General features: G+C 32.7%; 8 protein-coding genes across 24 annotated transcripts in view; 5 read left to right on the top strand and 3 right to left on the bottom strand.

The window, feature by feature from the left end:
* Positions 1-9489: 9489 nt before the first annotated feature.
* Positions 9490-12507, top strand: LOC112709948 (F-box/FBD/LRR-repeat protein At4g26340-like). Its single transcript, XM_025761956.3, has 4 exons — positions 9490-10683; positions 10809-10958; positions 11045-11346; positions 12266-12507. The coding sequence occupies exons 1-3, from the start codon at positions 9625-9627 to the stop codon at positions 11324-11326; spliced, it is 1491 nt and encodes a 496-aa protein (XP_025617741.1). The 5' UTR covers positions 9490-9624; the 3' UTR covers positions 11327-11346; positions 12266-12507.
* A 1778-nt stretch (positions 12508-14285) lies between these two features.
* Positions 14286-17382, top strand: LOC112709949 (F-box/FBD/LRR-repeat protein At4g26340). Of its 2 annotated transcripts, none has more exons than XM_025761957.3 (5): positions 14286-14440; positions 14627-15606; positions 15733-15882; positions 15971-16271; positions 17122-17382. In XM_025761957.3, the coding sequence occupies exons 2-4, from the start codon at positions 14647-14649 to the stop codon at positions 16250-16252; spliced, it is 1392 nt and encodes a 463-aa protein (XP_025617742.1). In that variant the 5' UTR covers positions 14286-14440; positions 14627-14646; the 3' UTR covers positions 16253-16271; positions 17122-17382. The 2 variants fall into 2 exon arrangements, with proteins under 2 accessions (XP_025617742.1, XP_025617743.1); XM_025761958.3 differs by having other exon boundaries at positions 14295-14440; positions 15971-16266.
* A 1212-nt stretch (positions 17383-18594) lies between these two features.
* LOC112709950 (peroxisomal membrane protein PEX14) lies at positions 18595-23992 on the top strand. 4 transcript variants are annotated; one of them, XM_025761960.3, is made up of 12 exons: positions 18603-18939; positions 19397-19641; positions 19776-19815; positions 20020-20189; positions 20336-20525; positions 20636-20725; positions 21162-21223; positions 21357-21399; positions 21481-21548; positions 22581-22625; positions 22848-22916; positions 23378-23992. In XM_025761960.3, the coding sequence occupies exons 1-12, from the start codon at positions 18921-18923 to the stop codon at positions 23819-23821; spliced, it is 1485 nt and encodes a 494-aa protein (XP_025617745.1). In that variant the 5' UTR covers positions 18603-18920; the 3' UTR covers positions 23822-23992. The 4 variants fall into 4 exon arrangements, with proteins under 4 accessions (XP_072058390.1, XP_025617745.1, XP_025617744.1 ...); XM_025761959.3 differs by having other exon boundaries at positions 18604-18939; positions 20008-20189; XM_072202289.1 differs by lacking the exon at positions 22848-22916 and having other exon boundaries at positions 18595-18939.
* Positions 23993-25228: 1236 nt separating this feature from the next.
* Positions 25229-30213, top strand: LOC112709952 (FBD-associated F-box protein At5g38590). 2 transcript variants are annotated; one of them, XM_025761962.3, is made up of 5 exons: positions 25229-25648; positions 27253-28170; positions 28247-28396; positions 28480-28766; positions 29933-30213. In XM_025761962.3, the coding sequence occupies exons 2-5, from the start codon at positions 27262-27264 to the stop codon at positions 29937-29939; spliced, it is 1353 nt and encodes a 450-aa protein (XP_025617747.1). In that variant the 5' UTR covers positions 25229-25648; positions 27253-27261; the 3' UTR covers positions 29940-30213. The 2 variants fall into 2 exon arrangements, with proteins under 2 accessions (XP_025617747.1, XP_025617748.1); XM_025761963.3 differs by lacking the exon at positions 28247-28396 and having other exon boundaries at positions 25307-25648.
* A 6179-nt stretch (positions 30214-36392) lies between these two features.
* On the top strand, positions 36393-39790 carry LOC112709953 (F-box/FBD/LRR-repeat protein At5g56420). Of its 5 annotated transcripts, none has more exons than XM_025761969.3 (5): positions 36393-36485; positions 37078-37943; positions 38032-38181; positions 38267-38568; positions 39452-39790. In XM_025761969.3, the coding sequence occupies exons 2-5, from the start codon at positions 37092-37094 to the stop codon at positions 39459-39461; spliced, it is 1314 nt and encodes a 437-aa protein (XP_025617754.1). In that variant the 5' UTR covers positions 36393-36485; positions 37078-37091; the 3' UTR covers positions 39462-39790. The 5 variants fall into 5 exon arrangements, with proteins under 5 accessions (XP_025617754.1, XP_029144667.1, XP_029144665.1 ...); XM_029288834.2 differs by having other exon boundaries at positions 38273-38568; XM_029288832.2 differs by having other exon boundaries at positions 36414-36473.
* A 1043-nt stretch (positions 39791-40833) lies between these two features.
* LOC112709954 (probable flavonol synthase 4) lies at positions 40834-44454 on the bottom strand. The gene is made up of 3 exons (XM_025761970.3): positions 43647-44454; positions 41676-42039; positions 40834-41109 (listed from the first exon to the last, which is right to left on the bottom strand). The coding sequence occupies exons 1-3, from the start codon at positions 44171-44173 to the stop codon at positions 40885-40887; spliced, it is 1116 nt and encodes a 371-aa protein (XP_025617755.1). The 5' UTR covers positions 44174-44454; the 3' UTR covers positions 40834-40884.
* Positions 44455-47144: 2690 nt separating this feature from the next.
* On the bottom strand, positions 47145-57556 carry LOC112709955 (mediator of RNA polymerase II transcription subunit 15a). 2 transcript variants are annotated; one of them, XM_025761972.3, is made up of 13 exons: positions 57326-57556; positions 55357-55480; positions 54376-54487; positions 54148-54268; positions 52655-53890; positions 51280-51350; positions 50693-50767; positions 49175-50518; positions 48689-49030; positions 48078-48278; positions 47895-47983; positions 47560-47783; positions 47145-47214 (listed from the first exon to the last, which is right to left on the bottom strand). In XM_025761972.3, the coding sequence occupies exons 2-12, from the start codon at positions 55464-55466 to the stop codon at positions 47576-47578; spliced, it is 3909 nt and encodes a 1302-aa protein (XP_025617757.1). In that variant the 5' UTR covers positions 55467-55480; positions 57326-57556; the 3' UTR covers positions 47145-47214; positions 47560-47575. The 2 variants fall into 2 exon arrangements, with proteins under 2 accessions (XP_025617757.1, XP_025617756.1); XM_025761971.3 differs by having other exon boundaries at positions 47145-47783.
* Positions 57557-66492: 8936 nt separating this feature from the next.
* The window catches only part of LOC112709956 (pentatricopeptide repeat-containing protein At1g80550, mitochondrial), a 5924-nt gene continuing 2477 nt past the window's right edge, over positions 66493-69939 (bottom strand). For 2 of the 7 annotated variants that reach the window (XM_025761984.3, XM_072202286.1), the window contains exons 2-8: positions 69702-69803; positions 69106-69217; positions 68904-68949; positions 68403-68469; positions 67175-67286; positions 66937-67051; positions 66493-66754 (exon numbers count right to left, since the gene is read on the bottom strand). In XM_025761984.3, the coding sequence (XP_025617769.1) occupies positions 66983-67051; positions 67175-67286; positions 68403-68469; positions 68904-68949; positions 69106-69217; positions 69702-69769 (474 nt within the window). In that variant the 5' untranslated portion in view covers positions 69770-69803 and the 3' untranslated portion in view covers positions 66493-66754; positions 66937-66982. Of the gene's footprint in view, positions 66755-66936; positions 67052-67174; positions 67287-68402; positions 68470-68903; positions 68950-69104; positions 69331-69701; positions 69804-69939 lie in introns of those variants that run through there. The other 5 variants (XR_011865231.1, XR_011865232.1, XR_011865234.1 and 2 more) reach the window with 3 other exon arrangements.

A 69939-nucleotide genomic window follows, 5' to 3' on the forward strand; every position in this document is an offset into this window, starting at 1 on the left:
AACATGGAAGTTAACTTCTTTGCCAATTGGAAAGAGAGCAATTGGATGTAAATGGGTCTTTCGTACCAAATACCACCCAAATGGTACAGTGGAGAGGCACAAGGCAAGACTTGTTGCCAAAGGATTCACACAAGTGGCTGGTGTTGACTATCGAGATACCTTCAGTCCTGTAGTAAAGCTAGGGACTTTGAGAGTGGTACTTGCTGTTGCAGCAGTAAAAAGGTGGCACCTTAAACAAATTGATGTCAACACCGCATTTTTACATGGTGAACTTGATGAGGAGGTCTATATGAAGGTGCCTCCAAGTTTGGAAGCTTCGCCTGGTCAAGTTTGCAAGCTTGAAAAGTCCTTGTATGGATTGAAACAAGCGAGTAGGCAGTGGAATTGCAAGCTCAAATCTGTTTTACTCGAGTTAAAATTCACTCAATGTAAATCAGATTACAACCTCTTCACCAAGACTACTTCACTTGGATTCACAGCAATTATCGTGTATGTCGATGATTTAGTATTGGCAGGTGATGATCTAAATGAAATTAACTCAGTTAAAGATGTTCTTCATGAGAGATTTCGGATAAAAGACATGGGAGACTTGAAGTACTTCCTTGGTCTAGAAGTGGCAAGATCTAAGACAGGAATTGCTTTGTACCAGAGAAAATATGTTCTTGATTTACTCAAGGAAATAGGATTTGAAGGGTGCAAACCTGCCACCACTCCCATCGACTATGGAGCAAAGCTTAGTAAAACTGCTGGAAAATTGCTCACTGATTCTAGTCAATATAGAAGAATTGTGGGCAAGCTCTTATATCTAGCAAATACTAGACCTGATATAAGCTATGCCATTGGGAAGCTAAGCCAGTTTTTGGACTGCGCCACTACTGAGCATTTGAAGGCGACACATAGAGTGCTGCGTTATGTAAAAGGTTCCCCTGCTGCAGGCCTCTTCTTCTCTGCAGAATCTGATTTGCAACTTACTGGTTTCTCTGACTCTGACTGGGCTGGTTGTGTTGACTCTCGAAGATCCATCTCGGCATATTGTTTTTATTTGGGACCATCATTGGTTACTTGGAAGAGTAAGAAACAGTTTACAGTTGCAGCCTCCTCCTCAGAAGCAGAGTATAGAGCTTTAGCTCTGGCCACCAGAGAAGCCCAATGGCTGAGCTATGTTCTTCAAGATCTTGGTGTTCCAATCACAAAGCCTATTAATTTATACTGTGATAGCAATTCAGCTATTTACATTGCAACTAATCCTGTGTTTCATGAACGTACCAAGCATATCGAAACTGATTGCCATATCGTCCGTGACAAATTGCAAGAAAAGTTGATTCATCTTTTTCCCATTTCCACCAATAATCAAGCTGCCGATATTCTCACTAAACCTCTTGCTCCTGGGCCTTTCAATGCAGGTTATTCTAAGCTTGGATTGTTGGATCTCTTTTCTCCCAATGTTCCAAGCTTACGGGAGGGTGTTATTTGATATTTATTCTATTAGTTAGAATTTGTTAATTTTAGCTATTATTTCTCTTTGTATAGAAAATTGTTAGTAGTGGGTTTGATTGCACATGTTGAGCTGTATAGTTAGTTAGAGCAACTATAGCATTCTGTTAGAAGTAGTATTTGTATAAATAGCAAATTATAGCTTTGTATTCTTTGAGTCTCATCATTATAAAAGTTCAATTCTCAATTCCTTCTTGGCTTCTCTATTCTTGTTCTTCTCCATGCTCACATGTAAATTTAACAAGAAGCTTCGCCTCACTTGGGAAATACCTGAAGATAAAAAGGAAAACCCTCAAAAAATGGATTCGTAGTGTTGTTGTCCCCACCTCAAAGAGCTGTATCTCAATTTATGTCTCCATCGCCACATTGAATGTGGAACGGTCAAATTGCCGGAACAGGTATTAACCAGTAAATCACTCGAGTCCCTTGTTTTGAGAGGTCGTATGTTTTTGATGGTTAAACTTGTTTATGGAGGAAATGGATGTCCTTATTTGCCATCTCTCAAGAACCTAGAGTTGGATCTGGACTATGTGGACCCGAGCTATGTTATATGCGGGTGCTGGGCTCTTGAAAATCTCAAGCTCACTTTACATGAATCATTCCCAATTAAGTCATGGGATACTGCTGAACTCCACATGCCTCGTACGTTGAAGCGTTTAACCCTAATACAGGCTGATGACACTGAAGAAGATCTTAATGATATTCATGAACTTGATATAATCACCCCGTTACTCGAATACCTAAGTATCACATTATGGGCAAGATGCTTACAGGTTTCAATTAGCGATTATCCCAACATGGTGGAAGCTCATCTTGATATTGATCAAGACCAAGAGCAGTTTGGTTGGGTGGTTGAGCTTTTCAAGGCACTCCACCAAACAAAACTGTTGGCCTTGAAACTTTCCACTATGGATGTAATATTCTAATTGTTATTCCATTGTCCATTCAACGGCTTACTCCATGTCACTTATTCCAATTTTTGGTGAATTTTAATTGTAGTTATGTGTTGTGTTTATTATATTCTTGTCTTCTACACACAGTGCTTGCTTGGTGCTTCCGATTTTGAGTTGCCAGAATTTTCCCGTTTACTTAATCTAGAGCTTGAAATTCCATATTTCGACTCTGAATTTATGATAGAGTTGCTTCATAACTGCAATATGCTTCAAGTTCTCACTCTTCATAATCGGGAGGTATGATCTCTTTTCTAGTTTAGCTGTGTGTCTATTTCCATTCATTACTTGCTTTCATATTTTGAAAAGTTTTGTTTATTGTTGCCAGAAAGTTTCCAGATTGGAACTTGAGGAACCTAATTGTTGGACACTGCCAATGAAGGATCCTGATTGTGTTATATCACATCTCAAGATTTTTGAATTTAAAGGATATCAAGACTCTGCAGATGAACATGCATTTGTTGCATATCTTTTAGAGAGAGGACCTATTTTGAAGACAATGAAAATCCATGCTGATCTTAGTCTTGGCCAAAGGTATAAACAGCGCATCCACCAGGAATTATCTACGGTACCAAGGAGCTCCAAAACATGCCAATTAAAAGTTACCTGAAGAGCCAACAGTTACATATGAATATATGATAAATCTCTCACCATCTCTATTCTCTCTTCTTGATTTGCCTTAGATTCATGCGTCAATGTCACTTGTGTTGTTCAAATATTTGTTGAAGCTTTTGATTACTTTTTACTTGGATTAATTTGTCTGATCGGATTATTTGGATGACTCTTCAAATCGTTGCTGGGGTTTGGTTTGGTAGTTTTGGAATTCGCTTGTACCTTCTCCCTCGATGTCAGTAGAATATCTTTGACTTCTTTGATGTCTGTTTCGCGAAACATACAGAAGTTTTGCCCTTTAGAATATGCATAATTTTCACAAATACAATGTTTTTTACTCTTTTGGTGGTTGTTTCTCAAAACATACCGTTCGTTTTTTTCGAATATATTAGCAAATGTAGTAAAGAGTGATGTTAGGTAGCCAAAGATTAATTACAAAATTCTATGGAAAGTTTTGGCTGTTTTATTATTTTATTTACTTTGATTATATACTCTGCTGTTTAATTATTTTATTTACTTTTAGCATGTAGAGCTTTATATATTGTTTGGATGTAAATAGTTTCTTTTTGGTTGGAAGGATGTAAATAGTTATTCAAACTCTAATTGTCATGGTTTGTAATAAATGGTTTCTCTTAACTTTGAATTGAATTTAGGTAATTCTTTACGGAAGTATTTTATAGCACAATATTGCAGCCTACGTAATCAATTTGGATTGGTCGAGTGGTCAGCTCATTCGTTCGCTTAAACAAGTGTCGGGAGTTCAAATCTCACATTATGCATGCAGCAATCCACCAGCCAGCGGCTGACCCTTCTCTATTAATATATAATAAGTAATTAGTGCTAGGCTTTAGCACATGACACGTATATTTAATGTTAAAATGACTTAATTACACTACATATGAAAGCAAAAATAGTGAACAAGAGAGGGTATAATAGTCAAAACATTAGCAGAGAAATATTATTAACACAATGCTTGTTCGATTTTTTCTTTTATTAAATACTTAATTTTGATAATTTTGAGTTTCTGTAATTTGGAATAATGTTTATAATTATGAGTTTTTTTTATTGTTTTATTGTATTTTTTAATTATTTTTGTATGAAACTGAAATAACTGTCTGCTGAGGAGATAGTCGCTGAGGGAAAAGAAGGTGACAATAAATCTAGGAGATGTTGCTGTCGTTGCTGAAGTCGTTGTCCAGAACCGTCGTGAGCTCCATCTTTCCACTGAATCCAAGTTTTGCTTTCTTTTGTTTTGTTCTGTTTCAACATAACTGTAGATTTATTGAGGTAGTTGACGTCAATGTCGTTATGGTGCTAGTGGTGGTGGAGTAGCAAAGAAAAGAAAATATAGTTAAGATGGTGGCAATGAAGGGTTACATTTGTTTATAGAGATAGGACACATAAAATCATATTTGACAGAGGAGACATAGATAGAGACAGTATGTCCAGAGACACTAAATTAGTGTATTTTAGATAAATTAATGTATTTTGTATCCATCATGCTAGGAAGGATACAAGGACACTAATAAGTGACACAACTTATTTTTTATTATTTTTGTTAATTTTTCATAATTATATTTTTTATTATTATATTTTTCATCTCAAATTTTTTTAATGAAAAAAATGAGAATAAATTAGATTTTCATAATTTGTTCTAGTTTATCACCAAACAGAATACAATAACACAAAAATTTGTGTTTCTGTCTATCAGTGTTTTGTCCTATCCTGTTCTCAGTGTCTTGTCATATCCTGTTCTCAGAAACAAATACAGTATAAAAATTTGAAATTTGGAAAAGAAAAGATAGTGTGGTGGTGGAATAATTTAAAAATTTTATTAAAAAATTAACAAAAAAATTAGGGTTTGAATATTTCAGTCACAAAAAAGTCATCTTTCATGGGTGTATGTAATGGTTTTTTTTGTTCGACGGATACCTTTTTCGACGTTTGCAAGGTTCATAGGTACAAATGGTTATTTTTCATATATATATATATATATATATATATATATATGTTTAATTATTTTGTTAGTCCCTATAGTTTTATTAAATTTTCAATTAGGTCTCTATACTATATCAGATTTAACAAAGTCTCTATCGTGATAAAAACGTTAGAATTAATATATAAAATATTCTGTCAAGTGTTAGGTAAGGGTGTTTGCGGTGCAGTTTAGATCGGGTTTGAGTCAAAAACTCATTTGATCGAAACGCTAATTTTATTTGCAATGCGGTTTGGATTGGATGGTTTTTTTAAAAAAGTCTTATTCGATCCGATCCAATTTCAAACAGTTTGGATTGGATTGGATTTGCAGTTTTGTAAATTAAAAAAATTAAATATATATAACAAGTCTCAACATCAAATTTTAAATAACTAACAATGACATAATAAGTTTCAACAATATCTTAAAAAATTAATGATAACATAACAATAGAAATAAAATTATAGATTAATTAAAATAAATAAATAAATAAATTACATTTTAAACATAAAATATTTATTAAATAATAATAATACATGAATAATATAAAAATGCATAACAAATAGAACCTATATTATAAGTAAAATTGTAAATATTACAACAATTAATTTTTTAGCGCATTGTGTGGTTTGAATTGGATTGTATGAGCTGTTTAATTTGGTTCAGTTCGGATTTGAATATTCCTAGTGTTAGGTATATTCATCTTATTTAATAAAATATTTCGTTAATTTTAATATTTTTGTAGACTTAATTATAAAATTTGATATGATATAAGGACTCAATTAAAAAGAAAAAAATATAAAAATCTAATTAAAAATTAGATAAAATTATAGAGACCAATATAATATATATATACTTTTGAACTTATTTGAAATGTTAAAAAGAATGATTTTTTTCTGTTTTAGAATAAATAAAAATTAATAATATTCATTTATTTGAGAATTTTTAAAATTAAATTTTAAATAAAAATAAATTATTTTTTCAATAGAATAAAATTCTTTTTTTGTGCTAAAAAATTTTCTAAAAACACTTAGAATGTTAAATGTCGCTATTAGGACTGGCAACGTATATTCTATACGAAAATATCTAACTTGTCGTAGATATGGTAGAATGCGAATTCATGGTATATATTATCCTATTCTACACGAATTTCCTAATCTATTATATATTTAAAAATTATATGTATAGTAAAAAAAATAGGTATTAAACTCACACTTTTTTTTATAAAAAACTCAAAATAATTACTGAGTTGATATTTTAAATTTTTAATTTATTACGTTTGTTATTTAAAGAATAATGTTGTAAAAATTTAAAATTAAAATAAAGGGCAATTTACTTAAATAAATAGAATGGGAGATTTCTTTACCTGAATGTGCAAAACTGTTTGTTGTTACGTGCATGTGCAAAACTCCATTTCTATGTAATCCGTGGCAACCCACCACGGTTTCAAAACATGCATAAACCGTGGCAGGTACCAGCGGATTAGGAGCAAAATTTTTTGAGTATAAACCGTGGTAGGTCACCACGGTTTACGAAGGAAAAATGGCAAGCATAAACCGTGGAGAGTCACCACGGTTTATGAGGAAAGTTTGTTGCACATAAAATCCGGTAACCCACCGCGGTTTATGTGTGTGTACATATATAAGTAATCCGCTGAAGGCAGGGACGGATCATTTGAGACATCAGGGAAAAAAAAGGAGGTTGTTGTAGTGTTGAGAGGATTTGGGAAAAGTTTGGAGGTGTGAAGGAGGAGTGGGTGGTGGAGCCAATGGAGGATGAGGATCGCTTGTACCGACTAAATGGCATCGCTCACGTGGCAGGATATATCGAGGAAGAGGTTAGTTACTATTATTGTTATTATTATTGTTATTAAAATTAATTCTAATATAGCAATTGATATTATTAGGAATATTGTTAGTAAAAATATTTTATTATGTTTATTTGTATTGTGTTTCTGATTAATATTATTTATATAAATATTGATATTATTATGGTTATTGTCAATAAGAATGTGAGCCGTTTATTAATATTGTCTACGCAAATGTTAATATTATTATCGGTATTGTTAGTAATACATATTTTATTATGCTTATTTATCTTCTTAGTGTGGTTAATAGTATTTTTGTACAATATTTTATTATAAATATTAATATTTTATTTAAAGATATTTTTTTCTGTATTTATATTGTTAATTTGTTGTAATGAGTGCATAGTATTCTTAGCTTCACTATTTATTAGACAATAAGAGAATCAATGAATTTAATGTGACGAGTCTAATAAATTTTACGAAAACTATGTTTGGTGTTGTTTGTAATGGTTGTATGTTAAGGGATTTTGTTACCCACGTTTTGCAGCCTAGTAGGGTTATTACCGCCGTTAGGCGGCAGCAGAATATGCCCTTACTTGACCGGATTATACCGTATCTGGAGACTGCGGGCTTGTATCATCTTGCTAGGCTAAACAGTCAGTGGTTCTGGGTTGATGAGTCTCTCCTTAGCGCATTTATTGAGCGGTGGCGTCCGGAGACCCACACGTTCCATATGCCGTTTGGTGAGTGCACCATTACTTTACAGGATGTTGCGTATCAGCTGGGTTTGCCGATTGATGGTGCGCCCGTTAGTGGGTGCTTGACTGAGTTTGAGAATCTGATGGAACACGGTAGACCAGCATGGGTGTGGTTTCGGGAGTTGTTCGGGGAGTTACCTCCACAGAGTAAAGTCAAGCAGATGACAGTGTGCTACACATGGTTCCACGAGAGGTTCCGGGTTCTCCCTGCAGATGCTACTGATGAGACCGTGCGTGTATACCCACGCCCGTTGTACCTCCTAACCTCCCAAGTCCCCTTTCGTGCACGAAGCACTACACGAATCAACCAAGTACAACCCTTGCCGAATTCCTTGCATTTTCCATGATACTTCAAATGATCCGATTCGATGACTCTGTACTCAACATCTCGCCGGATGCTATAGTCCTTTACACTTAGCACAACTTCATCTTTACTCTGGAATGATTGCCCAATCTCAAATTCTGTAGAAGATCTTCCCACTCTGTTACCACTGTCTTCCTGTTGACCAAGAGCTTCCAAGTTTAGTGTGGAGAAGTGTGGAGGGTACTGATGAGAACCAGAACTTGAAGGCCGATGCTGCGCATGTGGAGCGCCACCTGTGTCATCGTCGCTGTCACCATCGATATGAACAGGCTCCTGGTCAGACTCATCGTCACGCATTGCATTCTCTACTTGATCAGGTCCACCAAAGTCTTCGATATAAGGTACGAGGCCACCATCGGTGCCCACAACGTTGGGAGGCTCAATGACTGCTGCATTCTCCAAAGGTACAGAACCAACAACTTCCGTTCGGTCTAAATTAGCCGCAAACGAAGGTGATTGAACCGGCAGAAGATACGGTCTGACCGCAGGCATCGAACTAGATGCACCACCCGCGGAAGCTGGGCAAGGAACTGGAGCGGATGCCCAAGAACTATCGACACCAACCTCCAACTTCGCGAACAACTCATGGATTCTGATCTCCGGAAAACTCCTTACACAGTAGAACAGAACCCTAATATCTTCACCAGCCTTAACCGCAAAGGTTTCATACTGAACACCGGTCGAGACAACCGCCATGGGAATCTTGTAGAATAGTTTCTTCACCCACTTGCAACCCAACACGCCAAACTTCTCCAAGATGCTGTTCTTCAAATCTGACAAACTCATCGACGAACTGATAAAAATACTTAGTGGTTCTCTGTCGGTGAACTTCACACCTTGGCTTTTGCTTTTTTTTTTTATTTTCCCAGAGCAATGCACCAGGGCAAGAAAACTCTCTTCCTCACTAGCCATTGTGAGAATGATTTCTTATGGAGCTTGAATCACCCACATATATATAGACTTCCCGTCATAGTAAACCGTGGAAACCAACAGGGATTTTATGTGCAACAAACTTTCCTCATAAACCGTGGTGACTCTCCACGGTTTATGCTTGCCATTTTTTCTTCGTAAACCGTGGTGACCTACCACGGTTTACACTCAAAAAATTTTGCTCCTAATCCGCTGGGACCTGCCACGGTTTATGCATGTTTTGAAATCGTGGTGGGTTGCCACGGATTACATAGAAATGGAGTTTTGCACATCCACGTAACAACAAACAGTTTTGCACATTTAGATAAAGAAATCTCTCATTCTATTTATTTAAGTAAATTGCCCTAAAATAAATGACAAAATATTTATTTTTATTTGTGTTATTTTAATTTTATTAAAAATTTAATGATTCTATTATTTATATTTTTATGATTTTTTTAATTTTATTAATTTTAATTTTTTATTTTATTAATATATATAATATAAAATAATTAAATTTTATATTTGTTTCACAAAAATTAATTTTCCTCCATATAAAGTCAAATAGAATAAGGTCGAAAATTTTAGGATGTCAATCGAATTAAAATTGCGAGATTTTCAACCAAAGAATTAAAATAAAATTTAAAAGAAAATTCAATGTACATGGCAGTGGTAGGGATTGAGGAGAGTTCAAATCCTGTTCTACCCTCTCCGTTGCCATCGCCAGCCCTAACCGCTATTCCTTCTTTAGACTTATGCTGTGCATGAAAAGGTTTTCAATCCCAAACAAATCCAGCTCAATCGGTTCATTCATTCCTTCATTTACATTTTCAGTAGTGTCGTCAAAATTGACAATGCCGAAAGGGAAGCAAAGAAAAGTAGAAGAGGAGGAATCAACAAGAAAAGGAACCCCCAAAATAGACCTAATCAGTAGCTTACCGGATTCCCTGCTTTGCCACATTCTCTCGTTCCTCCCAACAAGATGTGCCATGGCCACCAGCGTCCTCGCTCGCCGGTGGCGCCACCTCTGGAAGGATCTTCTAGCGTTGGACTTAGACAATAGTAAACATAGTCCTTATTATCTACCTGGAGGGACACACCGATTCATTGCTTTCGTCAATGCAGTTTTCGCTCAACGCAAGGCTCTCCGTGTCGAGAAGCTTCGCCTCGCTTGTGATATACCTAGAGGTGAAAAGAAAACCATCAAAACATGGATTCGTACTGTTGTTGGACCCCACCTCCAAGAGATGTATCTCGATTTATCGTTTGCTTGCAATGAGTTTGGGGATCGACATATCAAATTGCCTGAAGAGGTATTAACCAGTGCATCACTCGAGTCTCTTGTTTTGAAAGGCCATGTGTTTTTGACTGTTTATGATGGATTTGTTGATTTGCCATCCCTCAAGAACCTAGAGTTGGATCTCAATTATGTGGACCCAGACTTTGTTTTACTTGGTTGCCCGGTTCTTGAAAATCTCAAGCTCACTTTACACGAATCGTTCCCACTTAATGCGAGCCAACCTCCTGAAATCTACATGCCTGTTTCGTTGAAGCGTTTAACCTTAATACAAGATGATGACATCGAAGAAGATATTAATGATATTGAGGATCTTGTGATAGACACCCCGTTACTCGAATACCTAAGTATCACATTATGGGCAAGATGTTTACAGGTTTCAATTAGCGATTATCCCAACATGGTGGAAGCTCATATTGATATTGATCAAGACCAAGAGCAGGTTGGTTGGGTGCTTGAGCTTCTCAAGGCACTCCGCCAAACAAAACTGTTGGACTTGAAACTTTCCACTATGGAGGTAATATTATTATCCTTATTCCATTGTCCATTCAACGGATTACTCGATGTATTTATTCCAGTTTTTGGTGCATTTTAGTTGTAGTTATGTGTTGTGTTTATTATCTTCTTATCTTCTACACACAGTGCTTGCTTGGTGCTCCTGCTTTTGAGTTGCCAGAATTTCCCCGTTTACTTAATCTAGAGCTTCAAATTCCTTATTTCGACTCGGGATTTCTGATAAAATTGCTTCATAACTGCCATATACTTCAAGTTCTCACTCTTCATAATCAGGAGGTATGATCACTTTTCTAGTTTAGCTGTGTCTATTTCTGTTCATTACTTGCTTGCACATTTTGAAAAGTTTTGTTTACTGTTGCCAGAATGTTTCCACAGTGGAACCTGAGGAACCTAGTTGTTGGACACTGCCAATGAAGGATCCTGATTGTGTTATATCACATCTCAAGATGTTTGAATTTAAAGGATATAAAGACTCTGCAGATGAACATGGATTTGTTGCATATCTTTTAGAGAGAGGACCTATTTTGAAGACAATGAAAATCCATGCTGATCCTACTCTTGGCCTAACGTATAAACAGCGCATCCACCAGGAATTATCTATGGTACCAAGGAGCTCCAAAACATGCCGATTAATAGTTACCTGAGTAGCCAACAGTTACATATGGTACAATCTCTCACCGTCTCTATTCTCTCTTCTTGATTTGCCTTACAATTTGTATTAAATGAAAGACTGCATCTTTGGTCCAATTCATTCGTCAATGTCACTTGTGTTCTTCAAATATTTGTTGAAGCTTTTGATTACTTTTTACATGGATTACTTTGTCTGATCGGATTATTTGAATTACTCTTCAAATCATTGCTGGGGTTTGGTTTGGTAGTTCTGGAATTTGCTTGTACCTTCTCCCTCAATGTCAATAGAATATCTTTGACTTCTTTGATGTTTGTTTTGCAAAACATACAGAAGTTTTGCCCTTTAGAATATGCATAGTTTTCACAATACAATGTTTTTTACTCTTTTGGTGGTTGTTTCAGAAGACAAACAGGCCGTTTTTTACGAATATATTAGCAATGCAGTAAAATGGTTTATTGTTTATTAATTGTGAGTATATTAGCCCCTAAGTTATGTTCCACTGCATAATATTTTTGCCCTTTGATAGATACTCTGCTGTTTAATTATTTTATTTACTTTTAGCATGTAGAGCTTTATATTTTTTGGATGTAAATAGTTGTTGAAACTCTAGATATCATGGTTTGTAATAAATGGTTTCTCTAATTGTGAATTGAATTTAGGTAATTTTTTACGGAAGTATTTTATAGCACAATATTGCAGCCTATATTATTATGCATTTGCCCGTTTTCTTTTTAGTCTTCCCTAATTGTTATATATATATAGCCCGTGTTGCAGTCCTTTTAGCTTTAATAGAAATTTATCTCGGTCCCTGGTTTGCTATGCAACAATTCTATGGTCAAAAGATTGTTGTTTAATGTTTAGTTAATCATATGCTTTTAATCTCAATTGAAATGACATTCAAGAGGCATGAATGATTGTTTAATCTAATTATTTCGTGCTGAGAATATTGAAGATCGGGTACACAAGCTTCCTTCCTCTTGTGGTTCGGGAAGGGTAAATGCATCAACCTTGCCACTGCAAGCCTCAAATCACTTTATGTATTTAACACTTCCTTGCCTTGTAGTAATGTATAACTAACTCTTGCTATAACGGACAATTTGAAATAGATGTAATGGGATTAGAGGAATTCCACCATATATTTTGCTGGACTTGATAGTTGATATATAAGAATGATATGATTTTGAGTGTTACAAACTCTCTTTTCCTTATTAATGCATGATTTTCAAAACTATAATTTCCATTAACTTTGTGACCGGTGACAAAAATATCTATCAAACAAGGAAACTAACGATATCTATTATCTATTTTAATATATAATAAGTAACTTAGTGCTAGATTCTTTGCTTGACAACTGGATGACTTCAGCATCTGACCCGCGTGTTTAATGTTAAAATGACATAATTACACGACATATGAAAGCAAAAATAGTGAAGAGAAGGTATAATAGTCAAAATATTTGCAGAAAAATATTATTAATACACCATTGTTAATAATATGAATAATTGAGCGGGGTATTTCTCTTTTGGGATCAGAATTTGAAAGTGTAAATAAGAGCATTTGAAATCGAGACCAGGTGAACAAACTTAAACTCATGGTTACTTTTAGAAATCAATTCTTTCTTTGATTTTCTCTTTCTTTCTCGCACTCTCTCTAGTTAAGGCAACTGTAAAGTAAACACAATCACAGTGGTAGCTTAAAATACAGATAGATATCACCGTTGAGGACTAGTGATGGAAGCTGGCAGACAAGATAGAGATTAGCGGTAGTCGGGAGAGCGTCTGGTGGCAATGAGTGGCATTGCTGCCGTCAGTAAAGAAGCAGAAGCTGGATCGGATCATATTCACAAAAATTTTGGATTAGATACAAATAAATACAGCGGATTCCATCTGATCCATGAATATCCCAAAAAATGAGGAGTTGTTAACTAATTGTATATTTAGATTATTTTTTAATGAATAAAAGAGAGTGTGGGTTAATTGTTAGTTGTTAAGAAAATATTTTTGTAAAATTAATGTTATTATAAAGAATTTGAGTATGACTGGAAGTGAGTAGAGTTGAGTCAAGCTAGACCAAGTTCAAGCTCGTCTTACAAAAATTAAGCTTAAGTGCTTAACGGCTCGACTCATTAATAATTGAGCTTATTTCGTAAGTTCAACCTCGGCTCAACGAAAGCTCACGAGCTGGCTCGAGCTCACGAACTGACTCAAATAATAAGAACAACAACAACAACAACAAAGCCTTGTCCCACTAAGTGGGGTCGGCTACATGAATCAAACGACGCCATTGTGCTCTGTCATGTATCATGTCTACAGAGAGACCGTTTACATATAGATTTCGTTTGACCACCATAATCTATAATTCTATAACAATAAATTATAACTTATATATATTAAAAAAATTAAAAAAATAAATTTAATATATTTTCTATCTATCAATTATAAATTTTTTATTTATGTCCTATATCAAAATTATATATAAAAAAGACTATAATATTTTAAACAATTAAGAATATTAATATATATGTAAAATTATATATATATTAAATTATTAATACGCATATCTTATATGCATTTAATCTGTACTTTTAATATTATATATATAATTGAGTTAGCTCACGAGTTAATGAGCTAAATTTATCCAAGCTCAAATTCGACTTATTTAATTTATGAGTTCAAATCCAAGCTCAAACTTAGCTCACGAGTTTAACTTATCGAGCTATTAATGAGTCGAATTCGAGCTGGCTTGACTCATTTACAGTCCTAAATATGAGTAACAAGTCACCAAAAAAAAAAAGAATCTGAGTAACGGAATTGGGGTAAAAAATGTGCGTCAAGATTCAAACTGATCTTACAAGCAAACGTCACTCAAACCCGAATCACTTTTTCTAAGCCAACTCATTTTGTTTTTTACTTTTTTACCATTCCCTCCCAGCTGAAGCCCAATTTTTAATCCAAGTCACCTTTTTACGCACCAACACGGTGCCACCTCTGCTCTCTTACAGTCTTACTCAAAATCCAAAAAGTCTAACCCTAACCAGTAACCACCGTCTTGGCCGGCCATCTACCACCCACCGCTCAAGATTTCACGGTAACGCACTCACAAGTCATCATCAGCTGCGACACCATTGGTACGCCTCTTCCACTAACTAACTCTTCATTTTATTTAACGTAGATTGACTAGCATTCACACATTCACTTGAGAATGTTTGTAGTTATTTAACTGAGCCATGTACTTATGCTGTGCATGGAAAGGTTTTCGATCCCAAACAAATCCAGCTCAATCGATTCGTTCATTGCTTCATTTTCATTTTCAGTAGTGTCGTCAAAATTGACAATGCCGAAGCGGAAGCAAAGGAAAGTAGAAGAAGAGGACTCAACAAGAACAGGAACCCCCAAAATAGACCTAATCAGTACCTTACCGGATTCCTTGCTTTGCCACATTCTCTCGTTCCTCCCAACAAGATGTGCCATGGCCACCAGCGTCCTCGCTCGCCGGTGGCGCCACCTCTGGATGGATGTTCTAGTCTTGGACTTGGACAATAGTAAACATAGTCCTTATTATCTGCCTGGTGGGCCACATCGATTCATTGCTTTCGTCAATGCAGTTTTCGCTCAACGCAAGGCTCCCCATGTCAAGAAGCTTCGCCTCGCTTGTGATATACCTAGAGGTGAAAAGAAAACCATCAAAACATGGATTCATACTGTTGTTGGACCCCACCTCCAAGAGCTGTATCTCGATTTATCTCTCCCTTGCAATGAGTTTGGAAATCGGGATATCAAATTGCCTGAAGAGGTATTAACCAGTGCATCACTCGAATCCCTTGTTTTGAAAGGTCATATGATTTTGACTGTTTATGATGGATTTGTTGATTTGCCATCCCTCAAGAACCTGGAGTTAGATCTCAATTATGTGGACCCGGAGTTTGTTTTAGATGGTTGCTGGGCTCTTGAAAATCTCAGGCTCACTTTACATGAATCCTTCCCACTTAATGCGAGCGATCCTCCTGTAATCCAAATGCCTGGTTCGTTGAAGCGTTTAACCTTAATACAGGCTGATGACACCGAAGAAGATCTTAATGATATTGAGGATCTTGTGATAGACACCCCATTACTTGAATACCTAAGTATCACATTATGGGCAAGATGCTTACAGGTTTCAATTAGCAATTATCCAAACATGGTGGAAGCTCACCTTGATATTGATCAAGACAAAGAGCAGGTTGGTTGGATGCTTGAGCTTCTCAAGGCACTCCGCCAAACAAAACTGTTGGACTTGAAACTTTCCACTATGGAGGTGATATTCTTATCGTTATTCCGTTGTCCATTCAATGGATTACTCGATGTAACTTATTCCAATTTTTGGTGAATTTTAATTGTAGTTATGTGTTGTGTTTATTATCTTCTTATCTTCTACACACAGTGCTTGCTTGTTGCGCCTGCTTTTGAATTGCCAGAATTTTCCCGTTTACTTAATCTAGAGCTTGAAATTCCATATTTCAACTCCGGATTTCTGATAAAGTTGCTCCATAACTGCCACATGCTTCAAGTTCTCACTCTTCATAATCGGGAGGTATGATCACTTTTCTAATTTAGCTGTGTGTCTATTTATGTTCATTACTTGCTTGCATATTTTGAAAAGTTTTGTTTATTGTTGCCAGAAAGTTTCTACTGTGGAACCTGAGGAACCTAATTGTTGGACACTGCCAATGAAGGATCCTGATTGTGTTATATCACATCTCAAGATTTTTGAATTTAAAGGATATCAAGACTCTGCAGATGAACATGCATTTGTTGCATATCTTTTAGAGAGAGGACCTATTTTGAAGACAATGAAAATCCATGCTCATCGTAGTCTTGGCCTAAAGTATAAACATCGCATCCGCCAGGAGTTATCTACCATACCCAGGAGCTCCAAAACATGCAAATTAAAAGTTACCTGAGTAGCCAACATTATGTATGGTACAATCTCTCACCATCTCTATTCTCTCTTTGTGTTTTGCCTTTAAAATAGTTTTAAATGAAAGACTGCATCTTTGGTCCAATTTATGTGTCAATATCACTTATTCACTTGTGTTCCTCAAATATTTGTTGAAGCTTTTGATTGCTTTTTATAAGGATTAATTTGTCTGGTCTGATTCCTTGGGCATTGAAAAATGAGCTCTTCAAATGATTGCTGGGGTTTGGTTTGGTGGTTTTGGAATTGGCTTGTACTTTCTTCCTTTATGTCAATAAAATATCTGACTTGTTTGATGTTTGTTTCACAAAACATACAGGCCGTTTTATACGAATATATTAGCAATATAGTAAAATGGTTTATTGTTTATTAATTGTGAGTATTTTATCCCCAAAGTTATGTTATCCACTATTCCACTGTATTATATTTTTGCCCTTTGATATATACTCTGCTGTTTAATTAATTTATTTAGTTTTAACACGTAGAGCTTTATATATTGTTTCGATGTAAACAGTTATTCGAACTCTAAATGTCATGGTTTGTAATAAACGGTTTCTCTAACTCGGAATTGACTTTAGGTAACTCTTTATTGAAGAATTTCATAGCACAATATTGCAGCCTATATTATTATGCATTTGCCAGTTTTGTTTGTCTTCCCAATATCATCATTCCCATGGTGCAGTCCTTTTTAGCATTACTAGAAATTTATCTCGGTGCCTGGTTTGCAATGCAACAAGTCTATGGTCAAAAGATTATTGTTTAGTTAATCATAAGCTTTTAATTTCAATAGAAATGACATTCAAGAGGCAAGAATTATTGTTTAATCTAACTATTTCGGTGGTGAGAATATTGAAGATCAGGTACACAAGCTTCCCTCCTCTTTTGGTTCGGGAAGGGTGGATGCATCAACCTTTCCCCTACAATGCTCAAATCATCATATGTATTTAACACTTTTGAGTAGATGACAGCTTCCTTGCCTTGTAGTAATGTGTAACTAACTCTTGCTATAATGGACAATTGGAAATAGATGTAATGGGATTAGAGGAACATCCACCGTATGTTATGATACATATGAATGATATGATGTATAGTATTAATGCATGCTTTTCAAAACTATGATTATCCATGTCATATAACTTAAACCAAAGTTTGTTGGAACTTCGTTTAAATAGTAGTCATATTCATCAATGATATTAGTTTGGTTAACATAAAATCAACTTTGTTTATTTTCTTGCGTGATCTGCATTATCTCTCTTTACTGAGTTTGCTCTCTTATTTTATTCCTTTTATTTTTTCCCTCGGCGGGTGCTTAATTACATTTTATTTTGACCTCCCTTGTTTTTTTGGGATTAAGAATTTTCTGTTTCCTTTCATTATTTAGCTTTATCTATTCTAATTTATATGTGGATAACTTTGCAAAATTGTTTTGGCTTTTTTTTTGCCGAATGAGATTTAACTCTAAGAATTTATACATATTAGTATATTACTCAATTTTTCACTATTAGACTATTTCAAGTGGACTTACAAAATCAAATTTACCACACTCAAATAACGTATCATTAATGACTAATGTTTGTAACGATCAATTGGAGTCAATATTTCACAAGTGGTGTGTGTATTCGGGAGGGAATTAAAAATTGATTTACATGGAATAGTGGTTTAATTAATTTGAAGAACTTTGTAATTTTACTCAACTTTTATTAGCATTTCTGTAATATAAAAGTTTTTAATCAGTCTTCTATAGCGTCCAAATTTACTTAAAGTGCGTGCCATTTTTCTTCTGGCATCACAAAACGCCAAGTTAAATGGAAACCAACATACACAAGAGTACAATACATATTTTTTGGTGATTATAGACCATACATATTTTAATCATGATACATGTTTACTTAAAATTAGTCACTAATTAATTACTGTATATAAAAATATATATCTAACATTTCATAAAAAGTTTTATTATACTATCGTAAACATATTTATTATTTTATTATAGTAAATTTGGTTATTTTAATAGTTGATTATTTAATAAAAAAAAGTAAATCAATATATATAAATATTTAAGTATATAATAACTGATTTCATGGTTAATTTATGATGTGTATATAATATTTTTATATATTTTATTTTTATAGATATTAAAAAATAATTATCAAATACAAGCATCATAGATTTATATATATTTATATGTTTTGTTTTAAATATTTTTAATATATATTTTATATTTTAATATTATTTTATATGAATAATTAATTTTTTATGTTAATAAAATATGATAATGCTAGATTTTTAAGTCTCTTTCTATACATGCACAATAATTCAATATACAATAGATTCCTAAATTAATCAGCCGCAAAGAAGAAATTGAAATTTAAAAAAAAAATTATCTTATCATGAAACGATATGATGTACCCATTTTACCCTTGTTGTTTTCGGTCTTAGCTTGATAGCTTCCCTAGCCATTCTTGCAAATTCTCGGTGGAGTTGTCACTGTTGAATGTTGAAGCTACTCTTTGATCTTCACCGAGTCTGAAACACACTCATCAATCATCAAAGGTATACACATATACGAGCTTTGAGCTGAGATGATCCAATCCCAAATTCAGATCTATCACTTCTCCCTCTAAACTCAAACTACCAATTTCGCAAACAAAACCATGCCTCCTCAAAACACAGGTTCCAATTTATCCTCTTTTCCCCATTTTTCTTTCAGTAATTAGTCTATTTTTACTTTTGCACTTGATCGAACTAATAATAGTTATGTATGTAAATAACTCTCTGCTTTCTAAGATTTTTGGGAATTAACACATGATTTATATAAGTTTATGATGAGATTTTGTGGGAATGGAATGTTGTACATATTATAACTTGCTATGACATGTTTAACTTACATAATTAAGCGGTTACTAAAGGATACGATGGTTTGATTTCTGCCTAAAACTTTGATTATTGTTATTAATAATAATTATTAAATGCTTTGAATAGTTATTTCTGTTGCTTTTGATATTTATTGCACTAATATTTTTATTATTGATCGGAATTGGCTACCAGAGTGTCTTGTCTAAGTTGCTGGTTATATTGTTTTGGTCATAGTGAAATTTATTCATATAGTTCATTTTTGTTGGAGGTGTAGGTGCTGAATTTGGGAAACCAACAAATGTGGATCAGCAAGACGCTGGGGAAGATGCTTCTAAGCAGAATTCGAAGGCGTCGGTCTTTGTGAACACCGAACCAATGCGGGAGGAGCAAGTTCAGAATGCAGTGAAGTTTCTTTCGCACCCGAAAGTTAGAGGCTCCCCCGTCATATACCGTCGAAATTTCCTTGAGAAGAAAGGGCTCACAAAGGAGGAGATAGATGAGGCCTTTCGCCGTGTGCCTGTAAGCTTCTTGTTTGATTGGTTTTTCATTTTCTAGATGCTCTATTGCTTGTTCATATTCAGTCAACCAGTTTGTTTGTTGTCACTTTCTTTTGTGTTAATCTGCTTTGATCCTCACCTGCATTTAAAAAACAGGATTCACAGCCGAGCGAGCAGACAGCTGGTGCAAATCAAGGTAAAATATCTAATGTTGAAGTTGCAGTTGTAGTTTGGTGTTATTATATTTCTGTTCACATTTCCACCCGAGTTATGGTTGAGTAATTCTCCATTTTTTGTTAGTCTGTTAAAAAAGAACCCAATTTCTTCTTTCAATTTCGTGTATACTTTGGTTACTGTAATAGTATTACTCACCAATATGCAATTGAAGCAAACACACCAGATGTTCAGCGTTCAGCACAATCACAAGCTTTGCAGCCAGGTGTATCTGGTTCCGCTGGTGTTACTACTTTGTCGAGAACTTCCTCACGCTACTCTTTTCACTGGTCCCATGCCCTTGTTGCAGTTGGGTTTCTGGTTGTTTCAGGCGCTGGAACAGCTATCTTAATTAAGGTGTTTTCACTAACCTCTCTGCATGGTCTTATCATAACAAGCATTGTAATGGATGGAAGCGTATTTTCTCTTCTAGTATCTAAATTCATGCTCTTTGCATTTGGTTTGACCTGCACTGAACTCTGAATGCATACCCCATGTTTTAGAAGTCCATCCTTCCGCGTTTAAAATCTTGGATACGGAAGATCGTTTTAGAGGAAGAATACGACCAATTAGAGAGCACAGATTCAAAACCGACCGTGGTGGAAGAAGTTTCACAAGCTGCAAAAGCAGCTGCAGCTGCAGCCGCGGAGTCAGCAAAAGCAAACCAAGAAATTCTGGCTTGTAGAAGTGAAGGTGGCTTAATATAACAAAATTTGATGCCATAAAAATATTGTCTACTTCCACTTTCCTTGGCATCTTACTGTTGCCAAATAATGAATGTATTTGCTTGATCTTCATTGCAGAGAGGAGATACTTTTTGGATGTTGTTAGCCTTTTGGATAAGCAAGTGCAGGAGATGAAGTTTATGAATAATGAAATAAGAAGATTGGAAGGTAATTTGGAAATTTTATATAGTAGGCTTGGAAAAAGAATTTCCAATTCTATGAATTCTGAAGGCATTTGCATATTTTTGTTCAGAATACATGTGGTTGGGTCATTGGTGAAATTGTGTGAATATATTCCCTGCTAGAGTGCAACTTTGCATTTATGATACTGATGATTTGGCTTATGGATGATAAACAAGAGAATTAATGAATCATATGGTACTAGGACATTAGTATTTAAACTGGACTTCGAGCTTCATGGCTGTATCAGGAAGTTCATTTTTTCGCTTCTTGAAAATGATGGTGGCTTTGCATGTCAGAAATTCTATCACAGCTAGAGAAAAGATTTATACTAGTACTCAATTTCTTTCCAAAAGATTTTTGCTAGTACAGTATTTCTAATTGGATACCTTGTGTTTATGCCAAATTGGTGGACTTAAAATAGCATCCAGTGGAGCCTCTTACTCGAGGCAAGAAGATTACCAAGTCAATCAAGCTAGCTCAAAGGTCAGATATAAATATACATGTTAGGGAATCTTCAACTTCTTTAAAGAATTCTGGCATACCTTTTTATCTGATCCCATTTGATTTTTTAGAATATTTTTTTTTTTGACAACTGTAATTTCTGTATTGTGTGCAGCCGGTCATTGTAAATGGGAAGCGGGATTATGGCCTACATTCAGGTTGTTATACATCAATTATGTCTTAAGTAAATCAATGTGGTTTTATAAATGCTTACCTATGACTAGAATGTCAATGTGCAGTGACATCTTCATCCCAACCTGCTTCTGTTGAACCATCTAGTGCTCCCCATCCAAAGTCATATATGGAGGTAAGTCACTGTCTTGTTTTCTTATTATCTCTTTCCTTCTCTTTTCCTTTTGTTGTTTGGAACTTGGAAGTGCTATGGTTGATACTGGATTGGCAAAAATACAGGCTTTGACTGAGGGACCATTATTCTTATGGAGTGATTGTCAATCCATTGTTCTTTAGTATATATTTATTTATTTATTTATTTATTTATTATTATTATTATTATTATTATTATTATTATTATTATTATTATTATTATTATATTTGAAAACATTATTAGAACATGAAAGTTATTATAAAGAGAGGCAAATAGTAAACAAAAACTGATTGGGATGTTATAGGAATACAAGATTTGACACCAAAAAAAGCAGTTACATGTTGAGCCCTTTTTACTAATTGTTAGATTATCATTTGAAATTATAGTTTATTTATGGCCAATTTCTCTGAGTTGTGCTTCTGAAAGTGCCAGAGACAACACATGTGAATTGGTGTTCATGATTGGATTTCCAACTAGTAATGTGAAAATGTGTGCATAGGGATTTTCAACTCGCAAAACGAAATAGTGATTTTAGTCTGTTATTTCGTTTTTTCCTTAGTTGGTTGTTGGTACTGATAATAACATGCTTGAGTGCCAGATGCAGTGTTCATGCCGCTTATTCATGCCATCCCCTTTCAATATTGAACAAATTGTCTTCTAAAATATGCAACGTGAGATCCTGGAGTATTGTTTATTTTGTTTGGTTCATTCAAACACAGGACATGGATCTCAAGTGAGACTTGTAGAAGACTACTGTTAGGCTATGGGCTCAACCACTAATTCTTTCATTCAGTTACTTTTAGAGTTTTAGTATTCTTATTAATCCTATTAAATGGGTTTTAACTATAAATGGGCTGACACATACGATCTATTGATAGAGCAATATGGTATCATTTGATCCATATATCTGACCCCATCTAGCTGAATAGGCTTTGTTGTAATTTATAATTATAATTATGACGATGATGATGACTATGATTATAATGATTTTTCTTTGCTTTTTTTTTTTGGCAGATAATGGCTATGATCCAGAGAGGGGAGAAGCCTTCTAACATCAGGGTAAACCTTTGTTCTTTTTCTTCTTAATAATTGCATTTGCACATCTAACCATAGACTTTTTGTGGACCAATTAGTTTCATAGGATAGACTATTGGTTGAAGTGAAAGGAGTAGTCATTGCTGAGTAAAATATTGTGATGTGCAAATGATATTACTATTTTATATTTTATTTACCAATTTTGTGTGGTTGGTGCTAGTTATATGATACGAGGTTTTGATGTAGGATATCGATGATTCACCCCCCAACCCAAATCAGCAACCTTCAAATCCTCGCTTAGCACCAAGAGCAAAGGTTTTTTAAAATGCCTCTTTTTCTCTGTATTTCCCACTTTATATTATATTGCTCAAGTCTTGTATTTTCTATTAGATTCATTATTGAAGAGTTTTTGTTAGAGTCATCTCCCAGATTATTCCTTCTAGGTTTTTTAAACTCTGATTGTGACCATCTATGTGAGCTTAACATGACATCACTTGACAATTATTGTCTGCTGTGTTTTATTTATTTATTTTTTGAGTTAATCATTTGTATGTTAAATTACATGTTAGGACCCAGGTAAATAGGAGTTTATTTTTTTTTAAATGTGAGAGGTATATTGAGCTGATTTTTTACTGAGTTGGCTTCTAAGTAACCAATACAAGTGATACAATACTCACTTTGAACATTTTTGGTAAAAGTGCAATTTATGTAGAAAATGCAATTTTTGGTATTATTGCATATGAATCTGATAATTTTCTTTAACTTCTCCTTGCTAGCCTTGGGAAGTTGGTCAGGTTCAACACAACTCTACCCCAGTATTTCAGTCTCAAGTAAATGGCAAGGACTTGAATTCCGGTGTCCTAGATAATAGTGACAATGCTGTACCTCCGTGGCAAGCGAAAAATGCCAGAATCAGAGAGATTGATAATGGAGTTGAGAATAATGGATATAACGCTGCATCCAGTCAGCAGCCAATCAAACGTACGTGGGTTCCCCCTCAGCCACCTCCGGTGGTTATGTCAGAGGCTGCGGAAGCAATCAAACGCCCAAAGCCACTAGTACAGAAGGAACAAATACTGGATGATCAGTCAGTACACCATTCTTCAGATATCTCTGATAAGGTGATGGAATCTTCAGAACTATCCAAATCCGAAAGACAAATGGAAGGTAGTAGTACCAATGCAGTTCTTGGCTCTGCTGAGATATTGGAAGAGTCATGAAGTGGATTAGGTATAAAAAATGAAGGCAAAATTCATAGTTATCTTGGTCCATCTCAACCATTATATGTAGTTGGGAATACAATTTGAACTAAGGTTTAGTCTTGTATGATAGCTACGTAGTCTGTTATTACTCTTGATTTTCAATGAACAGATTCCGAAGCATTTTAGTCATCCAGTGGTATTAATTAGTAATGGGTGATTTTTATATGAAGTTGCTAGTTGAGAATGGTTAGATATTTCGACAGTTCTCCATTAGCAATTTTACATGAAAGCAACTAACTGCATATAAGTTTTCACTTTAGTAATTACTAATTAGATAGTGCCTACTGGTTAAAGCTATCACGTTGGATGTTTCCCACATTTCAACATGTACTATAACTATTTTAGCAAAATTCTTGGGAGGACTTTCTTAATTTAGGCATGCAAACAAGTTTAATAAGCATATTTTAAAATGGGGAGTGCTAGGTAAACAATGACTATTTTGAACAACATGAACAATTATCAATCAAATAAAAATATACTACACTCTAATTTAATGTTACTAATTAAATTTAAGATTAATTTACTCTTTTAACCTTATTAATTTACATTGTTCACATATTGTTCAAAAATGTGTTGGTTACCTATACTTCTCCTTTAAAAGGATTCCATTTTAAAAGTATAATAATAGAAATTTTTTAAACTTTTATATGTTCAATTCATTAGAAACTTAAAAACATGATTTTTGCATTAATTTTTAGTTAAAAAATTTTTTTTAGGGTGCTTCTAAAATGTAATCTTAGGATAGATTAAAATGTATTTTTAAGACATTAATAAGATTCTTATATAAATTATATCGATAGAAAATTGAAGAATGTAAAAATGTCACTAAAAATACAAAATTAAAGTTAAAGTTTCAAAATTTTAGATGATTTTATGGCAAATTTTAATTTTAATTTTAATTTTAATTTTCTTTTAAGTTTTTGTAGTGAAGTTATAAATTGTATTCTAAAATTAAATGGGAAAATATCATTAAAGTTGTCTGATGAAGTTATAGATATAATTTGACACTAATTTTCAAATCACAACCCCAATTGAATCCTATCCTCCACAGTCCACACCTTTTTTCCGTTCCCGCTATAAATTAAGAAATTTTCATTCAAATAAGAAGTTTTTAATCACTAAGTTAAGACTTTAAATTAAAAATTTAACACTTTTATTTATAAGTCAAATCGATATATACATATTAAATTATAATCCTAAATCTCATCAGAATATCAAATTATTGAATATTGTATTTTTTATAAACCGCAGGTAAAATTAAATACGGGCGGGTTAAAAATGAATAGGATTAGAGTTAACATTTTATAAACTCAGGTAAAATATGATTGAATTTTATTAAAAGCTACAGACTAGGCTGGTTCGACCGAAAACCCAGTCGTTAAGCCGAGCCGAGCCACTAATTGGACCATCCAAGTATCCGACCCGGTGAAAAGCGGGTCGAGTGGCGGCTTTTCGCCAAAACCGCCGCCCTTTCCCCCCCGCGGGGCTTCTGGTTGCCATAAACCCTAATCCATCCACAGGCCTCAAAGTCTCTCTTCTCTGTCAGACTCGCAGTCTCTCGTCACTGTCTCCCTCACCTTCAAGCTCTCTCAGTCTCACCCGTCTTCGCGGCCTGTGTCGTCACCGTCTCGCACTCAGTCGCTGCCTTCGGTGCGCTCGCTTCGCCGGCGGCAGAAGCAGACCGAACCAGCATCTGATCCCTCGGGTGGTGGTGGTCGTCGTCTTTTTATTCGGCCGTCAGTTCAGTTGGTCAGCTTCCTTTACCGTCAATTGGTCCCTGGGCAGGTGAGCTTCCTTCGGCCCTGTTCTTTGTTTTTGAATTTTATCATAGTTGAATTTGTTGAAAATTATGAATGTGCTGAATTTGTTGCTGTAAGTTGAATTTGTTGCTGAATATAATCAATATATCTCTGAACATTGCATTTTGTTGCTGGAAAACATGTTGAATTGATGAAGCATTTTATTGCTTTTAAATTGTTGCTGTAAGTTGAATTGTTGCTGAATATCACTTATCTAAATCTTTTATTGATGTAATTTGTTTTTCTTTTGTTAGAATTTTAAAAATGTTTTCCTCACAAACACCATTATCAGAAGATCCACCATCTCAAGAACAAGCTCATCAACTCCTGATGTTCAACTAAAAGAGAGTTTATAGTAATAGATGAAAGATTGATCCTGCTTAGGGTATCGTAAACAAATTGTTAAAAAATAAGAGAAAATCAATATGATATGCATATACTCTGACAAATCTGTTAGGGAAGGTGGAATTAATTGATTTAAGATAATGATTGACTGAGTAACAATGTTATGGAAGATATAGATCCAAATCAAAATGACGAAAATGTTGGTCAAACTTCAAATTTGTCTTAAGAAGATATAGAAGAAGATATAGATGCTGACTTTGAGATCACTTCTTGGATTTGATTTATCAATTGTGTTATCTTTCACTCGCTCTTGTTTATTTAAATTGAGAAAGTATTTTGTACTAGTGATTAGTTTATTATCACTTTTTGCATCATTAGTTGTGTCTAGAAATTGATATTTTATTATTATTAATATGTTTGTGAAAACATGTATTTTAATTTTTGTTTTTAATTTAATTCTTATATTTTTATTTAATCATTAGTTCGTTTTGATAACTATGGGGTTAAGGTTGGGTCTAAAACCTAACCTACCCTATCTATTGTCACCCCTACATCAAGGGGAGATTCTGGGTACTACTTACCTTCCCCAATGCCTTGCACTTTTGTTTTCCTTTAACCCTAATAATGTTAGCTTATTACATATTCTCGTTGTTCTTATATTTTCCCTAATTTTTATTATTGCGTTGAAGGCTCAATTATTATTACTTTAGGTGGGAACGGTAACATATGAAAATGCTAACAATGCAGTGAATGCACACACTTAGTATGATCTGTGATGACAAAATTCAGATACCAGTGATTCACTCAGAATAAAAAAATGATAGCAATGCCATCCTTTTCATATTGGTAAACTAAAAACTTGAGGGTAAAGAATCCTTTTCACACCTAAGTATTAACCAGTGGTAGAAAAAGGCAAATTGGGAATAACGCGACACATTGAAAGTTTGAAACACACACTCACTGGCACACTGACCATTTCAGCATGCCTGCAACCAAATTCGGTGTTATAATGCTGTTACTTTCTGCCCCTTGGCTCATTTCCCGGCTTCTCATTCATAATAATATTACACATATATAGCTCTTTTTACTTCCATTTGGACAATAATCCTTTTCATATTCCCATTATATATTATAGATTATAGAAGTACAGAACATGTTAGCTTATTATATACCGTCATTGTTCTTAATTTTTACTCTTGGTATTCTTCACTCATTCTTGTTCTTTGCATATCATTCACCCTCAAGTTGGGAGAAATGGCTGAAACATCAACAGCATCAAAAAGAAGCATGGGCACAGACATTATCAGCAGCCTACCAAACTCGTTGTTGTGCCACATCCTCTCATTCCTCCCAACCTTATATGCGGTGCGCACCAGCATCTTGTCTCGACAATGGCGCCATCTCTGGAAGGATCTCCAAGTCTTTGATTTTGATGATACCGAACACAATTGGAGCAATGAGAGATTCGCGGCGTTTATCGATGCAGTTCTATCCCAGCTCAGGTTTCCCCACATCCGAAATCTCAGCCTCTCATGTCAGAGAGGCTTAGATGACAACAAAGTGATTGACGATGCCATTGACAATGCCATTGGAAGGTGGATACGTGCTGCTGCGGGGCCCTGCCTTCAAGAAATGATTCTCTATTTTAATTACGAGGAATTCTATCCGGACTATGTTGATGGAATATTCACATGTGCTTCGCTTGTGTCCCTCACCCTGGGGGGTGATCTTGATCTCAATGATATACCTTGGGTTTATTTGCCTCTACTCAAGGATTTAACACTCTTGCTAGGAGTCTCTGTTGAACACGACTTCATATCTGGCTGCCCTGCTCTTGAAAATCTTTACATCGATTATTATGGAAGCCTTTACCCTAAGATACACTTTCTCTCCCCCTCTTTGAAGAGGCTAAGCTTATTCGAGGTAAGAGAGTTTGATGATCCCATAATCAGTGAGATTCAAATGGACACCCCGAATCTTGAATACCTCCGTATATTCCTTACGGGATCATGTGTAACGACTTTGGTTATCAGTGATTTTCCCAAGATAAGGGAAGCTTGTTTGGAGATTGCTCCCTTGGATGAGCATGTTGCTTGGCTACCCAAACTTCTCCAGGCACTCTCCAAGACAAAGATTTTGGATTTTGGATGGTGGACCACCGAGGTAATATGCTTATCAGTGTCACAATCCATTGCTCATATTCCAAGTTTCAAATGGTTTTGTATTATCTTTCATACAGTGCTTGGTTGAAGCTCCGAATTTACACTTACCAGAATTTAGCTGCTTACATGAACTGAGCCTTTGTTATTCAAATTTCAATTCTGGAGTCCTAATAAAACTGCTTTGCTGCTGCCCTAAGCTTCAACTACTCGAAATTGATATCAATGGGGTATAAACATTTACATAGTTCCACCATTTTCTATTTGTTATTAATTGCCTGCATCCTTTGACAATTTTTTCCCGTGTTGTCAGGTACAATATTTTCGTGACCAAACTCCCCAGAGCAGTTGGACACAGCCAGCCAGTGTACCTAGTTGTGTTATGTCACACTTGAACATTTTTGAATTTACAAGCTACTCAGACTCATCAGAGGAGCGCGAATTTTTGGCATATATCTTGCAAAATGCACTTGTTTTAAAGAGACTCATAATTTACGCTAAAATTGGTTCATTTGAAAAGGAGGAGCATATCCTTAGCGAAATATCTGTCTTACCGAGGGGCTCTAGCATATGCCAAGTTGAAGCACGTATCTTAACTAGGTATGAATTCTCATCTGCTCTGTGGTTGACCATATCAATGCTATGTCGAGTAATATAAATTTGAGTTTTTCTTATGAGGCATGTTTGAAAAATTAGTATGAAAAATGTGAAACGTGAACCAGGGTCAATTTTATTTGCAAAAAATTAGTTAATGTTTTGGGTGAAATTAGAGAAAAGGAACATCTTGTGGAGAGAATCATCTGTTATACTGCTGTTTTATATAAGGTGTACTAGCATATATTTTATTACTGCTTCCTTATTTTGTGTTTGGTGTCTTGTTGAGTCACTCATGTTTTCAATTGTGTCTGCACTTTTTTCTAATGCGGTAGAATTTTCTTGAATTAGTTATTTTCTGGTATTATATAAAAGGCCAATTCTATGGTGCCTATGAATTTTTGCCTAAATGTTGTCTAAGTTACTTTTTGTAGTAAGTTTTGATTTTTTAAAAATTATTTATTTTTATATCTTTTAAATAAAATAATAACTTTTAACCCTTTTTAATAAATAGGCACTACATTATAGGCACCATAGCATTCACCTATATAAAATTGGGATAAGGCCTTATTGTTTTGGAAATTATATTTTTTTTTAATATTGGGTTCAGAATTCAGATGGGTGTTATCTTCCAAAATAACTCATTATGTGTGTTGGACCCAACTGTGAGGGTGCTGCAACTTTAATTTTTTAAATTCGTTAAAATATCACAATTTAAAAAAAATTAAAAACAAAAACAGCAATGTCCATTTTAATCATTTTTAAATTTTAAAAAATATTTTTTTTTAATGAAAACGTCAATGATGTTTTCTTTTAAATTAATGTATAAAATTTTTTAGATTTGTGTCTTCTGAAAAGTAAAAAAAAAAAATTATAGTAGAGTAAAACTTACCTGAAACCAAATAACCTAGTGTAACACACATCTTTGATAATGCAAATATGTATGAATCGCGAATCGACAATGTAAATTGGAATTATACATGTTGATGACATGCAAAATTAAATTTTAAATCATGGTCAAAAGTGCTTAACGGAACTCTATTTCTTGCTATAGGACTGTTCAACCTATACCATTTGCATTATGAATCACAAAGATGATATAAATATTATTCTGTAATCGTTTTTCTTTAATCTGTCTTTTTACATTTAACTTTTGTCCTCTGGCTATAAAGGAGATGATTCCTATTCCTACAGCATGGAAGTGTGAACTTGGGAGGGTGGATTATGTGAAGTACAAGAAGACTCGGCATTGTGCTTTTGTCGCAACTTTTAATTTAAGCAACATAAACGTTTGTTGATGTTATTTTTAAACCCTTTTCTCCTTTTTGAAAGCATTTTCCTTTTTGAAAGTAGCAGTTTAAACACTCTATTATGTTCTGATCCATCTTAAATTTGGGATTTGATTTTGTTGTGTTTCTTAGTCACTGTTATTCTAGTCTCTTCTGGTTTGATATTTGCATTGTTGGAGCACTTCTTAAATACGGAAAAAATGATGGGTAGAGAAATTCAGAAATCACAGGGATGAATCACACCCTTATTTGATAGTGGCGGAGTGTCGGTCTCAAGTAAACAAAAAGGATGGATCCAATCGATATGGATATTTGTATAAATTGACCAAGTTAACATTTAATTAGTTACTAATCTAATCGTTTTTAAATAAAGGCATGCAGAAGTGTAAATTGATTAACCTGGACAGAAAGAGATTTAGGCTCTTGATGTTGTCTTTTCTATCTTTGCAATGCGCTTATATACACAACATATCCTTCCACCATCATGCCCATGATGAACCAAATCCGTATCATCAACTGCAATTTTTCTAGGAATCTTTTCCGGTACCACCGGTAAAATTTTCTCGGCCACAGTTTCAGATGCAGAGCAATATAGCGTGAGTTTTTACTTTTTTTCAATTTGTTGCTGGTTTAAAAACATGTTGAGTAAATGCCTAAAATAATCCCTGAATTTCAAATCGCATTCAATTTAGTCCTCCACTTTTACAAATGACCAATTAAATCCCTGAAATTCAAAAAAGTGAATCTCCGTTAATTTCTCGCAGAAGTGCTGTCTAAACGTTAATGATGTGGAGCGTGAACCGTTATGTGGGCATTCTAGCTGTACGCTTGATGTGTACCAAACTTAAATTTAATTTAAATTGGTACCTGAAATTGCTTAATAATACTCAAATTAGTCCATTTTCAATTACAAAATCCTAATCCATAAATTATTCTCTTCTCTTTTTTGATCTCTTTGTTGTCGTCTCTTCTTCAACCTCTCCGCTATCTTCCAGTTCATCTTATTTTCTCGTCTGAGTGATGATGGTGGTGGGAGAGAAGCCAAAGTAGCTCAAGTAGAAAAAATTCTACAAGGAAACCTTATGACAGCAAAGGAATATGCAATAGGGGAGGTAAGAATGCCATTTTCTATAAGGGTCATTCTACTGTACATATTAATATGGTATAGAGAAAATATAATTCCTTTTATAGTTATTTTTTATTATTTTATTATTATTCAAAATGTGAGTCCTACCTTTATTAATCTCTCTTTCATTCTATTAAAGGAAAAATCTGTAAACTTACATCTTTACTATATAATTCACCTTTCTATAATTGCGGACTTTGGACGGTAGTGAAGTATTCAACGACGACAGAAATTCTTAATAGACTATTTTATGATTGTCCAAACTATGAGGTAAGGTTATGGCTCTACAAAAAATATTAACATGGTTTCATTTTGAGTTTAAATTCACATGCGCTTTTGGAATTCATTATAATTGTTTTTATTAGACTGATTGAGGTGAAAAACTAATTTTTACAATACTCATTTCACAAGAAATTTTGCATGAGTTGAATTGAAAGATGACAAACTTAAAGAGTAATATTAAAACCTTGAAATTAATGACAATAATTACCTTCTTAAAAATAAAAAATATATTTTAGTTTAATAGACGAACATACAAAAATACATATAATTTAAATATGTGTTGAAGTTAAAATTAATCCAACCACATTAATCATACGATCATGCCCTCTTCCAAATATGCTGACATATAGTGGTCCTAGCTCCACCAAATTAATCACATTTGACTCGTCAGCAACCAAAACCAACTACTTTTTTTGTCTAGTCAATAACAGCATTCCTAGTACCTACACCAAGATTTGCATCAACTTCCATTCATCCTATTTTCGCAAGTTCTCTCCATAATGCCACACTTCTTCCATCCAGTTACGCAGCAACTAAACCAAAAGATTGTGACATCAAAGCATAGCTTTTTTTTAAGTATCAAACTTGCAATTAAAATAGTTTTTAGGTAGATGTACTGATATTGTAGTTCAGGACGTATATAAACTAGGAGATAGCAAAAAAGTTGAAGAAAAAAAAAAAGACAGTGAGAGATCGAAGAAGAGAAGACAATAATTTGGAGATTAAAGTTTTATAATTGAAAATGGACTAATTTAGATATTATTAAACAATTTCATGTACCAATTTAAATCAAATTTAAGTTTAGTACACATAAGCATATAGCTAAAATATTTACATGGCAGTTCACGCCCCACATCATCAACGTTTAGACGACATTTATGCAAAGGACTAACGAAGATGTACTTTTTCGAATTTCAGAGATTTAATTGATCATTTTTAAAAGTCGATGACTAAATTAAATAGCGATTTAAAATTTAGAAACCATTTTGGGCATTTACTCAAAACATATTAATAAGATGTCTTGGTATTTATAATCGTTAAATGATTCAGTCAAATATATCAAGTCATCTAATGATTTCCAATATTATTTTCACACAAAAATATCTTTATAGAAGTAATTACCTAAAAACATTAGCAATATTCATAAATAAGTATTGTCATGGAAAATTTTGAAATTGACAATAAGAAATTAAGAATATAAGAGCTAGTGCATTTATTATTTTTTGTTAGTAATTAACTAATAATATTTAAAAGTGTTGATTAAAAATATAATGTTTGGCTGCTAAATAAAATGTATTAAATTACTAGCTAAAAGTATTAGCCAATATAAATTAAAATTACTATTTTTAAAATGTTTCTTTTTTAGGATATTATAAATTAAAATTTGAGAATTTTTTTGTGTAGTTAACCCGTATATTTATGTAAAATTAATTAAACTAGTATAAAGATTTGAACTAATTATTTTATAAATTAATATTTTATACCTAAAATAACTGATCCTACATTATTATATTCAAAAAATAATTAATTTTTGAATTTATTAATTAAAAATTTATTTAAAATTTTTTATTAAATGACTGCCTAAAATCTTTTATATATTTACAAATTAGATATTAAAAAGAGTAAATGATCATTTCTGATCATAAAAAATTCGAGCATTGATAAAAATGATTACGGAAAAACTAAATAAATTTTATATTCATGCAAAATAAATTATATTCGACAAAAATATTCAATTGTTAAATTTTTGTCGACTTCATTTAAAAAATACGTTAAATTCCAAAATTGATCCTACCATCAATCATCTTTAACTTCCCACTATGTCGGGCTCTAAGCCAACAAAAATTTATAGTGGAAACTCAAGTGCAGTCGACTTCACGTAAAGTTGATAATCGAGAACCGTTAGATGATTTGACTGACTTGACTAAATTTTCATCTAACGACTGTCAACTATCAACTTCACGTGAAGTCGACTGCATCTAAGTTTTTACCAAAATTTATATATACCATGCTCCAAAACATAAACAAGCTCATCCCAACGAGTGTTGGTGATCAAGCCTTCAACAAGAACACTCATATCAATACCAACGACAAGCTCCGTGTGATGATAGTACCGACTCAAGCGAATCCCCCACCATGAAAATCCAAACACAAACTGTCATCTTAAAAACTTCACCTTCCTCACTTCGTATGTGTCCATTCATTAAATCCTAAAGCTCTTTACATCCCAAACCTTAATGATATACACCCCAAATCTTAATGATCTTATCAATCGAAGCAGTCACAATCAGGCACGGATCTAAGGAAGCTAAGTAGCCATCTTGACCCCAAAATTTTTAAAAAGTATATATATATATATATATATATATATATAATAACTTACATAATTTTATTTTAATAATTATATTATCTAATTTAGATTTTTTTATAAAATATACTAAGTTTTCTTCTGAATTTGTATGGTTGAAAGAAAAATTTTTATCTTACTTTTTTATGATAACTTATTTCGACTGTAGCTTTATTTTAAGAGTTATATTTTATATTTTATAAAAATATCGGTACTTTTAGATAATTAATAATTTATAAATTTTTTTTAAGTTTTTCAAACTTGTTATATTTGTTTTATATAATTCTCATGTCAAAAACAAAATTATTGAAAAAAATCTATATTTTTTTATATATATATTAATAAACAGATTTGTTACGCATCCAAATTTTATTGTCATCTAAGTTCAACCAAAGAGGCTCAATACCAACAAAAATCATTCTTACTAAAAGAGTTCAAAATCTCTCCGTATGAAAAACCGTTCTTCTTTCTCTTCTTCTTCTTTTCTGATGCTGCATCTTTTTTTTCCTTTTTAGTTATCTTTCTCTTTCGTTATCGTCATCATCAAAAACACCAACATTTTGCTAACATCTTTATTGGTTTTGATTTTTTCTGGTGACATCATTAAATAATTTCGATTTATTTCTTAGATTATTTGAAGTTCATTTGAATTCAGAAATGAATTCGATGTGCTTTTTGTTGATAATTGAGTCTTTTTTTACTGCTTGTTTAAAGCTGAACTAATTTCGGTTCATTTGTGTATTAATTTTGATTCACTTGATGCTGCTAATAAGAATTGACCAAAATTTTTATTTTTGAAGTAATTTTGGTTCATTTCTTAGTTTAATTGAGGTTCATTTGGATCTAGAAATGAATTTGATGTGTTTTTGTTGATGATTGAGTTTTTTTTACTATTTGTTCAAATCTGAACTAATTTCAGTTCATTTGTGTGTTAATTGAGGTTCACTTGATGCTGCTGATAAGTATTGATCAAATTTTTTATTCTTTAAGTAATTTCGATTCATTTCTTAGTTTAATTGAGATTCATTTAGGTCTAAACATGAATTCGATGAGTTTTTGTTGATTATTGAGTCTTTTTTTTTTAGCAAAAAAGAATGAAATTATTCATTATCATTTTATTCAATTGTATTAGATTTCATTCCATTCCATTCAATTTGTCTTGAAAGTCATCACAATTATGGGGACAAATTGTTCATCGACAACATACCTAGATTGCAAATGAACCGAAATATTATTATAACAACACTATTGTATAATAACAAATGAACCGAAAAGTATGCATTCTATAAACTCAGAAATTCCTGTGCATGCTATTTAAATTTAAATTCATAAACAACACTGATTTTAACAAAAAATGATAAAATTATTCATTATCACTTTATTCAATTGCATTAGATGTTATTTTATTCCATTCAATTTAAAATTGTTGAAAATGACGATAATGAAAGAGAAAGATAACGAAAAAGAAAAAAAGAAAAAAGAGGAGGAAAAAGGAAAAAATACCTGCGTACGCGAATTTAGAAAAAGAAATGGCAAAAGAAACGCAAAAAAAACATGCGCGTATTTATGTAAATGGTTTGTTAGACTTGATTGCTAATATAACTTGGATGCAAAGCATTATTGATTAATAAAATCTTTAAAAAATAACAATTCAATAATTATATATTATGCATCACTTATTTTTATATAATAAAAAAATAACAAAAAATAATTAAAAATTTTGTATAAAATTCTGTCCCGCACAATTGTGCAATCGATGTACTTATTCCAATAACAAATTAACGCTTCGAATTTGTGAGGAGAAAACACCATAGTAAACAAAAGTTCACAAACAACCCACACGCAGAGGTACAGACGTGCAGTTGTCAGAGAAGACAGACACAAAGACGTTGGCATGGCAGATTTTCATACGGCAGGGTAAACATAGTAGGAGTGTTTCTTGAAGGTGCGGAGGGAGGAGGGGTGGTCGAGGGTCCAGAACTTTACACTGTCAGTTTCAGGTGGTGAGAAAAGAGGCATATCAGGAAGTTGAAGGTTGAAGATGATTATTAGTAGGATTAATTTTAAAATTTAATTAGTTTTTAGTCAATAATTTAAGTGTATAATGGACTAAATCTTTGGTTTAATATGAATAAAATGAACATCACCCATACTATCTAGGATAACCATTCGGATAGTAAAGATAATAAGATTTTGGGATTTACAAAAAATCAAACTCTTGATATTTCGGATCGGATTTAAAGCTCTGATACTATGTCATAAAATTACTCATCCAAAAACTTAACTTAACAAAAAAAACATTAATTATTATATCTCTAATACTGAATAACCTCCATTGTACACATCGTACAAAATTTTCATTTTCTCCCAATATTTTCTCAATTTTTTTATAACCAATTTTATTAACGGACGAATTTTTTATAATAAAAAAATGACTATTACTAATCAATCAATCGAGATACCCGAGTGGTAAACAAAACAATGAATATCAACCAAATCCTTAAGTTGATTGAAAAAAAATTAAATTTGTTATTTATATTATCATCGTCAATTCCCAATTTTACCCTTCTTCGCTACCTTTTATTCTCCCTCAATGAACCCATTTTTTATTTGACATGCCCAGTTGACTCCTCTCCTCCACACACTACGACGAAGCCCTAGCCATCAAGGTGAAAATCCTGGTACCACTTACCTTCCCCCAATGCCTTGCATTTTTTGTTTTCCTTTATCCCTAATAATGTTGGCTTATTAGTTATTACACATTCACGTTGTTCTTACATTTCCCCTAATTTTTTCTCGTTACTCTTCACTCATACACTAATATAGACAAGTTTGAACGTTTAAAATAGGCTGTAACATCCTCTGTAAAATTTGATTTTACTTTTAGGGTTATTTATCTCCTTTCTTGATTCTCCGTCTTTCTTGCATTTCTTTTCATCTCCTGATTTTACCTTTAACCGATGAATGTTTTTCTTTCTTCCCGTATTTCGATTTGCTGTAATATCATTAACTAACATGAAAAAAAAAATGTTATTTATACCGAAATTGGTGTCTATGTCTATATGCCTATATCAACCTCACTCACTCTGGTATAATTATAAACCCTAAAAAAGTGACAACAAATAAAAATCATTTTTTTTTCATTTCATAGATAGGGTCTGAAGCAGAAGTTTTTGTTTTTGTTCTTTTATGGACATAGCCATTGACTTATCTGACTCTTTGCATATGATTGACATTTTGTTTGACCCACTCAAATGGCTGAAACATGAACAGCATAAAAAAGAAGCATGGCCACAGACATCATCAGCAGCCTACCAAACTCGTTGTTGTGCCACATCCTCTCATTCCTCCCAACCATAGATGCCGTGGGCACCAGCTTCTTGTCTCGCCGGTGGCGCCACCTCTGGAAGGATCTCCAAGCCTTTGATTTTGATACCCAACGCATTGGGAACAATGAGAGATTCGTGTCTTTTGTGGACACAGTTCTATCCCAGCGCAGGTTTTCCGACATCCGAAAGCTCCGCCTCATATGTGGGGCACACTTAGATAGCGGCAATGCCGTCGGAAGGTGGGTGCGAGCTGCTCTGGGGCCTTGCCTTCAAGAAATGCATCTCCTTTTGTATGGTGATGTTAGTAGCAACTATGTTGATGAAATATTCACATGTGCTTCGCTTGTTTCTCTCACCCTGGTGGCTAATCTTGTTTTGAATAATATATCTTCGGTTCATTTGCCTCTACTCAAGAATTTATCACTGGGCCCAGACGTACCTGTTGACCTCAACCTCATATCTGCCTGCCCTGCTCTTGAATATCTTTACTTCATTTTTGATGCATCGTTTTATCCTAACATTCACTTGCTCTCCCCCTCTTTGAAGAGGCTAAGATTAATAGAGGCAAGAGAAAGAGACTTTGATGATCCCATAATCACTGAGATTCAAATAGACGCCCCGAATCTTGAGTACCTCCGTATATACCTTGAAGAATCGTGTGTAAGGACTTTAGTCATCAGTGATTTTCCCAACATGATGGAAGCTTCTATTGATATTGCTCCCAAGGCTGAGCATGTTGATTGGGTACCCAAACTTCTCCAGGCACTCTCCAAGACAAAGAAGCTGGATTTGGGGGGATTTACCACCCAGGTAATATGCTTGTCGGTGTCTCATAATCCGTTACTCATTCTAACTTGCTTATTGGAATCTCTAAACCGTTGTGTTATCGTTCACACAGTGCTTGGTCAAAGCTCCAAATTTACACTTCCCAGAATTTAGCTACTTATGTCAACTGAGGATTTGTATTAGAAGTTTCAACTCTGGAGTCCTAATAAAACTGCTTTGCTGCTGCCCTAAGCTTCAAGTACTCAAAATTGATAACAATGGGGTATAAACATTTGCATAATTCCACCATTTTCTATTTGTTATTAATTGCCTGCATCCTTTGACAATTTTTTTTCCCATGTTGTTAGGTACAGTATTTTGGTGACCAAACTCCCCGTACTGAACCTAGCAGTTGGACACAGCCAGCCAGTGTACCTAATTGTGTTAGGTCACACTTGAACATTCTTGAATTTAGAAGATACCCAGACTCATTAGAGGAACGTGAATTTTTGGCTTATATCTTGCAAAATGCACTTGTTTTAAAGACATTTATAATTTACACTAACATTGGTTCATTTGAAAAGGAGAAAGAGCATATCCTTAATGAAATATCTGTCTTACCGAGGGGCTCTAGCATATGCCAAGTTGAAGAATTCACGTATGGCAAATGGTATGAACTCTCCTCTGCTCTGTGGTTTGCCATATCAATACTATCTCGAGTAATATAAATCTGAGTTTTCCTTATGAGGCATGTTTAAAAAATTGGTATGAAAATTGTGAAAAGTGAACCAGGGTCCATTCTGTATGTGAAAAATTAGTTATCTTATGGAAAGAATCATCTGTTATACTGCCATTTTATATAGGGTGTACTGGCATATATTTCACTGCTTCCTCATGTTTGCTGTCTGCACTTTTAACTAATGCTGTAGAATTTTCTTGAATTTGTTCTTTTATGATATTACATGAAATTGGGAAAAGGCGTTTGTCGTTGACTTGTATATGAAATTGGATTTCATGTATTTATATTATACAAAAATAAAGTGTTGGGTCAATTAAATAAGATTATAATATTTTAAATCGATCTTTTTCTAAGATTTTAGATTAAAAGCAACACATGGAAAAGCATTATTGGTATTCTAAAGGTAACTTAATTAAAGAAGACAGAATTGTATTTGTTAGGATTTTATGTACATGATTACACATTTTTTATTTTTTATATATATGATTGTGATATTACGTGAGATATATGCAATCCTTCCTTCACATGAATTATGACATGAATATTTGGTAAAAGTTTATTGATAATGCAAATATGTATGAATCGCGAATCGATAACGTAAACTGGAATTATACATATTGATGATATGCAAAATTAAATTTTAAATCATGGTCAAAAGTGCTTAAAGCCTTAAACAGAGCCTTAATTCTTGCGATAGAACTGTTCAACCTGCCCCTTTTGCATTATGAATCACACAGATGATATAAATATTGTTTTCTAATAGTTTTTTCTTAATCTGTCTTCTTACATTCAAGTAGTTTTTTTCTTTCCTCAGGCGGCTATAAAGGAGATGATTCCTATTGCTTCAGCATGGAACTGTGAACTTGAAAGGGTGGATTATATGAAGTATAAGAAGACTCTGACATCATGCTTTTGTTCTATACAACTTTTAATTTAAGCAACATAAACATAAGTTGTTGATGTTATTTTTAAACCCTTATTTCCTTTTTTCCCCCAACCATCTCTAGCTACCTAGTTGACATTATTTTCCTTCTTGAAAGTTGCAATTTAAACACTCTTTTATGTTCGGAACTATCTTATATTTGGGATTTGATGTGGCATTTTGGACTTAAAATGAAATGCAAATGAATGCGAGCACTGGACTTGTTCTTAATATTGGCCTTCCAATAACTGGACTTGTTCTTAACATTGGGCTTCCAATAACGCGCTTGTAAATCCCATCAATGTCTGTTGGGAGAACAAAGATAGACTGCTCTAGTTGTTTTCAAAAATTAACTAAAAAAGAAAGAAAAAAAAACAGAAGAGGTTTATATATATATATATATATATATATATTAGTTGTATTGTATACTCAATTTACAAATAAAATATACTAAAGAAAAAACTATGAATAAGTACACAAAATCAACACACATTCTGTGTTTTGTAGCTGGTATGTACTGGCTAATTTTCATTTTCACTGTGAGAGGAGGAAATGCAGTTTTCCTTTTCATAATATTTCACTTCAAAATGAAAAGACTATTTTACCCCTAGTATATTATAGAAAAAATTACATAGGACTCTAATCCCTTCTCATGTTGTACCAAGTGCAAATTGAACAACATAAGTAGATTGCTATATTACTAATAATAACACAAGGATCAACAGAGGTGTACACTCAATTGTTCTCTTATAGAATTAATTATTAATCTAATCGTTTTAAATTGATTAGAGGAAATTAAATATAAAAAAAATGAGGAGGCATGAAGAAGTGTACATGAATTAACCCAAGTTTCATGACCACCATGATTATAATGGCACCTTTCTGGACAGAAAGAGAGAATTTTTCTTTTAAGAGTAAACATGAAACTCTGTAGAATGGATGATGTGAAGTATAGGAAGACTTGACGTTGTGTTGTATAAGCTCTATGCAACCTTTAAGCAACATATATATAAGTTGTTAATTTTATTTTGAAACCCTTTTCTCCTTTTTCTCCCAACCATCTCTAGGTACCTAATTGAGTATTTGACAGTATTTTACTTTCTGAAAGTTGCAGTTTAAACACTTTATGTTCTGATCCATCTTAAATTTGGGATTTGATTTTGTTGTGTTTCTTTAGTAACTGTTATTCTAGTCTCTTCTGGTTTGATATTTGTTAGAGCACTTCTTAAATACGAAAATAATGATGGGTGTAGAAATTCAGAAATCACAGGGCATGAACCATGAATCAAACATCCTCTTGTATAAATGGACAAAGTCACATTTAACTAGTTCAAAAATTTGGTTACAGAAATCAGGACGTGATACATAAGGGTCAAAATTATAGCCAAAATGGCTTGCTGGGCAAGTGAAATAGTTCTTCCACTATTGGTTTGAATATCGTTTTTGGCATTGGTAGGATGATAGAGGAAGGCCATTGAAATGCTGTCTTCATTCTTGCCTCTAAATATTGGCCTCCCAATAACGTGCTTGTAATGCCCATCACTCATTCTCTGTTGGGAGAACAGATATAGATTGCTTTAGTTGCTTACAAAATTTAATTATAATAAAAAATAATAAGAAAAAGTCAAGTTAATATATAAGAATATTAGTTTTATTGTACATTCAATTTACAAAGAAAATATACTAAAGAAGAAACAATGAATAATTACACAAAATTAGCACACATTCCTGTGTTTTGTAGCTGGTATGTCTTAGGATTTTTGGCTGATTTTCATTTCCAGTGTTAGCGAAGAAAATGCAGTATTCCTATTCAAAAGAATATTTCACTTCAAAATGAAAAGACTATTTTGCCTCTAGTAGATTAAAGCAAAATTTACATAGAACTTTCCCCTCTAATCCCTTCTCATCTTGTACCAAGTGCAAATTGGACAACCCAAGGAGATTGCTATATTACTAATAATAACACAAAAGGGTCCACACAAAGGTGTATACTCAATTGTTCTCTTATAAAATTAGTTACTAATATAATCGTTTTAAATCGATGATTAAGAAAATTAAACAAAAGAAAAATGGGGAGGCATAAAATGGAGGCATGCAGAAGTGTAAATTAAATTACCTGAGTTTCATCACCACCGGTGATTATAATCGCACCTTCTTCTGGACAGAAAGAGAGCCAACTTTTCTTAGAGTAAACATGGAACTCTGTAGATCCATCGCATACATGAAAACCCAATGAGTGTGAGTAATCCGTTCCCCTAATCAGCATTCTAATCACATCATATTTTAAGGAGTTAGGCCATTGATCTTCTCTATTATCTCTGCAATGCTTATATATACAACATACTGTTCCAACATCATGCCCATGATGAACCAAATCCATATCATCAACTTCAATTTTTCTTGGAATCTTTTCCAGTATCACCGGTAAAATTTTCTCGGCCACAGTCTCGATGCGTAGCATGAGTTTTTCCATTTTCTTGCTGCAAAAAAGATTTAAAAACGTTGAGCAACAATTCGTGAATAGTTGTCATGGAATATCTTGATATTGACTGTAAGAATATACTTAGAATATTTTCAGATTTTATATTTATTTAGTTTGATATAAAATTAATTTTGTCATTATGTTTAAATAATATTCTTGACCTATAAATAAGTACTTTTTATTATACATTTTCTAAGCACCTGAATGTCAATTTATCTTTAGTTATTCTCATGAATTCATTGATAAGTGACATTACATGCGTGCAATGCATTACTCCTAATTTTGAGACAAATGGTTAATGGATGTGTAAAGTATAGTGCTCACTACTGCATGTGCAGTTTTTTTTAACAATAAATGATGAAGTGTAAAGATGTTTTGCTCCTAACTCGTGCAATTTCAGTTGATTATAGCCAGCTAGCTTAATTATTATGTTGGATCATAACTAAGCAAGAATAAACCAGTTACCTTTCCTCCACTAGCTTTGCGTGCGACAGAATAATTAGTGTGCTTCTTTTTCTCTTCTTTCTTTTAAACTACAGTGATTGAATGAATTTTATGATCATACTTTCTCACTTACAATAGCTGCTTGGTTATATATAATCAGTGTTGTTCACATGTGTTCAGTTAAATAGTTATGATTAATATAGGGGTTTAAAGTCTGAAATTAAAAGGTTAGTAACAAAATTTAAAGATGATAAAATCAATAAAATTTAAATTTAAAAATTACAATAAAAGTTGGCTAAAATTTAATTAGGTGTCATTAAATTTAACATTTATGTCACTTTTTAAATAGTGTCAAGTAAAAAGAATATTTATGCCCATTTAAATGTAAGGATATGTGAGCAACCACCATAAAGTAATCCAAATTCATGCTTAGAATTATTCTCCCTTTCTCTAATTTTTTGTTCTGTCAATATGTTCTAAAATCAAAATATTTAAATAAAATCTGTTCATCATTGTTATATTTTATAGAACAACAATAATTATCATCCTTCCATGACCACTAGTAACGTTTCTAAAACATATATATATGATATAATTATAAAGAAAAGAAAAAAAACATATGATTTGTTTTTCTTATACTTATGTAAACTCATCATATATTAATAAAAAATAATGCGCGACCTTATCTTAAGTGAAAACTACATCAAGATTTTGCAAATTTTAGTTCATATAGAGATTTTGAACATATAAATATTTATCTTATTTTCATTTTTTGTTATTGAACATATGAATGTTTATCTATATATAGCATATATACCGCCATAGAATTCACTTTCTAGTTAATAGCAAACAATAATATTCATCTTATCTAGTGTAGTGCCAATGATGCTTTATATCTAGTGGGGAACCAATAGTTGAGAAATCTTATATTTTAGAATATGATTACTACATGCAAGATTGAAATATTTAATTAATCACATATCACAATCCTCTCTTGGCATGCAGATATATAATCACCCTCTATATACATAATAAGTTCTAGTAGTAGCTAGCTATGTACTAATGATTTGTTAATAAAATGGATGCATTATATTACGTACATAGGGTTATTTATTATCTAATTATCAATTATTAATAATTAATTAACATAACGTTAATTACCTGAAATTTGGATATCCAATAGGCGAAATTCCCTCCATATTCAACTTCAACTCGTCTTCTCTGCACCACACGAACTCTTCACACATCTCACTCCCTTCTTCTTCTTCTTCTTCTCCGCCATGATACTCTTCATAACCCCAAGGCTTCTCCGGTGACCTCATCAAAGCCTCTCTCTTCACGGGCGGCACACCGAACACTCCGGCGGCGGCCTCCGCAGCAGACACCACGAGCTCCCTCGGAATCCCGTGGTTCATGAGCTGGAAGCACCCGATTTTCGCCATGGCGTCCAAAACGGCATCGCATTCCGCCTCGTCACGGTGAAAACAAAGAGAAACGAAGTCGACCTTTGGCGGAGTTTCTAGAAGCTTCTGTTTCGGGAAGAACTTATCGGGCAACACGAGATCAGGGACGCGGAGCGAGGATTCTAGAAACTCCGTTAAAACTTCGTCATTAGTTACCGACGATCGCCGTCCTGAGGCAACCGGAGACGGCGGCGGAGCGCGGAAATCGACGACGGCTTCCGGCATCGGTAACGGCGTTATTTAACTCTTAGCTGTTAACGGTTTTAGTTATGATATGTGTGTGTGTGGAAACTGGTGTGTGAGCGGTTATTTATTTGAACGGTTTTTGGTTTTGGAAGCGAGTGAGGGAGAGAGAAAAAGCGCGTGGAACAACGAGGGATTGATGGCGTGTCGCGCGCATTGGAGACATGAGGGGTTTCCGGCGAATAATTACGACGTCGTTTTACTTTTGCTTTCTTTTTCTGATTCTACTTTGTTTTTTTGGTTTCTTCGTTTTGCTTTACAGCAGTGGTACCAGTGGATGGCTCATCATTTTAAAGGAAAAGGAATATCTGAAGCATCATTTCCGGTAATTTTTGCAATTTCAGGTGGGGGCTGCCCATCTTGTGTTGTACTTGTACTAGTACTATATTTAAACAAAACTTATTTTACATGACACTTTCGCTAGGGAGATAATTGACTATTTGTACAAGAATTAATCTCTACATACAAATATTTTACATTTACAAGTTTTACAAGTCTGAACGAAACATATTCATTAAACGCACTGCTTGTTACGTGCCTTTTTAACAGAATTTTAAATCAATTCAAATCAATTAATGCACAAATATATAACTTTCATTTTTTAAAAGATTTCATTTCTTTTTTCGAATTTTTTGCCAAATTTGTTGGATATCCTTCTGCGTTCTCTTTTTGCTTCGTTTTGTTCGATTTTCATGGTTTTTGAAATCAAGCTTTGAAATGTTTTGAAGATAATGGAACTTCAGAAATACACCCAAACAATTACATAAATATACCCAAACGATTACAGAAATACACCTAAACAGTTACAAAAATACACCCAAACGATTACAAAAAGAATTACGGAAATACACCCAAACGGTTACAAAAATACACCCAAAAGATTACAGAAATACACCCAAAGAATTTAAAAAATACACCCAAAACAAGGGAGACAGTATATTTCTTCTTGAAATTTTTTAATGTTTTGCTGGTTAATCTAGAAGAAAAACCTAGAAGAACAGTAAAACAGTATCTTGAATAATGTTTCTTCCTTTTTCCTGGTGATTTTTTATGGAGATTTGTATCTTTTCTTTTTTATTTCTTCTATTCTTCGCGAGGAGTTGGAACGTTTATGCAGAATCGTAGTGGTTTATTTTGAATGTACCTTGAATTTGGATGGTTTGCATTTTGATTGAGGAAGAAGAGGAAGAGTGAACGTGTTGTGGAAGGGGTGTGTTTTTTTTGTTGATGGTTTGCGTTTTGATTGAGGAAGAAGACGAAGAGTGAACGTGTTGTTGAACGCGTGTTTTTTTCTTAGACTTGGAGCAACTTGTATAACTTGTAAGCCAAAAAGACTTGTATGTATAGTATGTCTCTTTGTACAAATAACCATCCGAGTATTAGGGATAATAAACATCTTCCCAAAAGCTTAAATTGATTTTGGGGTTCACCAAAATCAAACTTTTGACCTTTTGGATCTAGTGGTGTAATACCATGTCATAATACCACTTATTCCAAAAGCTTTAACTGATGGAAAAAGATAACACTAATAGTTATATCTTTAATACTCCCTAAACCTCCATTGTACACATTGTACAAATATTCTATTGGCTCCTCATACTTTTCCTTTACATCATTATTTAATTATTGTTCATTTATTTAAATCATTAAATGACTACGCTTTAATGGTTGAAAATAATTATTTTTGCAGATATAGTGATACAAAATTAGATGCATACATAGAATTTTTTTATATTATACATCAAAATTAAATTGATATTATTTTATATATTAATATATATTATGTATTTTAATATGTATTTTATATATGTAAGTATATATATTTTTTAATATATAAAACTAAAAAAGTTTATATAACCGAGACATGATATAACATACATACAGCTCAAAATATTTAAAACTAAAATACACACTAGGATCATGTATTTAAGTCTTATGATATTTTTCTTTGTCCTTATCTCAGTTATATTCTACCATATTTGTGTATGTTTTGTCCCATGACACTCTTAATAACTGATCTTAGGAGTTCAACATATCAGGGGGTTTGTTAAAAATGAATTAGTGAATTAAGGATGAGAAATCAAACTTGTTCAATTGGTTATAATCTAGGTTACTGTGATGCGTGAAAAAGAATACGTGTATGACTGCTCCTCTTTTATCAACGATAGAAAATGATGCAGTACAAAAAGCCAAAAGCTAGAAGCTCCCCAATGCTAAAAGTAAATACAGTGATATTTAAATTAATTAAATAATAATAAATTTTTAAAAAAATTGAATAAAGACTGAAAGTTAAAAGACAACTAACATTTTTCAAGTAAATATTAGACCAATTATTTAAATCTAAACAAAGATAAGTTAACAAGATGCCCCATTGATCCTGTTCGTACAAGAACAATGACAACCTTTATCAGCCAAAATCGAACCTATATTAGATTTAATGATCCCAATACTTTTCATATCCCTAACCTTAAATTTGGGAAGTCGCTAATATTCACAAGTATTTTGACTAATTCAATCCGATTTAGCTATTTATTTATCGATATTCAAATCCAAGACCAATGATTAAATGATCGAGATGTTCATCACTATGATCAATTCTATATTGGTAAAAGTAGAAAACATATGCCCAAAAAAAAGGCAAACAGAATAACAAATTTGGACTATATAACAATAAATAATTAGGATTAAAAAGATGAGAACTCACTACAGGAGTATATGACCGTTTAGAAACTTGTATAACTTTCTAGCTTTAATTTTGGTCATTCATACAAAACTTAACGGTCTAAATTTTCCTTATATACTAAATTTCTCATGTCAATATATAGACGTGAAATGTTAAGAGTGCCAACACTTTTAGTGTAAAAAAGTAATGAGTTGAGTAATATTAGCTCAAATACAAGGCAAAACAAAAAAGAAGAAAATATATTGGTCACCGAGCAAGTAACAAGAGAAATATGCTAATTTGACAATCCACTTCTTATAACTTCCCTGTAATTCTCCCATAGCTCTCTTGATACAAATTTCTGCATAAAGTGTATAAATTTGCACGGAGAAACATGTTACATGACATCGAAAGAAAACATACGAGAAAACCCTATTTGCAAATATTTAGTCTCCGAAGTCCACCACTACACAAATTGCCCTATTCTTTGTCAATAATAATAACAACCAACAGCTACATTACAGCAACATTCATAACTTTAAGGGTACATGACCGTGGCAATCTGATTAATTCACATATTTACTACAGCAGGCATTATCTTAGGCGTCTGTCTTGTATAAAATGTCTTGTATAATTGACAATTTGACACAATGACGAGTTCCAATCATTACAGAGCCCAAGGCAAAACAAGGGATAAAAGGGGTACCATGTCAATGCCACGATCATGCACTGGTCAAGCAATCCTCCCAAGTGCCATACTTAGAACTGAAGCTTCCTCCACCACTCTGTTGAGCATGCTCAGAAATAACTGTGCGAGCGCAGATATCCCAGGTCCTTGCAATCTCCCCAAGAGACATTGGTTGTGATAAACTTCTCAGGGATATGCTAAACCTCGCCTTTGCCTTCAGTGAAAGATCTTCGTTCTCCTTACTGTCAACATCAATTTATTGTTTTCATTATCATTAAAGCCAGAAGACTTGCCAGCAAATATAAGGAAAACTAAGGAAATGGGAATATAGTAGTTTCAATGCTCATTCTCACCTGGATTCAACTGGAAACTTGTCAAGAAGTAAAGGAGAACAATTAGGATAATTTGTAGGAACAAGCAAGCGCAGGGGTTGAATCGGTGACTGCATACAATAAATAAAGTTAAGTTCTTTTATATATATATATATATGAACAATTACTGAATGTGCAAATGGCTTAAGCATTCTAAAAGCCCACCATCTGTGCAGAAGCATATTGGGATTTTAAGCTCGGACTGAGAGCCACAGCAACAAAGGAACATTTGACAACGGTCCCTTCTGCCCCATCAGCAGCTGCAGCAGCTGAAGTTGGATCAACTTCTTCTTCACTTATATCTACTACTGTGTCAATAAGTCGCTGATTAATCTCCCTGATTTCTTCCAAAAGTGCATGATTAGCCTACCATGTACAAATAAAGTTCTCATCAGCCATCGAACACCAAAACAGCAAATGTTCCCACACATTAAATTTTTCAAAGAGATCTCACTAAGCCAACAACATTGAAACAAAGCCCTTTCCCACTAGTTGGAGATGGCTAAAACCCTCAAGTGAGAACAAAAACAATAGATACCAGGTGCCAAGCTCATGTCATCCAAAGGGGCATATAACAGTCATTTGCAAAATATGTTTCTTTCGAAGTCTAGATCCCTAGAATTTGCAATAAAGAAAAACCATGATTAACAAAAACTTTAAATTTAGAAATAGAGTTTAAATAAATAGAAGGTATATGAGTTATAATCCACGTAGTTAACTCCATTAGTAGTAACAGGAAGCCCAAAAATGAAGGCAGTAAAAGAAAGCATAAGTACCTCAATCCTTGGCTTCTTGATGCTAGACGTTGCAGTTGACTCCAAATCAGATGCCTCCAAAGTTAATTGCTTAATGCTATCGTTCATGCTACCAGCAGATGATGCAACATTCAAAGGTGTAGCATTAGTGTAGCGCTTCATCCTCCTGGTTCCATTGGCACCATCTTGGGTGATGAAATTTCTGGCCTGAAGACGACAGTTAGTCATGGCAACCAAGTCTTCCCCGACAGCAGCTCTGGATCCATTACCTGGAGCCGATCCTGCTATTCTATCATTCATGCTGACAACTGAACCAATATCACTGACTGCGGCAGTTAATGCTTTGGATGACATGGATTTCATCTGAATCACGATTAAGGCATAAATTTGTCATTTATAAATCCAAAATTAAAACAGTAGATAACTGCAGAAACTCTTATCAACAAATCTAAAATACTTGAAGGTCACACACACCCATCAGGCCAGCTTAAGATTAACTGGACTAACCACTTTAATTAGGCGCTCAAGAGGCTGATCAGTTACAGATGACTTTCCAGAAGTGGGTGCCAAGGCATTACCATGAGGACCATCTGGGCCACTAAACTCCGCTAGTAATGGGGAGGCTGATATCCCAGGAGTTCCAATGGCAAGGGATTGAGCAGGTGCTACTGTGCTACTTGTTTGTTGGTGTCCAACATTACCAGCGTTTGACATTGTAGAGAGCCCAGCAATGGGCTTCTCAGAATCTCCTGGCATAGGAGATGGAGCCAAAGGAGGTGAAGGAGTAGGGCCTACAAAAGGTGAGTTGGCAGATTGCAGAGGAGTACCAGCTTTTGTGAGAGACGGAGGATGATTTTGTTGGTCAACCTGAGGAGATGAATGCTGTAGAATCTGAGGAGACGCAGCCTGATTCCCTTGTTTCAGCTGTTGATGAGTTAAAGCTGAACGTTGGTTGGAGTTAAGATTTTGCTGAAAGACACCCGGCTTAATACCGATTGCTTGCCTCACCTTTATATCGGTTACTTCATTCATTTGGTGATGTTGTTGCATTTGATGTGTCTGCAATTGTGCCGGCAACTGTTGCTTTGCTGACTGGTGTAACTGCTGCTGCTGCTGTTGCTGTTGCTGTTGTTGCTGCTGCTGCTGCTGCTGTTGCTGTTGTAGCATCTGCTGCCTCTGTATCAATTGCCGCTGTTGATATTGCTGTTTGAGCTGTTGACTCTGCAATATCTGCTGTTCATGCTGTTTTAGTTGCTGCTGTTGAAGCATATTTGAACCTGGCTGGAGGGAATTAAGATTTGATTGGATGATATTTACCCCACCTTGTGAAGACAATGAGTTAACGTTACTTTGCTGAGGAGCACTAACAGGGTTCTGTTGAAGGGAACTCACTGGAACCTGCTGCAGAGAGTTAATAGCATTGCCTTGTCCTGAATCTAAATTGGTACCGGGTTGCATTGAATTGATCATATTTTGTTGTGCTGGTGATACAACAGACATCTGCATACTTGTTATATTATTCTGCTGTGTCATCGGTACAGAACCTTGTATATTTGTTGTTTGCAACTGAGAGTTCATTTGATTTTCATGAGACTGGACCTGAGTGACTTGGGATTGTGACTGTGACATTGAGTGTATATGAGTTGGGGGAAGTTGTCCTGGGGCTTTCCTAGGTCTATTTGTATTTATGAAGTTTATAATCTGCTTCTCATATGAACTCATTTTATCCTTGTAATTAGGTAAAATGCTTCCCTTGGACACCTGGAGGAATGCTATAATACGCTCCAACATCAATTTAAATACCTTCAGCTTTTCAAGTTGATCTGACTTTGGTTGGTTGGGTAAATCATGCTGATAGGGAAAAGATACAAGGTTAAACAAATTTATGTTATTCTTAAAGTAAATAAATAAATGAAGGGCTTCATTCAAGATCAGTGAAGAACACTTGAAAGTGCTTAACACACTGCAAACTCCACGGAAAATAATTCTTTACCCATAGCAGCAATAAAAGAACACAGAACGTACCTGCTGAAGTTTAGAGGCAATTTTCTGGTACATTTCAGTCAACTCTGGCAAGTAATTTTCTTTCATGATTTTGATCTGTATGTTCAAATAATCAAGAATCAAATAACTGGCATTAGAAACCTTGAAATATCTCATGCAAGCAATATGCATCATAACAGAATAAATAAGTTGGAAAAGCAGCCGCCGCCAGTCTTTTCCTACTTTTAGAAGAGGGGGGGTGTTGAACATAATGTTTGCACTGAAGATATACAAATCAAAACACAATATCAGATTAAACATTATGATGCATCTGCCTTGATAGCTGATGCTAGTAAGTGAGGATGAGTAAGGTACTAATAAAAAAGATTCACGGAAGAGGATATTCCTGCTCAGGGTAGAAACCAATAGTTTTCATTAATATAGTCCACACTATTTTAGAAATAATATGAAGAAAAGTTTCACTGTTGCACTAACAGAGAGATCTTAATGATATCACTAAAAAAAACCCTCAAAATAAGTGCCATCAACTTCCATTATTTAACTTAGGGTTCATTTGACTAATTTCTGTTGTTCAATCCAAGAAAAGCAATGAGGAAGTTGCCTATTACCTTCTGATACACTTCTTCTTGCCAATCACCAGCACTTGGCTGTCCAGTTTGTGCAGTTGAATCAACAGAAGCTACAACAGATTGTGACATACAAACATAAGCAGCATACAACAAATGTAGACATTTGAATTTAGAGAGAAAGAGGGGGGGGGGGGGGGGGGTAATTGAAAATGAACTAAAAAAGACCCTGCAAATTATAACATACATCATTATATAGTAATATACTATGCTCTCACAAAGATGCTTTCAGCAATATGGGATTTTCCTATGGGCTATTGACCTGTAGACTAATAAGTAAAGGTGTTTTGCAATAGGAATCATAAACTTGAATTGACAAATGTACAATAATGCATCACCACAGTTTCTGAAGCAAGGAAATAAAATTTATCAAGACTAAATATTACAAAATGAAAATTAGAAGGCAATTGTCCCAAATTTAAGAGAGGATTGCACTGGTGGTGTGGGAGAGATCATTATGATAATTTAACGAAAAAAGATAAGCACACAAATCACAAAACCATACAAAAATATGGTAAACTATACTTGTCAATTTTTTTTTCATTTTCATCCTCTTTCTTTGACATTTTTTGTTAGTGACAGTAGCATAAGAGGCTTATCAAGGATGTCGAAACCACACTCCTAAATGTATAATTATATGCCTGTAGATGTTTGAAAGGCTGAAGTATTCGCAGCAGAAAACAACTCTAATCAAGCAGGAACTTTGATTGTGCAATCTCCACATTCCCAGCAATCGAGGGTTTGGATTTATCTGGTGCAAAAACCTAGCCTAAACCAGGAAACTACCCCAAACGCTAATCCCTCATTCAGTAAAAGCTCACATCTGCTGCAACAATTGTACTGCTTCAGAACTAAAATTGAAGTGTATTGATCTGAAATCCAAAAATTGGTGCAAGTTTTGCTGTTCTTTTCTACTTCGCTACTGTTTTGGTCTGCCCTTGTGATTCTGATCTGAGTGGACGTGCTGCTCTTCCCAAGCTGTTGACATTGTAACCATTATTCTGCGTCTTCATTTCTTCCGTTCTCCTTACCCCATTTTAGCTATATTGCAATGCTTTGCAATTCAGTTAAAAGCTATTCGTTTTCAATTAAATGTTAGGATATGTAACTTGTGACCTTTAGTTTATTATAGGGCTTAGAGCTACTTACAGTTTTACATCTATTATGTATTTTGAATGAGTTTATTCATATTTTTGTTGCAATTTCATGGTTAGTATGGCCAAAAACAGGATCTCACAGTCTACGAGTCCAATCCCTATATGATCCACAGGGTAGGATCAACAAATTTGACAACCGTGGAGACATCAATTTATAGAAGATTAAAGACTGAAAAATGCATAGTTGAGCATCTACATACTCGATGAAGTTTCTGGAATGGGTCTCTGCGATTGATATAATTGCTTTTGTTGATCAAGAACACTTTGCTGTTGAAGTAAGGAGCTTGATGCCTGAAGTCTTTGCATATCTCGTTGCAACGGATTTGTCTGCTGCTGCAAGCCCAATTGCTGTTGCAACTGTGCAGGCTGAGATTGAACCTGAGCCATCATTTGCTGCTGTGGAGCCTGTGGTTGTGGCTGCTGTGTTTGGGATGTTAACAAATTTGATGCATTTTGTTGTGACTGTTGTTGCAATGGAACCTTCGATTGTTGTAGCATGTGTGCAGAGTGCTGGCTTGTTTGCATGCCTGAGTTGACATTATTTGCCAACTGTTGTTGCATATTTGATAAGTTATTTTGTTGATTTAATAATTGTTGTTGTTGCAGGTTCGAGAGATTATTCTGCTGAGGAACCAACCGCTGTGGTTGTTGCATATCACCAACATTATTTTGTTGTCCAAGCATTGATGCATGTTGCATGTTTGTTGTATTTGCCTGAGATCCCAAAAGCTGCTGTTGTTGTTGTTGCTGCTGCTGCTGCTGCTGCTGTTGTTGTGGAGCCAATATTGACTGTTGAGACATTTGTGTCTGCTGCGGATGAATAATAGATGCCTGTTGTTGCTGCCTCATAACTTGGGGGTGTTGTTGAAGCATGGACTGTGTTGACTGTTGGACATTATTAGATTGTTGATTGTGTTGCATGCTAGGTATAGAGGATGTCTGCATTGTTTGCATCATGGACTGCTGAGAGGATTGCAACTGATTTGGTTGTATAAGGTTCTGCTGTTGCTGCTGCTGCTGCTGTTGTTGCTGCTGCATTTGGATCTTATGCTTCATAATTTGCTGCTGAAGCTGTTGCTGTTGCTGTTGGTACATATATTGCTGTGAATTCTGTGACTGCTGCTGTTGCTGGGGAACAACCTGCTGCCTTCCAGGTATTTGTCTCTGGGAACCAGGAAATACATTTTGCATATTGGAGTTCTGCCCAAGAGTGCTCCCGACTGAATTTTGTCCAGGTATAGTCTGCACGCTGGAATTCTGGCCAACATTTTGGATGGGAGTCGGTGCTAGACTAGAAACTGGTGGCAAGTTTGGTTGTGATGCAATGGTATTCTGAATGTTCTGAGATAGAAGCTGCTGGCGTGGCTGGGGTTGGTTAGGCAATGGCATAGGATGTTGCTGCCCTGCATTGTGAACTTGAGGCTGCATAACGAGTCCTAATTGAAACAAATAAATAAAAAATTGCCCAAGTCACTGTGTGAAATCAAAGCCAATATGAATTGCTAACATAAGAATGATTTCAACGTAAAAACATCTGACAAGGATCAACTGCAAGACAAATCAGAGAAAATGCCATTTCAAAGCAATAGGACAGTATGTAGCCCCAGCAGCTAAAGCTGACAAACAAGAAACAACTCAAGAAGTCAGATATTATCAGCATGCTATCACCACACGAACACCCTTAAATGCTAACCTGGATCAGGAGGTTTGTTGCTAGTCCCACCTTGATTTGATGGTAAATTACCAGCCATATTGCCTGGGTTTTTAGTCTCCATAGTAAGCATCTTCAAAGAGATTTTCCTCAGATAGTCAGGCTGAAATAAGGGCCACATCAAATCATCAGTCTTCCTTATCATATATGTTTGCAAAGGTGAACCATAAATGAAAATGGTAATTGCGAAAACCCTAATTAGGGATATACCTGGCTTGTTGCAGCAGTAAAAATCTTCTCCTCAAATCTTTGAGCAATCTTCCGAAGTTCATGCAAACCCTCTTGACCAGAAACAGGAAGGTGCCTTTTTAATGTGTCCATTCTGCGGAAAAATAAAATAACAATTAACTAATACAAGTGATCAAGATCTTAGACTCAGTATTATATAATCTAACGATGGAACATTATTAGCATGTAAAAGTCCTTATTGAAATCATCAATTTACATTATTATTCCCCTACCTACAGAAAAGGAAGGGGAAAGATGTCGTAATACAACTCCGGCAACAAGAACATAAATGTAGAACATCACAGTGAAAGCCAAATACACATGCAAAACCGGCGTGAGGAGATTTCTACTTGAAGAAACTGGCATCACACTCCATAGAAAAGAACCAATGTTTGCAAATATAGTGACCAAAAACAAAACTTTCTTCCTCCTCTCTCAAAACGTACTGAATTTTCAAAAGACACACCAATTCTCACTCATCATGCCAAAAGCTTATTCCAGCATACAATGCAATGCAACACCCTGTGATTGAATTATGTTTGGGGTTTATCCACAAGTGTGATTATGCCTGTTTGCCAATCTAAGAAATATGTGTGACACTTGCATGCTAAAATTCATTCACGGAACATGAATATGAAATTGAAAAATCACTATTCAGCCCCGGATAAAAAAGGTGTAACATTTGGTTGGCAGCAGAATTCAATAAATTGGGACGGATTCTTAAACCATAATCACATAGAAATTTGAGCACCTAATAAAATATACGCACTAGACAATTACACAGTATGCTACTATGCTCATGTTCTTTAACCACACTTTCTTTTTCTTTTTCTTTTCTAATGGACCATAAATAGGAAGTAAATTTTGTCAACGCATTTAACAAACGTGTTCTTTTGACATGCAACAGTTAAAAAGATATAAATCACATCTGGGTACAGGCACAACATTAAAACTGAATCTTACATTTTATTAACAATTCTTTGGCGGGACTCAGGCTGCAGTTGACTTCTCCAATCATTATTATCCATAATAGGTTCAGCGCCTTGATTAGGTCTCCAATTATTGGTATCCATTAAATCGACATTAACTGGAACACCAAAAAAGAACATTCTTATCAAATCAGCCTCTGAAAAGAACACATAAAGGGAGTTTTTGTATTTACAAGGCATTAAAAATATCATCAATAGAAATTGTTGATATACCACGTAGTCCTACACTGGACATCCTCAAAATCTCTTTAAATAAGTTTTGATTGTAATAAGATAGAATGCAACCAAATGAGCATAATCATCTGAATCGTGACCCACCATACAACAAGCTACTATCTTGATTCCCCTCGACAATAATGTAAACTTGATGTAAATGGACAACAGAGTATTAAGGATGACTCAGTTTATACAGGCTTTGTAAAGATACTTCAAGCAATATTAACAGCTGCTTATCTTTAATAAACAAAAGATGTCAAAGACACGTCAACCCACCAATAACTTCAGAATAATCCAAACATGGAAATCAAATCAAGAGCATTATTCGACAAATGATTATCATAAATTAACATTAAATGTTCAACAGACATGCTATATAAAATCAATTAAGGATTTCCAAAAGAATAAACTTAAGATTCCATAAATTGCAGTCAATGCAGTAGGTGAAAACCAAATCTGTTTTTTTTTCCCAGTTAACACGGCATTCAAAGGTTGTATGGGACTAGGAATGATAATTTACTAACTTGAGTCTACTACCGATAAATACGAAGCAAAGCAAGGTAACTGAATTCATAGACCCAAGGATGCCTCAAGTCTGACAAGCCAGGATCATTCAAGCCAATGTCCCAAGCCAAGGAAGTTAGGAAAAAAAAAGACCATGATATCCATTATCCAACCTAAATTATTCTGAACCACAAGTTATCATGGTAGGATTATAAAAGGCATGCACTGAAAATATGCCCAACATCTTGACCCATTTAAAAACACACCCATTTAACTCTCCACTGGAGCGACTAGGAAGGGGCATAAGTCGGAACAAAAACAGCATATGACCTAAGCAACAACCTCAACCCAAAACGTTCATCTATACCAAAAAACCAGCAATATACTAGTTACTAATTCTTTCTTGATTGTAAATGCTTTTGCATATACTCCACTTGACAGTGCTTGGTGAGTGGTGCACAATCTTTACAGACAACCTCAGAAACAGGCACCCAAACAACTTTATACCCAAGACACAAAAAAAAGTAATAATCCTCTTACAAAGAGAGGAATGATAATTGATGTCTCTACATGTAGCAAAAATGTTGGCACAGCATATAACTTTTTTCTTATGCTAAAAGAATTCCATTTATTTTTCCCCCTACCTTTTCATTTCAATAGATTCTCTTCTTAACCATGTTATGTTTGATTTTCCAGTAACAGAGGGTAAAATTCCCACTGCCGGAGGCATACTTTATGCTCCTTTCCATAAGCTTGTCGAGTTATTACCAATTCTGTGGCATCTCCGGTGCGAATACAGATAAGTTTGAAGGGGTAATCACTAAGCAATTCCCATATTCCAGTTCTGAGTTGTTTTATTTTGGCCAACAATAAGGTAAAGATTTTCTGCCCTAACATGTATCCCTCTACAACTTACTACCATAATTTTCAATCACATAAGATTTTTAAGCTAAATCAAACACAGCTTAAACTATCAAATTCGTTAAACGGATGATATTTCCCCCAATTAGATATCTCTGAGCTTCTTCCCGATCACTGGAAAACCCGCAATTTCCACTCAGCCTTTCAATGGAACATTACCAATCGTACACCAAAAACAAAGATAACTCATCAATTAAAGTTAATCCAATCGTAATACTGGGAAATCAGCGACGAAAATTAAAAACCAAACCACGGGAATAAACGACGAACGGGAATGTTAGAGAGAGAAAGATAAAAGAAACCTGGAGGAGCTGCGGCGGTTGTTAAATAGAGATTCGGAACGGTGGCGTGTGGAGTGTGAGGGAATCGGAGAATTGAGGGAAACGAAGAAATTGTCAGCTAAATTTTGGGGTTGTTCCTTCTTCACCCACTCATTACATCGCCGACTTTAAATTTAGCTGCTTTTGTCAAACTTTTTTCTTTTTCAACACTAATTTCAGCAGTTACAGTTGTGCAATAAAACCAAATAAAAGTAAGTAATAATAGTATTTTATCATTTTTTTAAACTTAAAATAATTATAATAAATATAATATAAATGTATTAAAGAGTAAAACTAAATTTAAATATTTATTCAGATATAAATTTATAAAAATATTCTATTTATAGTATACTAACACACGGTCATCAAATGAATCATCATATATTTGTTATATTTATATATACTAATTCACGTTTTCTTCTAACTAAATATTCAGCTATTAGAATAATTAAATATGTAATATGCTAATAGTTAAGTTTGTTTAAAGTAATAATACTAGAAAATTTTTATGAGATGTCAAATAAATATTTGTATATAATAACTGATTTTTTTTGTGTATATAATATAATTGATAAATTTATATAAATTTTTTTAATTTTAAAAAATATAAGATAATTTTAAAAAGAATAATACTAGATAATTAATTTTTCAAACAAAATTAGTAATTTTTTAAAATTATTTTACTTATCTTAAATTTTAGATTTTAAATCATAAATTAGTAATTCTACCTTTTAAATTATAAATATTAGTTAAATTCTAAATTCAATTAATTAATATTTACTAACTAAAAATTAACTCGTTATATTTTAAAAAATATATATAAGTAATTGTAAAAGAACTTTTAACTCTTAAAGGTCAAATGCAAAAGTATATAAACTTATTTTATGGAACACAAAATATTAACTTATCAATGCTATTATTTGTTATTAAAACTCAACCAAATATATAAAATATATATATATAATTATATAAATATATAAAACCGCATACAAATATACGTAGCGATTATTTTTTATAGCGTGTATGAACTATGTACTCTTGAAAATTTCAAGTACTCCTCCAACGAACTCTTCAAAACTCACCTTTTAAAATGTAAAAATAAATAAATTAATTTGACTGAACTTTGAAGAATACGTAGAACTCTCAACTTTTAAATAATGTCAATTAACACTGAATGGTGTTAAAAAATGACTGTCAAATATTAATATTTTTTATTTTTCATTCTTCGAACATATTAACACAAAAATAATACTATATGATCAGTGAATATTATTATTTTTTATTAACATTTAATTAATAATAATTTACATTCATAATTATAAATATTTTATATATACAAAATATATAATTTATATTTATCTTTATTAAAATTTTATACACATAAATTCATAAATTAATATGATTTACGCTCATATTTTTTAAAATTTGCACTCATAAATTAATAAAATAACAATTTAATATTTATATTAGTCAAATAATAATCAAAATAATAACCAAAATAATAAAAGTTGTTGAAATCCAAAAATTCTCTTAACGCAATACTATAAATCTACAATACTATATTTTTAAATAGATATCTTCTACAGTAGTTATAGTTGCGGCATTCATGGTAGATCAAAATCAAACTGCTGTGACAAAGACACAAAATCTAACTTATATTTTGAGTTCTTTTAAGCTTTTCATTCAATATTGCTTTTTCATATATATATATATATATATATATATATATATATATTCAGTTTTCCATAGTTTATAGAGAATAAAATCTACAAATTGTAATTCGTTACCATAAGTAGCAACCTTACTGCTAAACCGAAACTTGGTAATTTAGTATATTAGTTTGCATTTCCCGTACATTGTTTTCGAACTTGATTATTCAGTAAAAGATGGCGCCTGATTCAATGCTCCTTAAAATTTTGGAGTATTAAAACTCTTTTTAAAAAGTTAAACAAAAGTTAATATTTAACGCTTATATTTTTTTCAGTTCTTTTTATTTAAAATCTCTTTGGACTAAGATTATTATTTTAATTTGGACCATATTAAACCCATTCTATTTTGGATTAATATTATTCATATTAAACAATTATAACATTTAAAAAAATATTATTATAACATTATTATAAAAGATTTAAAAATCAAACGGGTATTAATATTAAACGAATAAATAAGACGTTTTTAATTTTAAAAGACTAAAAGTTTTTTAAAATTAAAGTTATTTAATTTGAATTAAAAATTTAATTTAATTTTAAAAAGAAAAAAATAAAAAATGATATTTAAATTTAAAAAGATAAAATTATCTTTTTAAAAAATTAATTTAAAAATTATAAAATATTTATTTAGATATTAATAAAAAGACAAAAATATTTTTTTGGTATTGACGTTATTTACATGCATCAAAAAATTAGAAATTTAAACAATAAAAATTATTTAAGGATTAAATATTTTTAAATGAATTAAAAAATAAAATTTTAAATTTTAATTTATCAAATATTCTCATAGATAATTTTATAAAGACAAAAATACCCTTATAAAAATTAACACCGACTTACAAGCTCAAACAATTAATCTAACAACAAATTATATAATTTTTATCTAACCTTAATCTCACTTTAATTATCATTCACCTTTTTTTATTTATATTTTTCTTCATTGCAGAAATTTTTTTATTTTATTTAAAAATCAAATTCTAATTTGGATTGATATCATTTAATAAAGAGTAAAGTATTATTTTTATCATCAACATTTAGGGTAAGTCCTAAAATTGTCCCTAATATTTAAATCATCCTATTTAAGTCCCTAACATTTTAAAATTGGCTCAATGTTGCCCTGCCATTAGGGATTTGTTAACAGAATTGACGGCCGGACAAAATTGAGACGATTTTGAAACGTTAGTAACTTAAATAAGACGAAAATGTTGGAGACAAAAACGATACATAAAATTAAATTTTAATTTTATCTTTCAGTAATATCAATTTTTTATGGTACATCGTTATTCAATTATTTTTTTAACCACATCTAAGTAAATTAAATTTAATCACATTACTTTTATTCTAAATAAATTTATTTTTTTATAATTTTACTCTTAAAGATTTTTACTCATCATGAAATTTTTGTAAAATGACTAGTACATAAACTTGCAAAAAAGAAAAAAAATGATACATATACAATAAAGTATAAATTGTACCTTTTGTCTCTAATGTGTCGAAATTCTTTAATGTTTAAGAGTAAAAATATTTAAAAATAAATTTATAAAAAATAAATTTATTTAGAATGAAAGTAATGTAATTAAGTGTAATTTACTTGGATGTGATTAAAAAATAATTAAATAACTATATACCATAAAAAATTGATATTATTGAAGGATAAAATTAAAATTTACTTCTATCTATTATTTTTGTCCCAACGTTTTCGTCTTATTTATGTCCCTAACATTTTAGAATAGTCTCAATTTTGTCTCGTCGTCAATTCTGTTAACAGATCCCTAACAACAAGACAATATTGAGTCAATTTTAAAATGTTAGAGATTTAAATAAGACGATTTAAACATTACGGATAACTTTGAGACTTATCCCAAATGTTGGGGACAAAAACAGTACTTTACTCTTTAATAAATTTATAATGTTAAAATTTAAATTTGATTTTAAAAGACTAAAATGCACTTTTCATATAATTTTAAATGATAAAAATACTCTTTAAATAGTTAAAGTTGTTTTATTAAATTAAAAAATAAAAAAATTAAATTTAAATTTTTTATCTTTGGTAAATAAAAAAACAACACGGGGATGTGAATTTGAATTTAATTAATAAAATCAAATATATTATTTAGTATTAAGTTTAAATATTAATATGTTCTTTTAGGATTATATTACTTAAATGAGTTAGAAATAAAATTTTAAATTATAATCTAAAATATTAAAATAAGAGCAAAAATAAAAAACCAGAACAATTAAAATAGGCGCAAAAATTGAAGACAATTTCAAAACATATCTAGAATAGAAGAACAGAAAAATTAAAATAAGGGATAAAAATTCTAAAATATCTTAAAAATATTCTATTTGCAACAAAAATTTGAAGAATAGGAACAAGAACATATCTACAATAAAATAACAGATCTAGAATATATGAACTGATTTAAGATAGGCTAAACAGAGCAACCAAAAGAGTAACCACGATAAAGAGAAGACAACTACGACGTGGGTACGGTTGCAGCCTGCGAAACACTAAACCAAGACGAAGCGGCTCCGAGACGGTGACGGCGACAATAGAAATGATGAAAGAGATGTAAAGCAGAAGAGGTAAAATAAATATAAAAAAAATAGAAATTTTAACTGCAAAAAACTAATTTAAAAATAAAAATATATGGAGTATTAATTTATTAAATAATTAAAGACTTTATACACTGTTAATTCACCAAATTATTAAGGAGTATTGTAAACGTAATCGTATAAAAAATAATATGAGTACATTACTTTTTTAATTTATAATTAACGATTTTAAATAGTTATTTTTTTTAAATTGAATAAATATAATTAATCATATAAGTATAATAATACGAATACGTTTATTTTTATCAAATTAAATTAAGTTATTAATTAAATTATATTTATTTAAATTTAAATTTTATAATTTTATAATTTTAAATTTTAAATTATGTGAATAAAATTAGATTAAATAAAAATAAAAATATACCAATACGATTTAGATCATATTGTAATGAGTTTATGAAATTCTAAAACAAAATAAATTTTAAAAGATAAAAATAAAAAATTGTTATGGGAAACAATAATTTTTTTTATTTTATTTCACTAAAAAAATTAACACTAATAAAATACTAATTAAAAAAACGTTGTTTAATAAGTAGAGATGGGAGATTAATATTTTATGATTATTTTATGATTTTTATTTAAAAGTATAATTTTATGTTAATATTAATTTTTTTAATATTAACTTTTTTAAAAAATATAATTTGTTGGCATTAATTGTTTGATGATGTTATCAATATATAATAAAAGTTTTATTAATAGAATATCTGATAGAAAATTGTGCCAACACACATTACAATATTAAAGAGTTTCAAAATTTCAAACATAAGGGGAATATTGTAACATCCACCGTGAAAGATATGTAACTTTGACCATATAATGTTGAAAAAAATATTTATTAATCCAAATCACCAAAAATATATATACTATATTTCTAGGACAATTAAATTATAACTCTTTTGATAAAAAAAATTGCTGAAATCAGATGATAACAAGTTATTGAAAGACTTAGAAAGTTTAATAAAGACCGAGCATTAAAATACAACAGAATAATTGGAGAGAGATAAAAAAAGAATGACACAAAAAGACACATCTCAAAAGACACAGTAAAAAATTGGGAACATAAAATTATAGATAAAAAATTTTTACTAGATTTTTAAAAAATATGTTTTTAGCAATCTAGGTCATTAAAAGAGATCCCTGCTAAACCTTTAAAGAATTTGTCATTGAGAATCTAGACGAGAGAGATGAAAATAGAAAGAAACTTGCATATTATCTTAGAGTTGGATCCTTTAATCTTTTTCAACAAACGAAACAAATCACTGACCTCACCTAATCATACTAAAAAGGAATATGCATAAAACAGTTGAAAATTTTATTCATTCAAGTTGTGTAAATTATCTCACTAAAGGTGTTTAAATAAACTCCTAACAAACTAGCTGAAAGATAAAATAATTAATTTAAATCATATTTGATCTTATTGGAATAGATCAAATTTGATTTAAATTTTAAAATCCTAAAGATATGACAACTAATTTAAATCAAATTTAATCTCATTAAATTAGATCATATTTTCTTTAAATTTAAAATTTATAAAAATACTATTAAGCAATTTACAAAGCAAACTAAAATATTGGCCTAATAATTTCGAAAATTAAATTAAATTTGTGTCTTTCACGGAACTTGTAAAACACTAGTGGACATGGGCCTTGTGAGTTGTCTAAAGCTTTTACTTTTTGAAAGTAACTTATGAAAACTGTCTTTCAGCACTTGCGTTTAGTAAAATCAAATTAAAAATGACTTTTTAATAAGCACAAACACTGCAATTATATTTGGTAAAACAGCTTTTAAAACTTAAAAAAAATTATAATAAACATATTTATAACGAAGAATAATTTCTTTTTTAAAATTTTATATAATATTTTAAAATAAAATCATTTTAAAAATAAAAAATTCATAATAAACATAAATATAATAAATAAACTCTTTTATTTGTTAACTTTAACATTTTATATAAGTATCATAATAGTTTCTTTTATCCTAACATCATCATTAAAAATACTAAATTACCTAAATCGTTATAACCTAATTTTTTTTCATCCATCAAACTTGATGCCATATTATTTCGAACCATCTATATAGTTCCAAAGAAACACATCTCTTAGAGACTAATAATTTAAATATTTACTTGATTTACTCTCTATACTAATATAAATAGAGTTATCATTAGTCAATAATAAAATTTGTATGTAATCTAATATTAATACTAGTTACGTCCATTATCCACCTATATATATTGTGGCTCACCTGATCACAAAAAATGAGGCACATCTCTCAAATAAACTACTCCTATAATTATATATGTATATACATGTTATAATTTTAACTAATATTTATGCAAGAAAAATTTTATGATTGGTTTTAATAAACCAAGTCAACCTTTTCACATTTTAGAGAACATAAAAAATAAACAAACATTATAGATCTACTAAAAAAATACAAAAACAACACACACAAAAATAATATAAATAGATAGAAATTCATACTTAATATGTGATAGAGATGTATTTGTGTTGAAATTTATGAAGATTCGGTTAAAAAATAAAAAATATATGAAGACAGTATTAAATTTGTGAAGGTTAGGATCAGAAGTTAGAAATATATGAGGATTTCAATAGCAATATAATAGCAGAAAATATGTGCGAAAAAATAAATAAAATTTGATAAGCACAAACCAGCTTTGAAAAGCTTCCGCTTAAGGCTTGGTTTTGTTAAAGCTTTTTCAAGAGGTGCTCACAAGCACCTCATTTTGCATTTGGTAAATTAAAAAGTCCAAGTACTTATGCTTGCGATTTTTAAAAGTTAGGGATGCTTTTGATATCACCTAACCGGGAGCTTTTCAAAGCTGGATTGTACTTATCAAATTTTATTTATTTTTTCGCATATATTTTTCGCTATTATATTGTCATTGAAATCCTCATATATTTCTAACTTCTCATCTTAATCTTCACACATTCTAACACAGTCTTCATATATTTTTTATTTTTCAACCTAATCTTCACAAATTTTAACACAAATACATCTCTATTACATATTTGGTATGAACTTCTATCTATTTATATTATTTTTTTGTGCGTTATTTTTATACTTTTTTAGTAGATCTATGATATTTATTTGTTTTTTTTATCTGTTCTTTGAAATGTGAAGAGGTTGACTTAGTTTATGAAAACCAATCATAAAATTTTTCTCGCATGAACATTAATCAAAATTATAATAACAACATGTATATACATATGTAAATATAGATATATAATCATAAGAGTAATTTATTTGAGATATGTGTCTCATTTTTTGTAATTTATAAAGGTGAGCCAATATATAAAATAATTTTTATTTTAAAATTATTTTATTTTAAAATATTATATAAAATTTTAAAGAATTTGAAAAAAGAAATTATTCTTCGTTATAATCATGTTTATTATAAATTTTTTAAGTTTTAAAAGCTGTTTTACCAAACACAATTGTGGTGTTTGTACTTATTAAAAGTCATTTTTAATTTGATTTTACCAAAAACAAGTACTGCAGTTTTTAAAAAGCCGTCTTTTAAAAGACAGCTTTCATAAGCTACTCTCAAAAAGTAAAAGCTTTACCAAACCAAACCTTAACCTTTAAAAGCTGCAAGCTGCAAGCCAAAGCACTTCTTTTTTAATTTACCAAACGCAAAAAGCACTAGCACCTCTTAAAAAAATTTTACCAAACCAAGCGATCGTCATTTCAATACCACTGTTTCTGAGACAGACTTCTTATGCCAAGGCTGCTTTGGTATATTAGGAACCAAAACCATAAAGTCACTCTTTATATTTAAACATAGCACCTATTAAATCCTAAAGTTTAAATAAAAATAGTATCTAAAATCCAAAAAATAATATATGATTTCATTCTCATTTAATTCAAAATAAAAAATAATTATGACTTATTCAATTTATCATTTATAACAATAAATAAAATCACTATTACATAAAAGGAAAAATGTTGTTAGAAGTAGGGGTGTTCAAATCTAAACCGATCCAAATTAAACCGTTCATCCAATCCAATCCAAACCGCAAACCAATTAAAACCGCACTAATTCGGATTTAATTGGATTCTATTTTTTACAAACTGCTGAATTGGATCGGATTTAGGATCTATTTTTTATAAGCGATCCAATCCAATCCAAACCGCAAAATGTGTTATACATTTTTCTATTATTCATGTATTTATTATTTAATAAATATTTTATGTTCAAAATATTATTTATTTATTTATTTTAACTAACCTATAATTTTATTTCTATTGTTATGTTATTGTTAACTTTTTAAGATATTGTTAAAACTTGTTATGTCATTTTTTGTTATTTAAAATTTGATGTTAAGACTTGTTATATGTATATAATTTTTTTTATTTACAAAATCGCAAATCCAAACGGATCCAAACCGCTTGTAATCGGATCGGATGAGATTTCCAAAAAAAGTTCATCCAATCCAAACTGCACCGCACATAAATTAAGCATTCGAATCGAATGAATTTTTTCCTTAAAACCGAACTAAACCGCACCGCAAACACCCCTAGTTAGAAGCTCTGCTTCAATTTGAACGAGTGAAAAATAATTTCTCATCGTTCCTTTCTTCCATCTTGATAACCCAATATTCATGACTATGTTCAGATTATCTATTACGGTATTGAAAATCAATACACTTAATTCGATTAGTGACTTTTATGCATTAGTTTATGTTCTTTTCTTCCATTTAGATGTTGGTTGCATTTCACTTTTGTTGGAAATCCACGTGTTTTTGGATACTAGACGCTGCTGCATCCCAAACCTTATTCATGATCTAAAATCAGAAACACTTCAGAAAAAGGACCAACTATTTGGTATCATGAACTGGAAGTCTAAAAACAACAGTCAACGGCTCTTTACAAAAGTTAGTATGACCAAACTACCAATCTAACAGAAGGTGTCCAAAACAGTTCCGCAATTTTAGTTGAACCAGTTACAACACTAAAAGTTTTAACCATTATAACTGACAATTGCTTCAACCGCTGGCGCTTTGGATAGTCATCTACTGGAATCTTCTACCTCTGCTTCTATGCTACGTCGGGTTTGTATGAACTAGTGATGAAAAAACATGAAATATTAATGTTTTTTCAAGCAATAAGAATGTTTGTCTTCTGACGAGCTTAGACAAGAAAACTGGAAACAAATGAGTCTCAGAATATACCAAGTTAATTACAAAAAGAGCAAGATCGGGAGATTTAAGCAAGTTGCTATTACAGGCCAAGGAACTTAATTACCTGGATTGACAAGTTCATTGTAAAGATCAAGCTGATTTCATGGTTGTCAATGGCTTCTCCGGGGTGTATTCTCCATTTTATGCATTTTTATAGTTATTTTCCTAAGATAATCAGTCTGAAATAAGGGGATATCGCATCCAATCAATCCTTCCATCATCCATATCCGTGTTTGCAATTTTACATAGATAATCCACATATGAAAACTGGCAACTGAGGCCATCATTATAAGTAAATATACCTCGGTGTCTGCTTTAGAAAAGATCTTCTCCTCAAACCTTTCAGCAATCCTCCAAAGTTCTTGTGATCCCTCTGGATCAGTCACATCAAGATGTCTTTTTAACAGTTTCATTCTACAAAATAATCATAGTAGCCTAATATAAGTGACTGATATTTTAATATCCACAAATGAGAGAATATGATTATCAAAAATCAAGAAACATGCTTCTCCGCTATAGACTATGAGCAACACTAGCTTGCTAAAGCTCACACACAGATAATGAATAAATTGTTTAAATTGTTACCCTCTAGAATTTGTAAATGGTTACTAAACATAGAATGTTGGTATGTCAAAACTCAAAAAGAGAATAAAGAGGTAATTATATTTTATGATCTATCAGAATAGAATTTTATATAGGTTATTATTGATACAGTTTTTGCTATAAAACATCTATTCAGGCAAAGAGAAGAAAAAATCGAAGGGAATGGAAAGTAATAATGTCATGAAATTGAAACCATTAAACCCAAAAACTTAAGCTGATAGAAAAAGGTAACATTAATGGTTATTATTGATTTTTGCATAGGCCTTCTTTTCTCCTTTATTTGCCTTATGCTATTTTTTACTTTTGGAGTTCACCAAGGATCGAACTCTTAACCTTTCAAACATCGAGCTCTAATACCATGTCATGAAACCACTCATCCCAAAAGCTTAAGCTGATTGGAAAACGAAACATTAATGGTTATATCTCTAACAAATAAACCCTCCTAACAATCAGAAGAAAAGAAGAAGCACACAACGAAGAGAATAAATTTATGTAGCAAGCTACCCAAACTGTAAACATTAAAATAATAATGGACAAATCATTTGAACAATGGAGTGCTTTAAGACCTAACAGAAGCCAAATGCCTAATCTTATCCTAAAGTACAGCTTGTTTGAAGCAACATGACCTGCATCCACAGGATTGCGGAAGTAAGCCTCCACCCAAATGATCAAAAATGAAGGAAATATCGTATTGTTGCAAATATTAGCTTTTTTAATTCTTATCAGTTGGTTGTTAATACCACAGCGCTTTTGTATCTTCTCTAGTTCCTCTATTAAAAGCATGCTCTGTGATCAAATTAGTTACACATGACAAATCTCATGGAAATATAGTTTATGACTAATTTTTCTTTTTGATGTGCAAATGCAGCCAAAAAAATATATATTCAGGATCTCAGATCACCAAGTACAACAAAGGAAGAAAATTACATTTTGTAGACAATTCTTTGTCGGGAATCAGGGCAAAAGTAATCTCTCCATTCTCTTTCTCTTGCTTCTGAAAAGGGATGACCAACATGAGCAGGCTCCAATTATTGGTATTAGTAAATTTATATTATGAGGTATAAATGATACAACATGTAATTCATTCCAGACGGAAATAAACAAAACAGAAAACAAAAACATTGTTAATGCACCAGAAACATGTGCATAGAACAACAGTATTCAGATAATCAACAGAATCATGCATTTGCCATGGACATGAAGGTAGCAATTCACTGCTTAGTAAATTAATCTATGCACAATTGAACAATATTTAAAATACCCATCAAAATCTGTGAAAAATATAGTTTATGGTCAACACGGGTACACCACATGTGCAAGATGGATTATATAATAGCAATACAGCTAGAAAATTCAACTATAAAAGAACTCCAAAACCTGAACTGGGCTAGTGATACAAGAAGTTGACAGCAGTGTTCAGAAACTTACTCTCCATCAAAACCATCTTGCAAGCTATTTGCATAACATACTCAGCCTGAAAATAAAGATAAGAATTCATAAAGAAATTAGCACAAAAGCAAAAAATGGGAATAAAAAACGGCAACCACATTACATGTTCGGTCATTATTCTATAATGGCAGGTGATCATAGGTAGTCATTATAAGAATGAATCTCTAGATTTTGGGCCTACCTGGCTTGTAGCACCAGCATAACTTTTCTGCTCAATACTATGAGCAATTTTGTGAAATTCAAGGATTTCATCAAAACTCTCAGGAGGATGACCTAACTGTAAGTTATGCAATCTGTGAAATGAAAAAGAAAAAGGCTAAAAGAAGTCACCCAGCAGTTGAGGAACGAGAACAATAGACATTACCCAAGATGCCTAAGACCCTCCATCTTTCTCAATATACGCAAGCTGCACATTGTTATTTGGTAGAAAGGCTAAATTTACCTTCCTGATAGACAGAGCACAAAGAAGTAAAGCCAAGTAACAACGGCATTCAGAGCATGGTTTTAAATCATGGTAATGATTTCAATTCTATTGTGAAATGCTATTAGAAAAGATTGAAAACAATGCCATTAAAATGCATCTGACTAAATTGTGTTCAACAATGCAATTGCAGATCCCGCAAAACAGTGACAATGTTGTGCTCAACCATAATCCGAAACCATGTTCAGCAGCACGATTGCAGCTCTGATCTTGCAGAGGCCAAGATAGTTGGGAGAGTTGAAGAGAAGAAACAGAACATTGTAACATTGAAAATGAAAACAAACCCCTAGACTTACATATTGTTGAAAAAGCGTTGGCGGAAAGCAGGCTGCACTTCATCCCTCCAGTTACTTGTTGTGTCCATCACTGCGGTGATGATTGAAGGGTTGCTTCTCAAACTGAAATAAGGCACCAAAACTACAATACGTAAATCAAAACAGACTACAGACAAACCATATAGGAGTGCCATGCATTATAAGAATTCAAGGTTAAATGAAGAGATTGCTACAAACACCCGCAAAGTTCCAATCATAA

Source organism: Arachis hypogaea, chromosome 9 (genome assembly GCF_003086295.3).
Source record: "Arachis hypogaea cultivar Tifrunner chromosome 9, arahy.Tifrunner.gnm2.J5K5, whole genome shotgun sequence".
Lineage (NCBI taxonomy): Eukaryota > Viridiplantae > Streptophyta > Magnoliopsida > Fabales > Fabaceae > Arachis > Arachis hypogaea.

Coding starts and splice junctions, on each gene's coding strand:
- LOC112709948 (XM_025761956.3), top strand. CDS start 9,625: ATGCTGTGCATGAAAAGGTTTTCAATCCCAAACAAATCCAGCTCAATC. Junction 10,684..10,808: donor TGAAACTTTCCACTATGGAG/GTAATATTATTA, acceptor TTCTACACACAG/TGCTTGCTTGGTGCTCCTGC. Junction 10,959..11,044: donor TCACTCTTCATAATCAGGAG/GTATGATCACTT, acceptor TACTGTTGCCAG/AATGTTTCCACAGTGGAACC.
- LOC112709949 (XM_025761957.3), top strand. CDS start 14,647: ATGCCGAAGCGGAAGCAAAGGAAAGTAGAAGAAGAGGACTCAACAAGA. Junction 15,607..15,732: donor TGAAACTTTCCACTATGGAG/GTGATATTCTTA, acceptor TTCTACACACAG/TGCTTGCTTGTTGCGCCTGC. Junction 15,883..15,970: donor TCACTCTTCATAATCGGGAG/GTATGATCACTT, acceptor TATTGTTGCCAG/AAAGTTTCTACTGTGGAACC.
- LOC112709950 (XM_025761959.3), top strand. Junction 19,642..19,775: donor AGGCCTTTCGCCGTGTGCCT/GTAAGCTTCTTG, acceptor TTTAAAAAACAG/GATTCACAGCCGAGCGAGCA. Junction 19,816..20,007: donor GACAGCTGGTGCAAATCAAG/GTAAAATATCTA, acceptor ATGCAATTGAAG/CAAACACACCAGATGTTCAG.
- LOC112709952 (XM_025761962.3), top strand. CDS start 27,262: ATGGCTGAAACATCAACAGCATCAAAAAGAAGCATGGGCACAGACATT. Junction 28,171..28,246: donor TTGGATGGTGGACCACCGAG/GTAATATGCTTA, acceptor TCTTTCATACAG/TGCTTGGTTGAAGCTCCGAA. Junction 28,397..28,479: donor TCGAAATTGATATCAATGGG/GTATAAACATTT, acceptor CCGTGTTGTCAG/GTACAATATTTTCGTGACCA.
- LOC112709953 (XM_025761969.3), top strand. CDS start 37,092: ATGGCCACAGACATCATCAGCAGCCTACCAAACTCGTTGTTGTGCCAC. Junction 37,944..38,031: donor TGGGGGGATTTACCACCCAG/GTAATATGCTTG, acceptor TCGTTCACACAG/TGCTTGGTCAAAGCTCCAAA. Junction 38,182..38,266: donor TCAAAATTGATAACAATGGG/GTATAAACATTT, acceptor CCATGTTGTTAG/GTACAGTATTTTGGTGACCA.
- LOC112709954 (XM_025761970.3), bottom strand. CDS start 44,173: ATGCCGGAAGCCGTCGTCGATTTCCGCGCTCCGCCGCCGTCTCCGGTT. Junction 42,040..43,646: donor ATTGGATATCCAAATTTCAG/GTAATTAACGTT, acceptor TCTTTTTTGCAG/CAAGAAAATGGAAAAACTCA. Junction 41,110..41,675: donor CCGGTGGTGATGAAACTCAG/GTAATTTAATTT, acceptor TTCTCCCAACAG/AGAATGAGTGATGGGCATTA.
- LOC112709955 (XM_025761972.3), bottom strand. CDS start 55,466: ATGGATACCAATAATTGGAGACCTAATCAAGGCGCTGAACCTATTATG. Junction 54,488..55,356: donor CAAAGAATTGTTAATAAAAT/GTAAGATTCAGT, acceptor ATTTTTCCGCAG/AATGGACACATTAAAAAGGC. Junction 50,768..51,279: donor AAGAAGAAGTGTATCAGAAG/GTAATAGGCAAC, acceptor TTGAACATACAG/ATCAAAATCATGAAAGAAAA.